At 36.9% G+C, this 71,659-nt stretch overlaps 7 protein-coding genes across 8 annotated transcripts in view; 4 read left to right on the plus strand and 3 right to left on the minus strand.

Annotated features, from left to right (window-relative positions):
• LOC104898689 (transcription factor PCF1) overlaps nucleotides 1-796 on the plus strand; it is a 1,152-nt gene extending 356 nt beyond the window's left edge. The window contains exon 1 of the mRNA XM_010685792.4: nucleotides 1-796. This exon is cut by the window's left edge and continues 356 nt beyond it. Within this exon, the coding sequence (XP_010684094.1) occupies nucleotides 32-619 (588 nt within the window). The 5' untranslated portion in view covers nucleotides 1-31 and the 3' untranslated portion in view covers nucleotides 620-796.
• A 15,255-nt stretch (nucleotides 797-16,051) lies between these two features.
• LOC104898690 (RNA polymerase sigma factor sigF, chloroplastic) lies at nucleotides 16,052-21,952 on the plus strand. Its single transcript, XM_010685793.4, has 9 exons — nucleotides 16,052-16,343; nucleotides 18,146-18,294; nucleotides 18,493-18,620; nucleotides 18,739-18,912; nucleotides 19,176-19,428; nucleotides 19,522-19,752; nucleotides 19,999-20,139; nucleotides 20,372-20,572; nucleotides 21,440-21,952. Exons 1-9 carry the CDS (start codon nucleotides 16,250-16,252, stop codon nucleotides 21,731-21,733), a joined length of 1,665 nt encoding a protein of 554 aa, XP_010684095.2. The 5' UTR covers nucleotides 16,052-16,249; the 3' UTR covers nucleotides 21,734-21,952.
• A 257-nt stretch (nucleotides 21,953-22,209) lies between these two features.
• On the minus strand, nucleotides 22,210-24,760 carry LOC104898691 (pentatricopeptide repeat-containing protein At2g32630). The gene has a single exon (XM_010685794.4). It carries the CDS (start codon nucleotides 24,446-24,448, stop codon nucleotides 22,619-22,621), a length of 1,830 nt encoding a protein of 609 aa, XP_010684096.1. The 5' UTR covers nucleotides 24,449-24,760; the 3' UTR covers nucleotides 22,210-22,618.
• Nucleotides 24,761-29,836: 5,076 nt separating this feature from the next.
• On the plus strand, nucleotides 29,837-40,930 carry LOC104898692 (zinc finger protein GIS2). 2 transcript variants are annotated; one of them, XM_057396156.1, is made up of 4 exons: nucleotides 29,840-30,124; nucleotides 30,891-31,010; nucleotides 38,327-38,419; nucleotides 40,250-40,930. In XM_057396156.1, exons 2-4 carry the CDS (start codon nucleotides 30,919-30,921, stop codon nucleotides 40,803-40,805), a joined length of 741 nt encoding a protein of 246 aa, XP_057252139.1. In that variant the 5' UTR covers nucleotides 29,840-30,124; nucleotides 30,891-30,918; the 3' UTR covers nucleotides 40,806-40,930. The 2 variants fall into 2 exon arrangements, with proteins under 2 accessions (XP_048503772.1, XP_057252139.1); XM_048647815.1 differs by lacking the exon at nucleotides 38,327-38,419 and having other exon boundaries at nucleotides 29,837-30,124.
• Nucleotides 40,931-43,569: 2,639 nt separating this feature from the next.
• LOC104898693 (uncharacterized) lies at nucleotides 43,570-48,523 on the minus strand. Its single transcript, XM_010685797.4, has 4 exons — nucleotides 48,183-48,523; nucleotides 46,246-46,357; nucleotides 44,141-44,212; nucleotides 43,570-43,990 (listed from the first exon to the last, which is right to left on the minus strand). The coding sequence occupies exons 1-4, from the start codon at nucleotides 48,371-48,373 to the stop codon at nucleotides 43,907-43,909; spliced, it is 459 nt and encodes a 152-aa protein (XP_010684099.1). The 5' UTR covers nucleotides 48,374-48,523; the 3' UTR covers nucleotides 43,570-43,906.
• Nucleotides 48,524-56,571: 8,048 nt separating this feature from the next.
• On the plus strand, nucleotides 56,572-57,411 carry LOC104898694 (60S ribosomal protein L12-1). The gene has a single exon (XM_010685798.4). The coding sequence runs from the start codon at nucleotides 56,709-56,711 to the stop codon at nucleotides 57,207-57,209; it is 501 nt and encodes a 166-aa protein (XP_010684100.1). The 5' UTR covers nucleotides 56,572-56,708; the 3' UTR covers nucleotides 57,210-57,411.
• Nucleotides 57,412-67,134: 9,723 nt separating this feature from the next.
• On the minus strand, nucleotides 67,135-68,082 carry LOC104898750 (uncharacterized). Its single transcript, XM_010685852.2, has one exon. It carries the CDS (start codon nucleotides 68,080-68,082, stop codon nucleotides 67,135-67,137), a length of 948 nt encoding a protein of 315 aa, XP_010684154.1.
• Between the last annotated feature and the right edge of the window lie 3,577 nt (nucleotides 68,083-71,659).

Consider the following 71,659-nt stretch of genomic DNA (forward strand, 5'->3'; position numbering starts at 1 on the left):
CTCCCCTCTTTTTCTCTCTCCTCCCCACCAAATGGGTTCTGAATCAACCACAACAACCACCATCTTCCACAACAACAATCTCCCTTCTTCCGACCCCACTTTCTCTCTCCTCTCCACCACAACCGCCACTTCTTCCGCCGCAAAATCCACCAAACTTGCCGTTACTCGCCGCTCAAACGCTTCCAAAGACCGTCACACTAAGGTCAACGGCCGAGGGAGGCGCGTGCGTATGCCGGCACTTTGCGCAGCGCGCATCTTCCAGCTGACGCGCGAGTTAGGTCATCGTACAGACGGGCAGACTATTGAGTGGCTTCTTCGACACGCTGAACCATCTATTATTGCTGCTACTGGTACTGGTACTGTCCCTGCTGTTGCGGAATTCTCTTCTCCGGCGAAATCGTCTTCGATTCCGGCGAAAGCGTTGCCGTTATCGGTTGATTCTGGTTGTTATTTTCCGTCGCCGGCGGTTTTGGAGTTCGGGTATCGGCACATTCCGTCGTTTACTGCGTTGTTGCTGCAACCCGATGACGGACAACAACAACAATTGCAACAAGAAGATGAACAACAACAACAAGAAGCGGGTGTTTTGGGTTTTGCGAAAGAAGAGATTGAGAATTAAGGATAAAAGTGAATGTAATTTAAGTTGTGTGTTGCTAAGTTTGTAATTTTTTTAGGGTTAGGGTTAGGGTTTTAGAGAATGATGAAATTAGAGAATTGTTGTGAAGGGCTGAGGAATGAGCGGTGTTTGTTTCATCTCTGTGAAATTGAACTGTGAAGCCCTTTATTTTGTTCTTCATTTTCTTTCCGCGTTTTTAGGCGCTTCGGGATGGAAATATGCGGTTTGTTTATGTAAATTTTTGGGGAAAGTATAAAATCATCAAGCTTCTTTCGGTGAAATGGAAGTATAAAATTATTAAGGTTTTATTTGGTAAAACCGTCAAAGTATAAAATCATGAATCATGATGTGGGGTTGGGTTTTATTTTGGGGATGTTTGATAAGTTATCTATTTTTATGTGGTAGTAGTTATTTACTGGGACCCATTGTCAATTTCCTCCATCTTTTTAAATTGTTGTCCTCCTATCTCAAAGTATAGTTGCTGTTCTTTATTGACCGTCTTTAATACCTATTTTTGGCTTACAATATTTTTCATTGTGTATTAGTAAAAAAATATAAAAAATTGATATTATGAAGGTAAATATTAAGACGAATTTAATAAGATTTAACATGAGTATGTTTTTATGTACATATTAATGAGAATATTTGGTCAAATTTTTTAAAATTTGACTTCCAAAATATAAACATAAACTATATTATGGGAAAGAGAGAGTACCAATTTTTTGTTGACATTAATTGCTACATTTCTTTTTCTCTCTCCTATTATTGGATAATTTTACAATTATTATAGCTATTAGAACTTCTGTATTTTTAGACAATTTGTTTTTAATCTTAAAGCCAAATCATCCATTTTATTTTAAAATTGAAATAATTAAAATTTATACTCCTTCCGTCTTTTATTAGTTTACCCCTTTTGACTTTTGACACTATTCACATACATGACTTTGACTATCTTTTGTAATTTGTATTCAAGGAAAAATATAGTCATGTGAGATCTTGTTGGATTCGTCTCAATATGTATTATCCAAATATCAACTTTTTGTAATTTTTGCTTATCGAAAATTAGAGATATTAAGGTTCAAATTAGTATCTCGGCAAATGTGTCCCAAAGAAAGGGGTAAACTAATAAAAGACGGAGGGAGTACATTAAATTTTGTACTTCCTCCATTTTATTTTTTAATTAAACACACGGGATTGGCACTTGGATTTTTTTTTTGGGCAACCTTTCGAGAACTCGTGGTAAGATGAATTTCCTCTAGGCTGCCCTCGCACAAGGCCACTCACCCAGAGGCCCAACAAGCCCCAAACCCCCCCCCCCAACAGTATTGAAATTTGCTCCACCAAGATTCGAACCTTGGTCTCCAATGTGGGAGGTAGGAAGCCGTACCATTGGACCCAAGGGTCCTTGGTGATTGGCACTTGGATTTAGTAGAGGAGAGATATGGAGAGAAAGAAAAAGGGTGATCAAAGTGATGGAGAGAGAGATAGAGAGAAGTAAATACCAAATAAAGTAACGTTTTGTTTATTTGAAGATGGCTTAAAATGGTAAGTGTTTGATTTAATTTAGAATGGAGGAAGTATGTTAAATTTGTATACGTTAATTGACTTTATATTCCACATATTTTGTTAATGGTGATTAAATAGATCTAAAAATAAGGAACAATAATTCTAAAGGAAGAAGATGATTAAGTAATTGAAGTTTTTATTTTCATTTTTTTTATTGAAATTAAACTAGTCTTTTCTCCATTCTTCTATATTTTCAAGGTTCAATTAAATAAATAAACAAGATTAGTCTATAAACAGGGATATGTTATAGTGGCTGTAATTTTATTGTAGCTATTGAATAAATACATATCCCTTATTATATGGTCAACTTTTTTTATCTCTATTTCTCTCCTATTCACGTGGTTTTATTAACAATGTGACATATGCCAAGGGTGATGTTGTGATAATAACATAACAGAGGAAGTATAATCAACAAATATAATTAAGAATAGCATGAACGGATGTTCAATATACTAAGGTGAATTGTAGATCTCAAATAATGAATGTTGAAGAGGAGTTCTAAGAACTGTAGTGAATAAGTGCTTGAGAGTTTTTTTTTTCCCCCTATTTTCCTTTTTCCCCTTCTTTTTCTAATGCACACATTACATTTGTTTTTCATTCTTTTTTTGGGGTGACTATTCATTTTGTTTTAAATTGTAAACAACTCATGAATTAGTTTATGGTGTGTTTAAATACTTGAAATTCATTTGACATTATTGATTTAGGTAAATCAATTATTTGGATAAGAAGAAATTCAAGTTTGGAATTGGTCCGATTTCAAACACAATTCCCATAGATTTACATGTATGTACACGAAGCTATCATGTAAAGTTTGGACATGTGAATGGAATCACTTGTGAGCCTCCAACAAGTGTAATATGTGCAAAGGATAAGAGTTTTGAAAGTGTTGCATAATCTATTGGTACAACTAGAATAAACTTATGAGGTTGCATACTCATTCTGTTTGGAGCCTATTAACGGGAAAGTTCTATGAGAAAGTTAAAGGAGATTCAAATCTGCCAAGTGATCTTATTTGAGATATAGGAGGCCTTTAAACTAGAGAAAATGAGCACATAGTAACAGGAAATACGCTCTTATCGAGGCTCCGAAAGTGATATATAACTATGCTCGAATATTAAAGAACCTGACCATATGTAACAAGATATTTGGAGCAATTGATAATAACTTATGAGGCATGTAGGAAATTTCATTCATGTTATTTTATTTTTGTTGGTTTTTTGCTATGATTTGTCCTTTATCTTTGCTTTAAAAAAAGGATTCTTCTAATATTGTGATTAGCATATATGTATCGGTGCTTTACTTTATAAACTTTGAGTGTTCATTTTGATAAATTTTTATTGGGGAGTTGCTACTACTACTTGCAGAGGCGGATCTTCCTTTGGACGGGTAAGGCTTGCCCTCCTTAAAATTTTTGGCCCAGACAAAAAATATCAAGAAAAATAGTATTTATAGTATTTGGAGTGATTGTTGGTCCACACACCTCCCCCCCCCAAAAAAAAAAAATCTTGGTCCACACCACTAAAATATGGTTATTTGTTTGATGTACAAAACGTAAGAGAGATAAAGAATGAAAAGAACTAGGTCGTAGCTAGGAGTTAGGAACAGTGGAGAGAGTGGGGAAAAATAAAAGAAAAAGAGAAGAGAGAGAAAGAGTGAAAGGAACCGCTATTTTTTTAATCTTTTTTGAAGAGAGCCGACAATATGGACTCTGACAATGTTATTGAATTGATGGTTCCAACTTCCTTATTTTATTAGAGTACCATTAATATATAAATTTTACCAAACTTCTCATAAATCGATGGTACAGTTTTATAAAGGTGATGCCTAGTAAGTAGCAAATTAGAAGAATGTTTCGAAATCTTTTTTAAAAAAATAAAATTGTATGATTGTATATGTTTTTAGTTGTTTATTCCAATTTCAAGTTTTTCTTAATTAGTGTTAAAATTTGTCGCTTATACCGTTAGTAAGTGATCAACTCATATGAAAAATAGAGAAGTATAAGATAAAATAAGTTAAGCAAAATGAGGTAAAGAGAACAAATCTAAAATGGTCAAAATTTTATATAGTCAAATATTGCGAAAAATAAATGAAACAAACCATTAGGGTTACTAATAATAATTCTTTGTGCATCAATTTGAATTTTGCAAAATATTGTTTCACATTTTAATCGCCCCCCCCCCAAAGAAAAATGACCAAGATCTGCAACTGACTACTTGTATATGTTACTTGTCTTCCTTCAATATAATTCGGATCTACAATGACATAAGAATTATTCTAAAGGAAGAAGGCAAGCTTCAGAGCGTTCAGTTGCGAATTTTATGTGAGCATCAACTCGTCATGTATTCTAAAGCTTGAAAAGTGAAAACTTGCAAACATGTTATGATATTGCATGCAGTGAGTACACCTAACTTCACTAACATGTAAAGGCCCACATGCATAATTCTTCTCAGTTTCTTAGACTAATTAAAACCTATTTGTCATTAGATTCTAAAAAGAGAAAGATATGCTCTCCGGCATAGAGCAACAATGACCGTTGAAAATGAGGATAGGGTTAGTGCAAAGCCTAAAGGGAGGGAGAGTGAAGGAAAAAGCAATGATAAGCCGTTATAAGAGAAGTAAATCATGAGGAACACTCAACACACACTATATTAAGGGCACTTTTTTATTAGGCAAAAATCTAAGTTAGTCCATCGGAAAGGCCATCCTAATTCATCCTTGTCGATGATATAAGAAAAGAAATCATAACAAGCATCAAAAGAATATAACACTACGGGGGCTGTTTATAACCTACATTAGACCTGAAATTTGCTGCCTGCTTCACTTCTCTAAAGCAAACAAAAATGTGTAATGATCAAACTATATAAATTTCCGCTCTATGTCTATAATGATGTCATATATAACTCATATGACCTTCCCTCATCATTATATGGAGTTAATGGTGCATAAATTGTCACCTTCAAGATATCAAAAAAGACACATGATACTCGTAAGCTAACAACATATTTAATGTTACGTAGTGCTTGACTAGTGAATACACTGCTATTCCTCAACATGTTCTTCAATGGAGACTTGTGCAACGATATCCTAGTCAAATAATCTCGAACCTGAGCTTCGTTTCCGAACCTGCAAAAATTTGGGTGGTGGCTCCCCCCCCCCCCTAAGCTTAAGTCAGATGTCAGGAGTAAAAAGGGAAAGTTTAGAGAGAGAAAGTAGAGAGAGTTTTCACAGAGTAATAGTACACACTGCTCTGAAAAAGGTACCTTTCTCCTGATTTCAAGGACTATTTATAGTGTTTGGAGTGATTGTTGTACCTTGAGGTCACCCTAATTTAAGTGCACCTGATTGGCTAAGCAATGGGAGTGTGACACGTGGCAGGCAATGATTGGCAGGTATACATCATCCAATCATATGCAGTTGTTTTTTGGGGCTTTGGGCCTAAGTGTATGCCAGGCTACAGAGATGGGCTGATACTTTTCCTGAATAGAGATTTGTACTTCAGCTACCTCCTTTTTGCCTTGTACTCTTATCGCAGGTAAGAGACATGTGGACGCTCCATATGAATCCACGTGTCCCTTGGAGAGCAGTTGATTTCCAGGCTACAACATTTACCCCTAAAAAGGGTTTTTACTGTTTGGCGCCAAGACAGTTAAAAACCCTTTTACTTCAAGAAAACCACCTTGCTTTTTTAAAAAAATGGCAAAGTCCGCCATTTTGCCGATTTAACCGGTCACTTGCTAATGATCTTTTTATTCCAATGGTTATTTTTACCGGAGCAACAGGTTTTACACCCCTCTATAAATATGGACTTTTTTCCTTTCTTAAACTATTTCACACCTTGAGAGAATTCTTTTAGAGAGAGAGAATTCTTGGTTTACTTGGTTGAATGTCCACTATTGCCCTGATTGACAGACGGGTTCTATCCATGCTTTAATCTTTTAAGTGCCAAAGTCGCTCGTCCTCAAAATATGGAATGGCTACCATTAATGCAATATTCTAATAAGCGGTCGACCAATTTTCAATGGACGAGTCCTCTTGCCATAATTTTAACAACTGTCACTAGTGGAAAAAGGCCTATCTGATGCGGTCAAAATCGGGCTTACTGATTCGATTTTGCTCCTCATCGGATAGGCTCGCAGCAGATCCAATATATATACTGATGCGGTTCTAAGGTAAAATCGGATCAGTTAATCACATTAACTTATCCGGTTTTATCCTCAAAACCGCACCATATTATCAAATTTAATATAAAACATTTAACATCTCCCCTCTCACTGTATTTGGAATACTCAAAGTCTAAAAATATACCAAACATATATATACGACAATACTACATTATACATAATCAAAAATTATACAAAATACATATAAATAAGAATTTATATATATAAACTAAATTAAACATAAATACAAAGAAACAACATTTTAATATAAATAAAGAAAATTACACAAATACACAAAAATAAGAATTTAACATATATACATAAAATAAAAATTGCCTAGTCTTGTGAACCGGATCAGATTAAAAAAACCTCGTCAGTTTCTAAAATCTGATGCGGTCCACAAATGACCGCATCAGATTGTCTTCCTAGTTGTCTTTCCCATTTTTTATGTTGATTTTCAAATGCGTGTTGTGCATGTACATGTTATGTTTTATGCACATGTTATGTTTTGATGATGAAAATTAATATAATATGTTATTGCATGAAAGTATGTAATAGTTGCAACAGATGCATGAAGAAAGAAATTGATAAACGAAGACTTTGAAGAAAAGAAGAATCAAGAATGAAGTTCGAGTTTATAATTTCTTAGAATAGTAACTTTAGATTAAAATGTAATATGCTTAGTAATATGCAATGTGCTAAATATAGAAATATAAAGTTAATATAATTATTATCTTCTTTGAGTGAAGAAAGTAAATAATTGTATTAAAATTATATTTCTATATAAAGAGGAAATAAGTTTTCAAAATCAGAAATCAAAAGGAATTAGGAAAACGAGTTTTTAAGAAAAAGATTTTTCTGAAAATTGCGTTTATAAAAGATTTTAATAAAGACAAGTTTTATAAAGATTTTGATAAAAACGTGTTTTGAAAAGATTTTGATAAAAACAAGTTTTGAAAAAGATTTTACAAAAACCGTGTTTTTATATAAAACGAGTTTTTGAAAAAGATTTTTGATAAAAATCGTTTTGGATAAAAACCGTGTTTTTAATAAAAGATTTTTATAAAACAGAGTTTTATTAAAACATGTTTTCTGATTTTCTAAAAAGGATTTGGAAAAATAATTTTTAGATATAAACAGACTTTGAGTTGAAAAGAAAATCTATATGGAAAACTTATCTTTGTTTTGTTTAAAAGATAAAGATAGAAAAAGATAAAGTTTTATCCCTTAAATCAAGGATTAAAAGTAAAGATATTTTTAAGTGATTTTCGTCCTAACAAGTCTTATAAAAGGGAATCAGAATTCACTTTTAAATCTCACGTTTTCAGAGAGAAAAATCGAGTCTAATTAAAAGCTGAAAACTATTTCCTTGGCACTGAGCATAGCACTGAGCTAGTTAGGTTTAAGTTACTATTTCATAATTGTAATTGTCCTCTATTTGCTTGACTAAGAAGCACATCATTGAGGATCGTTCTTTCTTGTAACTTTTACATTATAAAGAGTGTCAACACTTAGAGTTAAGTGTTGGGAGTCATTACTAGGGTTAGTAGTGAGGGGAATCGTATTGTATCAAGAGTTTGATATTTTAGGATTCAAAGAAATAAAAGAGTTTTTGTTTCTTGTGGACGTAGATCTCAGAGGTGAGATTGAACCACGTTATATCTTGTGTCAAATCTAATATCTTTTAAGTTTATTATTCGCAAAAAGAAATTAGCGATTTTCGAGTGTTCGCTCAGAGCCTGGCACTGAGCTAAAAGGATTTTTGCAAAAAACGATTAGATTTCACCACTCAATTCAACCCCCCCTTCTTGAGTGTTCCCTTGGGTTCCAACAAGTGGTATCAGAGCAGGCTATTCTCGTAAGACTCACATCTAGAGAATAGAAACCATGAACACACAAGACGACTTTCGTGACAAGTATTCCAAGTGTCCAATTTTCAACGGGAAAGATTATGGATGGTGGAAGACTAGGATGAGGATCTACATTCAAGGTTCTGACTTTCAATGCTGGAGAATCATAAAGACTGGACCTCTTCCTATTCAAAACAAAGATGATGAAGGAAACCTGATCGACAAGGAGGAAGATGAGTACAATTCTGTTGACTATGGAAAGGCCAAAAGAATTTCAAAGCTATGAGTATTCTCCAATCTGGAATTGGACCTGATGAATATTCAAGAATCTCGCGTGCACCACTGCTAAGGAAATTTGGGACACATTGGAATTGGCCCATGAAGGTACAAACGAGGTAAAACAGTCTAGGATAGATTTACTAGTCCAACAATATGAATTGTTCACAATGAATAAGGACGAATCTATTAAAGATATGTTTACCAGATTCACACTAATAACTAATGAACTAAGATCCTTAGGAAAAATCTATTCTTCTGAAGATTTAGTTAGAAAAGTGTTAAGAAGTTTGACTAATAAATGGCTTCCCAAAATCACTGCTATTCAAGAGGCTAAAGATCTAACAAAACTCTCACTAGAACAACTAATTGGTTCTTTAATGACCCATGAACTTGTTTTAGATCCTAAATCAAATGAACCAAAGAATAAAGGGTTGGCCTTAAAAACTGAAGTAGAAACGGATGATAGTGAAAGTGATGAAGAAGTAGCGTCTCTAACTAGAAAGTTTCAAAATTTCTTAAAAGAGAACAGGAGCAACAACTTCAGGAGAAGTGGAAACTTCAAAGGTAAAGGCACTACTTCTAACCCTAAGAAAAGTGCTACTAACTCTGGTTGTTTCAAGTGTGGTGAGTTCGATCACAGGATTAAAGAATGTCCTTTGTGGATTGAAGAAAAGCCTAAGGAAAAACGAGAGCAGTCGAAGAAAGAGTACAAGAAAGCTATGATCGCAGCAGTCTGGGGAGACTCGGATTCTGACGAGGATCAGTGCCAGGCTCAGAGCCACGAAGCAAAATTATGTCTGAATGCTGTACAGACAACTCTGAAGACGGCACTGAGCCATGACGACTCGCATCTATGCTTGATGGCTAAAAGTTCGAACCCTCTTGAAGAGGAAGAAGACAGTGAGGTAAGTCTAACTTCTTTAAAACCTTCAATTCATCTTCTTTCCAAAAGTAAGCTTGTCATATTGCTTGAAAACGTAATTGATGATTGTCAAACAAATGAATGATAATTTTGATAACATGAAAAAGGAAATAAAAATTTGACTAGGCTAAAAATTGGATTAGAAACAGAATATAAGGAATTACTTAAGAGAAAAAAAAAACTCTGATGAAAAGGATTGACGAGAAAGACTTAGAGATAAACACACTAAAACAAGAAAAGACTCTAGTTGATAATCTCGTAAATAACTCAGTGCCAGTCACTGAGTTCGAAGCTGAAAAATCCAGTCTTGAGGAACAAATTAAAAATTTAAATCACGAGTTGAATGAACTTAAGAACTCAAGACAACAATCTAGAATTGTTCCACTCATGTTGCCTAGTGATGCAAAGATAAGAGAAGAGTTGGATAAAGTTAAAAGAGACTTAGAGACTTCCCGAAAAAGAAGTAGTGATTTAAATACCTCAGTTGAATTTTTGGAATCACAACTTTCTATTGCTCGAAAGATGCACGAAAAATGGACTAATGGGATGAATGCTCTAAATTACTTAACTTGCACCACAAACAACATGAACAAAAAGGATTAGGATATACTGACCAGCAACCCAGTGCCAGGCTCAGTGCCAGAACCTTCGAAAGAGACTTTCGAAAGAGAAAATACGTGGGCCTTCCTGAATATCTAATTTGCAATTTTTGTGGAATAATGGTCATCTAATTGACGACTGCAACAAAAAGAAAAATCGAATTGCAAAGAATGTCAAACATGTTACTCAAATCTGGGTTAGGAAAGACATACTAGATGCTCAACGTAAGAAAAAGGGACCCAAGCAAATATGGGTTCCTAAAACAAACAAGTAATCATGTAGAAAAAGGTAGCCCTTGAATTTATTTGTACTGAAGACCAAATAGCTGATATTTTCACTAAACCACTTGCTCGTGAAAGATTTGAAAAACTTAGATTAGCTTTGGGATTGATTTCTGGTACTTAGTTGATTTATGTTTATTTGACCCCTTTACATGCTTAAGATTCGAAAGATTATATCTACACTAAGTCAGATTTTTGATTTAATCCAAGACTCCTGAAAAGGCTATTGATGCTGTCCTGATAACTGACACCTAAGTTGCTTTAGAAAAATTCCATGACAAATCTCCAAAAGTATCGTGTTTTTAAAAATCTCCATTTGATGTTGCTTTAATAAAACTTCAATAATTTTCGAAAAATTGTTTTTGAAATTTTTTAAAACAAAAATATGCAAGGAATTAAAGGTGCATAGTGGACTCTAACCTAAACACAACTAAACACACCTCCTTTTCTCTCCAAAACAACCGGTCCCCTAAACCATCTCAAACCCTAAAACTACTTCACCTTCTCTCTTCCTCCATAACCAAAAACCTTCACCATGGGCAGAAAAATGGTTGCAAGGTGGCGATTTTCAAAGAAATCTTCAAATACTCCGGTAACTCCATCTCCTTCCCCAACTCTCTCTCCTCCTCACCCGCCTCCACAGCCTTCGCCACCTCCTTCCCCTCAAAATTAGCCACCCGCGACACAGCCACGTCATAAAACCACTAAACCACCGCAAAACAAACCCAATGTTCGTCGCCCTACCACCCGACAACGACCGGAAAAAACCTCCATCCCCCTCGACCCGCAAACGCAAAACTTCCACTGCCACCGACCCTCTGTCATTCGACCCGTCTTCATCAAAGCGTCGTCGAACTGCTTCCTCCGCCGGCATAAAAATTCTTTCTGGGCGCGTTTTCGCAGCCAAGTGGATTTCGAAACCTGTGTTCAAGTTTTTGCTTAAAGCCATTCAAACTCAAGAAGTTAAAGAATTTTATCAAACCCTAGAACTTTCAGATGTGTTGGAATTAAAGGCAAATGTTAATGGGGTTTCGATCAGGTTGGGTTCCAACAATGCGGTTTTACAAAAACTGAATCTGTTACTAAGTGACAGATAAGGTTTTTTCCACTAGTGTGTTGGCGATGCTAGTCTGACTTTAAAGACACTTTTTGTCTCCGGATAATTTGGACAGAAAATACCCTTCGTCTAGATGATTGGACGACCACTATTTGCCGGATAGGTTTAGCATGAGTTTTCTAAGGGCCAGAGACGCTCGTCCACAACTATAGACTAGCTTTAGCTTATGTGCTTCTTAAGCCAAATATCAAACCATCCAAGATCATGGACTGGCCATTGCCTAGTCGTGACTAAAGTCAAATAACAATTCGTCCTAGTTGTCTGGACGATCATTGACCCTAGTGATTCTTGAACGGCTTAAGCCTTGCCCAATCTCCTGATGGCGGTCCATATCCTTGTAAATGGCCAATTGTTGATGAATTGTTGTATCTTGGATGGATTTAACTTTACTCAAACCATAATTTACTCTACATCCCAGCTCTCCCCCCTTCTTGGACGAAGTGGATCCTTTCTATGAGGCCACTTGGTCCCAATAAGGAGAACGACTAAGAAACATTAATTAGCGAAGAATTTATAAGGATAAGAGTGGTTGAGTAACTGATGGACCCCGTCAGCTCTCCTTATATAGTCGCATTTTATTCGTAACAACTTGTTCCTTTACTAAGGTAGTTGTTACCTGGATGTTCTTAAGATTGTAAATAAGATTCCTTTACTAAGTATTCTTATTTATGGCCGCTTTGTTTTAGGATATCTGATGTTTCTCTTTCTAGAGATTATCAAGAGGATGCGTCAAACAAGTAATTAATTTTATAGATTTGCAACATGTTGGCAGATCTCCTTATGGAAGCAATGTGCATCAAGGAAATTAATATATAGTCGCATTTTTTAGGATTGTTTTTCTTTGGCCGAGTTGTTTCTGCAACCTTCTTGGGCTCCAAGTACTTTGCCTCCGCACAAATTTCAGTAGCATGGATGAATGCTTCATCCTCTCTAAGAGCCTCAGCTAAAGTAATGATCTTCTTCTTCGCAAAATTAAATTTAAAGCTTCCCGACCTCAAACCTTTGATGAAGGCGCCAAAAACCACCTCAGTGAGGTCTTGAATCTGTAAAGCCTCCAAATCGAATCTCTTGACAAAACTTCTCAAAGCTTCTTTTGGTCCTTGGATAATCTTCCCCAAGTGCATGTTAGTCTTTTGCTCTTGCCGATTTGCCACAAAATGACTGGTGAAGAGGTAGCTGAGTCATGTGAAGTTGTTAACTAAGTTAGGGGGAAGATTGTTAAACCATTTCACACCAAGTGGCATCATCCACCACCTGGACATACATTTGGTGCTTATATGTAGATAAGTGATTATCTGGATCAGTGGTTCCGTTAAAAGGTTCTATTGTAGGGATCTTAACCTTTGGGAAGGGGGGGCGCCTCCATGATTCTGGCCGAAAACGGGGTCAGCCAATTAATTCGGAGAACTCCCGACTGTCCCTGAGTGGGTATGTGCTACCTATGGTATTCCTTTAGTACCAGATTGGAGGAGGTGTTTGCGTGCCCTGGTCGCCTGCACACCATAGGTTGTAACACTGTGTTTTCCTGCCTTGGACGAACAGTGGAAGGAGCGAAACTTCTCCCGGCCTCTATTTTGGATGGCAACCTCAACGGAGGATCCCTCAGATATGGGGGTGGATCTTGTGGCTGAACGTTGATACAACCGTCTTTGCCTCTAGATACTTTCGAGCATCCGTTTCCATCTGATGCCCATTTGGATGAGCGTTATCTTAAGTTTTGACTACCAGCTTCTAGTTCATCTTCCTTCGCTGCTCGATAACCTCTAGCTGCCACTAGTAGAATAAATGCTATTTGCTGCGGTCAAAAAGTGGCATATTGCTGCGGTTTTGGTCGCGCAGCAATTAAGAGGGCAGCAATAGGTAATAATAATATTGCTGCGATTTTAAACCGCAGCAATATCGACAAATATTGCTGCAGTTTCTAGGCCAAACCGCAGCAATATAAGTATTTTACATTAGAAAAGTACAACGTATTGCTCAAATCTAATATAAAAATAACTAAATGATTAATTACAAAAAAAATATAATTACAGATTTAACAAAAAAAAATAAAAAACAACTGTTATACAAATCTAAAAAAAGAATCCTAAAAATAAAAAATTGAAAATAAAAAAAAATCTAAAACATAAAATTTACATATCTAAAAAAAAAACCCTAAAAATAACAAACTGAAAATAAAAAAAATTTATAAAACATAAAATTTACAGATCTAAAAAAACGATTCCTAAAAATAAAAAACTGAAAATTAAAAAAAAAAATCCTAAAACATAAAATTTACAGATCTAAAAAAACGAAAAAAAAGGAAAAAAATGAAAAGAACGAAAAAAAGGAAAAATAAAAAAAAGAAATGTGGCCGGAAATTTGTGGACGACTGGATCTGGCCGAAATAACAAACTGCCCGACGAAGGAACGACAACGAACGACCGATGAAAGTTGATGAAGAACGAACCAACGAACGGTCGACCAACAACCGAACCAACGACAACCAACAAACGGCCGACCAACAACCGAACCAACGACAACCAACGAACAGCCGATGGAAGTTGAGGAACGAACGGCCGATGAAGAACGAATCAATGAACGGACGACCAACAACCGAACCAACAAACGGCGGAACAAAGTTGAGGAACGAACGACCAATGAAGAACGAACGGCCGATGAAGAAAGAAGAAGGACGAACGAACGGCCGATGAAGAAAGAAGAGGAGAGGGTAGCCCGGAAATTTACACGAGAGAGAGAGGAAGATTTTCAGGAGAGAGAGGGAGGAATAAGATAGAGGGAAGACAGAGAAGGAGATTTTCAGGAGAGAGATGGAGAAATAAGAGAGAGAGAGGAGTGAAATCTGAGAGGGAGGAATAGGAGTGAGGAGGCGCCCATTTAGGTCGTATTTAGGGTTTCAATTTTTTTTGGTAAGATATATTGCTGCGGTTTCTGACAAGAACCGCAGCAATATATTAAAATATTATTTTTTTAATATATTGCTGCGGTTTTTGTCAGAAACCGCAGCAATATATCTGGTCAAATGTCAACTTTTTTTAAAAACTTTTTTCCGTTGAAACAATATTGCTGCGGTTTCTGTCGAGAACCGCAGCAATATGGTTATTTTATTTTTTATCTTTTATTTTAACGTGATATATTGTTGCGTATGGGTAAAACCGCAGGTTCACCACCGCAGCAAATAACATTTATTCTACTAGTGTGCCTTTCTTTGGCTGGCCTCTTAGAGAGTTCCTAACGAGCATGCCGACTTGGACCTGAACGGTCCTCCTGAGAATGTCCCCTAAGAGGGTTGACATCACCTGGATTTGGGTTTACTTGAAAAAACAACATATTGGTCTTGATTTGTTCTTGAACAACTGCAGTCATCTTATTCTGAAAATCATTCAGGAAGTTTTCTAGATGACCACCAGTTACTAGACGCTCAAGGTTTTCCTAAATGACAGGCTCTCGACTTTATTCAGAAACATTGACAATAGTCGGAGGCCTATCCCTTCCTCGAGGTGGCCTTTCATCATCCACCGTGTCATCTATTCGAACCTCAAAACTTTGGTTTCTTGCTATATTGGATGAGTGACAGTCAGTCATTGTTGCGTCTCCCCACAGAAGGCGCCAAATGTTACATAGTGCTTGACTAGTAAATACAAATAGGTTCTTCGATGGAGACTTGTGCAACGATATCCTGATCAAATAATCCCGAACCTGCAAAGTGGGATCCACCTTGGAGGTTTGGGTGGTGGCTCCCCCTCCGAAGCTTAAGTCAGATATCAGGAGTTAAAAAGGAAAGTTTACAGAGAGAAAGTAAAGAGAGTTTTCACAGAGTAATAGTACACAGTGCTCTGAAAAATGTATCTTTCTCTTGATTTCAATGACTATCTATAGTGTTTGGAGTGATTAATGTAGCTTGAGGTCACCCTAATTTAAGGGCACCTGATTGGGCTAAGCAATGGGAGCATGACACGTGGCAGGCAATGATTGGGAGGCACACATCATTCAATCATATGCAGTTGTTTTTTTGGGGCTCTAGGCCTGAGTGTATGCCAGGCTAAAGAGATGGACTGATACTTTCCTTGAATAGGGAATTGTACTTCAGCTACCCCTTTTTGCCTTTTACTCTTATTTGTAGGTAGAAGACACGTGGACGCTCCATATGAATCCACTTGTCACTTAAAGAGCCGTTGATTTCCAGGCTACAACAAATAGTGGATGACATTTAGGTCTTGTTTGGTTGTATATAGGAAGTCATACTTCCTAGGAAGTTATTTTTTCCATGTATTTGAAATTCCTAGGAAGTGTAAAATTGTGTTTGGTTGATAATGAGAAGTAGAACTTCCTATGGGAAGCTCTACTTACCTAGGGGGACCTAGGTAAGTAACTTCCTCCATTTTGGAGGAAGTATAACTTCCTAGGAAGTGCAACTTCCCATGATTTTGCCAACCAAACAACTTCATACACTTTTACTTCCTAGGAATTTGCACTTTCCATGATTTGTTTTGTCAACCAAACAAGACCTTAGCTTTGTAAAGTTCTATAAAGATGATACTCAAAATTTGAGATCAGATCTTATCTACGTCATTACTCCAACTTAAAAAGATTTTTAAGTAAGAGTTAAACTGAAACATTGGCAAAGTTTTCTCCAAGGAAATAAAGTAAAAGAAACAAAATATCTAACCTCATCCATTTCCACAAATGGGATTTGGAGGCTGAGGCTGAAAGTAGTGACTGTGAGGGAGTAATGAACAAACAGACGAAGGTGAAGGCGAGCCAAGGCCTCCTCTTCTCTTCTCATCATCTTCTCTTAGCTCTCTATCTTTAACAACACTTTACTTCCTTTTCTCTCTCTGCTTAAATATTCATATTAATGGAAGCTGCCATTAATTTGCTCTCTTCATCTTCTTCATTTCCTCCTAAGACACACTTCAGAAACAATGCCTCTTCTTCTCCCTCTCCTTCAGGTACTATTTTCATATTATCTCACCATTTTTATTTCCTTGTTAACTTGCTTTTTTTTTTTTTTTTGCTTCTGCATTTTATATAGAGTGGCACAAATAATGGTACAAATAAATGGGATAGAAGTTTTTTTGCTGCTGTGAAATTTAGGTGATTATTGGAGATTGTTGTTTGATACTTCTATTTTATCATTATTATGATAATTAATTTGCAGTTCTTTGTTTTTGATAAGAATTGTTAAATTTCTGGGCCCTACACAGTACATATGCTCTCCGAGTAAAAGTTTTAGATGATTTTGTTTTGATGAAGGATGTTGAATTCTCATTGTTACAGAATTTTTTATTTATCTAAATAAGAAGATATTCAAATGTCATACCAAGGCCTTGCTTGGTGGAGCTTTTTTGGAGTTTGGAATCAGATTAAGTAATTCGAATCCGTTACTCCTTGTTTGGTTTGGGTGGTGGGTTAACCATTTTCCTTACTTAAGGGTAACCCAAACCCCCAAAATGTTACCCTCCAAATTAGAGGAATAACAAAATCCTTTCCATTCCTTACAAGTGATTCCTTTCCATTGTTGAACCAAACACCCTGTACAAGTAATAATTGTTGTTACCATTCCTCCCCTCTACTTGATTCCATTCCCTTTCCATTCCTCTATTTGAACCAAATGCCTCCTAAGATTCATGCTTTTTCTTTGAATTCTAATAAGAAGAGTTCGAACATGTTACCCCTTCTTAGGACCATCAAATTGTTTTGTTCGCCGTCTTCCCTGATGACATTTCATATCTGCGCCCTATACATGGGCGTTTTTTGATGGAGAGTTTGACCATATACAAGTGCAGTGAGGTTCTATGCTTAAACCAATTTTAAACGATAATACATGGGATGACCCTGTAGCTTATTCGATATTGTTCGTCTTCTTCCAAGTGGGCAACATATGTGGTTTTGCCTTACATTTAGGAATATGGTACTACATTACTAGTCCACTACTATAAGTGATTACTACTAGAGTATGTAGCTTTTTTTTGCATATAAAATTAAAGAATTGTGGATCATTTTACTAAACTGGAGGGTGTAGGAGTGAAGGATTTTCTTGGCACTTTATAGGATTCTTTAGAGTAAGATAGTTCTCTTTGTGGAATGATGGGTATATGATTTCTACGTGATAAAGGAAGTTCGGGTTTAGTGCTTGTTGGTTCAAGCCATATAATGAAAAAGGAATGAGATAGAAAAGAGAAGGGGAATAGTAACAATAATCGGTATCTTTCTTGGGTGTTTGATTCAAGTCATAGAATGGCGAGGAAATGGTAACCACTACCACCAATAAATGGATTTTCTTATTTGAGGGGAAGAGAAGGTAACAAACTAAGGGAGTACATTAGTATCAAGTAAATGGTAACGGATTGAGGAGGGGTAAAGCTAAACAAGAAGAAAATGAATATGTAATTGATATGTTTCTTGGATCCCAAAAATGTTGAACCAAACATGCTCTTATAATGCTGCAATCTCTCACTTTCTAGTACATTGATGGATCCTCATGTTATATCAATTTTATGGCTGGGTATCATCATATTGTATGATATTTAACGATCAGCAGCAACCCATAAGAAGCAGGATTCCTTTTTTATTAGTTAACATTGTAAATTGATGTAGAACTAGCTTTAATTTCAAAGGGAGTTTCTAGGTTCGCTAGTTTACATTACTGCCAAGCTCGAACTGTTGGAGTTGGAGGCTATATGATCTCTTTTCCATGTCCCGATATATTTTTATATTTTCGTATCAATTTATGTGCTGACATAATTTGCAGTATCCATGTTAAATGAACAAGCATCTTTCTTCCCTCCCATGCCCACGACTTCCTTGTTGAGACAGTTTCCTGCCTCTGTTCTTTCACATGAGCAACGTGAGGAGTGCAAGCCATCCACGTCGGCCTTTAGAGAAGATAAAACATGTCAGGTTAGTCTATGCTTATGTGGTGATTGGTGCATCTATTGCTCAAGCTTGTTATTGCATATCTGTTGCTCCAGGAATCCTGCTTAAACTACAATCAATCAATTTATTTTCTGAGAATTTAGCAAATTGGTTTTGCTATCTTATATGACTTAGCTGATAGCTCTGAGGTTTAATGAAATATGTGTTTTCATTCTTCCCCAGTTACTGTCCACCTTGGAGAGAAAGAAGATTGAGCATGATGCATCATTCGAACAGCACACAGGAATTGCTCTTCAAAACGAGAGGGATCTTGAACATCAGCTTTCCCATTGGTCTGGTGTATCACTCTTGTAAGGTCCTACTTGTTAGTTATTTGGTATTGCAAAAATGAACTTCACGTGTTATTATCTTCTTGTTTCCTTCTTTCACTTATATATTCCCTAGCTTACATCCTTTGTTAAAATGCAGGTTGCCGTGCCTTGGACTTGAGGAACCAACCTCAGTTGCTGTGGCCAAGCCTATTATGGATTCGAAATCATGTGACGTGATTTCCCTTGCTGAGGAAGCTCTTTCAGCCTCAAAAGTAGCACTGTCATTGTCTGATGCAGTTGATGCTGATATAGATGAACCCCTTTCCTCTAGGTGAAGTTTCCCACCCTCTTTCATTGGAAATTATAGAATTAAGGCGCAGCAGAAGAAAGAGAGGTAGAGGGCAGAGGAAATTCACTAGCTTTAAAAATATTAGACAATGATTGTGTTCAAAAGCAAGCATCATATGAGGGATATGAGTGCCTTCAACTCCCTGTGTTGTTTTCGCTGCACAGAGAACAAGAATTAGCTTTTACCCTTTCCGTGAGAGTCACTATATATTTTGTCTAGGTGTGGCACTAATGTGTATATTTCAGGTTGAGCGATGCTCCAAGAGTGACGCCAAAAACTGTGAGGTCTTCTCGGCTTTTAGAAAGGAGAAATAAGACACGAAGGTCACCGAAGCCTAGAGTAAATCACGAGCTGGGTAGCTCTGGAAAAAAAGCTGAATCAAGAAGGTTAAGTGAAGGATACGATTTAAATGATCCTCTTCGACTATTTTTATGGGGTCCAGAGACGAAGCAATTGCTAACCATACAAGAAGAAAAAGAATTAATTAAAGAGATACAGGTACTGCATACAGATGGTGCTGTCAAGTGTAAACAGAGTTACTTGTGCATTATACAACTTTAATGACAATACTTTTGTTTGATTCTTTATCAGGACTTGAATAAACTAGTTGCTGTAAAGACAAAGCTAGAGTCTCAATTTGATCGTGAACCAACATTTGTTGAGTGGGCTGATGCTGTTGGGCTGAGTTCCGGGGCATTGCAATCAGAAGTACTATCTGGGAAGAGAAGCCGGGAAAAATTGATCTATGCTAACTTACGTATGGTTGTATATATAGCCAAACAGTACCAGAACCGTGGCCTCAGTCTTAAGGACTTATTACAGGTAAACTGTTATTTTCCCTTGTGGCTTCCTATTATGTGTTGTTTGTAATGGTCATATGCCCCATCCTGCATTGATGTTCTGTTGCCTTCTTTCTCTCTCTCCCCCCCCCCCCTCTTAGGAAATTTAAACAATTTTTGTTTCAATGTATTGATTTCTTAGTCGTGCAATATTGTTAGGAAGCCATGTCTGCATAAGATTTTCCACTAGCCAAAGACTGAGCAAGTTTTCTGTTGTTTTTTGTTAAAGGAAGGAAGTGTGGGGCTAATGAAGAGTGTGGAGAAGTTCAAACCCCAAGCTGGTTGTCGGTTCCCTAGTTATGCATATTGGTGGATAAGGCAAGCAATTAGGAAGGCCATCTTTCAACATTCAAAGACCATACGTGTGCCGGTATGAACTCTGAGTTGCCTTATTTGGGAGCTTTTGATCTCTGCTCACTGTCAATAAATTTTATGATCTTTCTGAACTTTTAATCAATGTCTTTTACATTCCAAACTCGTATATTCTTTATGGTTTTGATCATATTTGTCATTTAACATGAGAACATTTCATTGACTAGACATAGTATGTTGCAAGTTGGTCTTCCTTATTTAATAATATAACAGTGGCAAATCATCTGCAGGAGAATATGTATAGCCTCCATGCCAAGGTCTTGGAAGCTAGAAGATTATTTATCCAAGAAGGGCATCATCAGCCCACTACAGAAGAACTGGCGCTCCGTGTGGGAATTACAGTTGAGAAACTGCGAAACTTGCTAGTTATGATGAGACATCCTCTTTCGATGCAACAACCAGTGTGGGCAGATCAAGATACCACTTTTCAGGTGATGGAATCTTGTCCTTTTTAATCATCAATAATCAATTTAATCAGTAAAAATCAATGACTGCATGAGAATAAGCACTAAAGACTTGGAAAAAGGCACTATTACTCTGTTTTAAACCAGAAAAATCAGTTTATATCAGCATAAAATCAATATCAATTAATAATGTAATATGAAAAGTAATTTCAGTTTAGTAAAATTAGTAATCATCCAGTCAAATGTCAGAAGTAGTTGGCCCACCTTAGTACCATGTCTTGAAATTCTCAGTCACTATGGTTTGAAATAACAAGAGCATTTACGTCGTTTTGATATATAAAAGAAAATGAAATTCTAATACTCAGTCCTGAATATTGGTGACATTACCCCAAACTCTCGTACCTGAAGATATTAAAAGTTTTTGCTTCAAAACCACTGATGATAGTTCGACTGTTACCAGTTTCCCACACCCTCTTCATTACTAACCTTAGTAAATGGAAAACTCAATCTGAAACCTTCAGTATCTGAGGAAATGTGACAACTATTTCCAAAATAATACACTCGACCATTATTTCTGATGAGGGAGTATATGTATGAAAAGCTCTATTCTTTATATGTCTAAACTTTAGATAACTAAACAAGAGATATGAGGGTTGTGGAACTCACTAAGAGTAAAGTTTCGGAAATGCCCATAATAGACTCATGAGACACAAATATAGCTACGAAAATTCAGCCAGATAGCCATACTCTGATTACTCTCTCGATATTGTCTCTCATTTGCTGAGGATTTCCTAGCTTTTACATCTTTCATGTGCTCGTGTTTCAGTGGATTTTCTTTTGCCTTGCTATTTTTTCTGTTTTCCACTCATCTGTTGGACAAATTTTCTTTTGCAGGAGGTCACTGCAGACACTAAAATTGAAAAGCCTGATGTTTTTGCAGAAAAGGAAATGATGAGGAAACATATACGTAGCCTTCTCTGTACTCTCGCTCCGAGAGAGGAACAAATTATCAAGCTGAGGTTTGGCATTGGATCAGGTTCTGGAAAAGGGTGTTCATTATCTGAGATCGGAGTTATGTTCGGTTTATCCAAGGAAAGGGTCCGACAATTAGAAAGTCGAGCACTGGACAAGCTTAAGGAATCACTCAATAGCCATGGCTTAAAAGCCTATACAGATCTACTTTTGTAAAGCGATTGGGCCTTTCGTCACCATGTCGATCCTTTTGCTTCTTAGTCTTCATGTAAATCATGGTTAAAATTTTACTGATTATTTTGCTACCATTGTTGGTAAATGGGTTTTCATGTAAATTAGACGTAATCTTTGTATCTAATTTTTGCTTACAGAGTGTACATAAAGTAATCAACTACCTATGTTTACCAAACTATCTATACCATATTATATTTCATTTGTTGTGCTTATAGAAACTTACCAATTGCGCGGATTGTTTTTACAAGAATAGGTTGGATTTAACCAACTGTGGCCTTTTTTTTTTCTTTTATAAGATATTTGCCTATGAATCTTCAAGAATTTTGTTGATACGTACATTTGATGCGAACTTTGAATTTTGTCCTTTTTTTATTGTTTTTTGTATCTTTGTGCATGAATCAATGGAACTCACAAAATCAATAATCTCTCCAAACAGAATTTGATAATGAGTCAGCCTCGTGTTGTTCAAAACAATCTGTTCCATTTTGTCAAATGACGGTTGCAATAATATTTGTTGTTACAAAAAGAATTTACTTTCCACCCACGAACTATTTTATTTCTAATGGTCAAGGAAGAAAATTAATGCGCCATCCCTACGAACATTTATCTTGTTCATGATTATGGATGCACTCAAGCCCACTTCCCCTCTAACTTTTCCAAACTAATATTTTTCCCTTTTTGCATTTTTTAACAAGTTATGCAAATTACTTTTACATATTTAAAGTTCGCTTCTTATATATGGAATTACAATTATGGTACATAAAAGTCTTCAAATCACCACAAAAGTTACCCTATATCCACCAAAATGTAAGGTTCAACCGTTCAAGTTTTTGTTTGTAGATGGTTCCAAAATCTTTTGACCTAGGCTTAAGCTGAATGAAGGCTACCCACAAGTGAAGAATAAACTGTATTGTCCGGAGTAAGGCCTGCCTCTATCATTTGATCATACAATTTAAAAGCTTCATCTGATCTCCCCACCTTTGCCAAGCCTGAAATTATTGCTGTGTAAGTAACTACATTTGGTGTTAACCCTCTAATTGACATCTCATTGAACCATTCCAGTGCACAATCCATCTTCCCATTAATACATTCACCATGTAATATCGACGTGTACGTATATACATCCGGCGTTAATCCTCTATCCTCCATCTCATTCTTAAGCTCACGAGCCTCCTTCATCCTACCTTCCTTACAGTATCCATCAATCAAAGAATTGTATGTCACAACATTAGGACCTTCCCCCTTCTTCTCCATTTCCTTCAAAAGCCTCTTTGCTTCAGCAAATTTACCTTCTTTACAATGTATATCAATCAAAGTAGTATAATTGACAGTATTTAGTGACAATCCTTTCTCTAACATTGAGTACATGAATGTCTTTGCTTCCTCATTTTGATCCAACTTGTGCAACCCACTTGCAATAATGTTATACATATATGCATCAGGCACAAATCCTTTCTTCTCCATGGTATCCTTCAGCAGTAGTGCTTCATCAATTCTTCCTTTTCTGCAATAACCATGCAGCAGAGTATTAAAAATCACATGGTTCAACTCAAGCCCTCTCCTTTGCATTTCATCCACAAGAATCTCTGCTGCATCCAACTGACCCGCCTTGCATAACCCGTGTATCATAGCTCCGTATGTGTGAGTATTCGGAGAAAGGCCTTTCTCAGTCATTTCATCAAAAAGATGGCACGCCGCCTTCATGTCTTGTTTCCTGCAAGAAAAATTGATCATCACGGTATACAAGTGCGGATCTGCCACCACACCTATCGCACACATATCCTGGTACGCCTTTTCTGCTTCTTTAATCATACCATTACTTGCATACCCGTCAATTACAAGTGTGTATGTGGCTGCATTAGGCTCCACATTTGCCTTCTCCATAAGCCTTAAAACTTCTTCAACTTGCTTAAAGTCCTTTTTCTTAATGTAAAAATCTATCATGGAGTTGTACGGATATGAATTCTGTTTGATCTTTCTCCTACTCATTTCACCTATCAATTCCTTAGCCTTCTCAATCTCCCCTCTCTTACACAGACAATCAACCACAAGCGACATCGAATACACAGTAATTTCGACACCCGAACTAACCATCTTAGTAAAAAATTGAATCAAATACTCAAATCTGCCAGAACTCTTCAGAGAAACCAAGCAAACCATACAACTCCTCTCCTCAACCTGAAACCCTCTCTTAGTCATATAATCAAACACTTTGAAGGCATCATCAAACTTCTTATTATCTGCATTAATTCTCATCAAAAGATCATAAAATTTTGGCACAATCCCAGGCTTACTACCAAATTGTTCTACAATAGACTCAAAATCTGCAACTGGGCATTGTAGATTTTGATCAATAGACAAGGAAATCAATAAATTTTTAGCAATTGCAAACTTTTTGGCTTCTAACAATCTAAAAATGAGGGTAATATGGGCCCGAAGATCGGGTTTTGGAAATGATTCGGATGGATTTTTCCGCAAGAAATCAAAAAATTGCAAGCAAGAATTAACGGGGACAAGTGGGTCTGAAAGAACAATATGTGTAACTGCAGAATTTGCGTCGCGAAAAATAGGTGATTTCTGAATGCCTTTGAAGTTTGAGGAAATTAGAAATTTAGAAATGTTTTTTGCAATCTCTTGATTAGTTTTTAGATGAGGGACATGATTTCCGAAGATATTGGATAATTTTTTGGTCGACATTTATTTTACTGTGATATGTTTTGATGGAGTGCTGACACAATTTTTGATAGTTGAGAATCAACCTGATTGAGCTCAGCCAAACTAAGGAAGATTCTACTCAAAATTTCCAGGACAATCTAATGAATTATGAGAAGATTATCAAAGAAATGTGACTAATGTGAGAAACGGTACTTCCAGTTCTTGTGTGATTGTAGCGATGTGCGTTCCGAGTGTTTTGTTGTCAGTTTTGAGGTGGTTTACGAATGTCACCTATTCGAGTCTGGTTGCCAACTCGTGAACTTAGGCGATACAAAGTTGCATGATACTATGATAGGTTGATAGCACCCAATTTTATCTAAAAAAAAACCTTGTTATAATTATTGTGTATTGTTGCTTTGCTTGAAGTTGTTAAAATGAAACAAGGGCATTTAGGCAGAATTGATATCTTTCGCAAAACGATAAGTTTTCAGTCTCATGGTTCAAGCTCCAGAAGGCGTGAAACCGTTTAGATACAAATGAGTGTCAATAACTTAATATAGAAAATAGGAAAAATTGACATTGGGGGGGGGGGCAGTTATGGGCCATTGTCTTTTATAAGTCTCATCGATATATTATTCGGTTTTTTCACCAAATACCCGAGTTTTCATAAAATCAGCAAGGCATCCCTCAACTTTTCAAAATTCACGAGGTACCCCTAAGTTTCATAATAATACACCCAAATACCCTTAATGACTAACGGTGTTATCCGCCATTAGTCGTTAACCTTAATTTTTTTTAATGTTAATTAACCACTAACCCTAACCCTTAGTCCTAACCCTAACCCTTAGTCCTAACCCTAACCCACCTTCCCACCTTCCCATTTCCCACCACCCCATCAGCCCCCTCCCCCACCCCCCGTAGCTCGCAACCCCCTTCCCCCCCCCTCTCCACCCTGTCGAATTCCCCCCTCTCTTAACCCCCGTCGAATTCTCCCCCTAACCCCCCCCCCCGGTTGTGTGAAGTTATTTTTAGTTCATATATGATTTCTATTAAGTTGGATTTGCATGTTTTATATCGTTGTGTGAAACATGTTGGTTAAGATATTGATATTATGTTTATATGGAAGATTGATGCAAGCATATGAGATTTGAGAACTTTATCTTATTAACTCACATGAGAGATTAATATTTATGTTGGTTTGGATCATGATTGGATCATGTTATTCCCTTTGGATTATATAATTACTTTATAAGGACCGAGGGCCTTATTTGATAAGTTGATTATTATACCTATGAAAGGTTGGTTGACTGTTGACTTGGTTCAACAAATAAAGGAAGGTTGTGGATTAAAAGTTGGAACTAATATTGGGTTGTTAAGTTGATGATCACCTTATCTAATCCTAAGATAATAATGGAAGTTTATGGTTGTTGATGATTATAGTATTTGTCCTACTTGTGAGTCATAGCAAGTAAATAAATTATTAATTATGTAAAGTGAAACGTGAATAGCAATATCTTTAGACTTGTGCACGTTTGAAGTGTTGGACAAGCATGAGTTGGAGTACATGGTGGTAGCCCATGGGTTTTCTTGGGACCGAATTGATAACCGTGTCTTATTTTTATTTTAAAGGTTCCTCGATATTGTAGGTCAGGGGGAATACGGAGTCGCGCCAGTATTTCGTCTTCTAGATTGAAGACTGGTTTTGGTTTATACAACTCATTTCATTGACTATTCTATCTAAATTAATTAATTTGTTAGTTGTGGAGTTTAGTTCGGTAAAAGTAGTCTGCTATATTATTGTATTATTATTCTTTCTTGCTTGTTATTTATTAGTATCATGCTAGGTTTATTTATTTATTTATGATGTAGTACTCCGAGTTCATGATTACGTGCTTTACGTGTGTATGTTGATCATGGCTATGCCTTATTGATCTTGTGATGACCCATTTGGTGAGCAAGCTGTAGGGATCAATAGTGCATTATTTATCATAGGTTTGAATATGATGTATCATGGGTTCGGGATTAGAGAGCTTGTGTTGACTATATATGTTATTTGACTTTATACTTTTATTCTTTGACTTTGACTATTGTTGTTGACTTGAGCTTTTGTTGGTTTGACTTTAGAGTTTGACTAAGTTTTATTTCTAAAGTTTTTATTATGTTTTCTGCTGTGAAATTCTGAATAAGCCGATATGTTATCACACGAGCGATACTACTTTGATAATTCTCTAAGTTTTATATTGAAAAGGTAGTTTGGAAAATAGAGAATTGTCGGGGTGTTAGAGCGGGTAACTCGTGAATTTATGAAAATTCGGGGATACTTGGTGAAAAAATCCTATATAATTTAATATAGGACCTAAGTATGTAAGCACTGACGAATCCATGATTTTCAAATCGAGAGTACTGTGTGACTAAATAAATAAGACCGGGTGTAATTTGTTGTTTAAGTATGATTAGCAGTTATTTTTTGTTTTGTTAGTTAACTATTAGAGTATTCTAAATAGTTTAGGATGTCTTTTACTTACATTTTGTAACACGCATTAGAATATAAATCTTATCATCAATAAACTCCTCTCTCTCTCTCTCTCTCTTTCTCTCTCTTTCTCTCTCTCTTCATACTGCCTTCTTCGCGAAACTTCATTAATGGAGTTGAACCACATATTTTAACATTGTCTATATCCACTACACAAATTAACTAATTACAATCTACTAAATACTACATATAAGATCAAATCAGTAACCAACAATCAATTCATCATACAAATTAGCCAATTCAAACAAATTCATTTTTTCATTCATAATTGTTATTAATTTATTATGTGTGTATATTATAAATTTGAAACTAAACATTAAATAAAGCCATAATTAGTAATAATTTGTTATTAGGTTGATAACTAATTACAGTACAATCTACATCACGTAAATTTGCCATTTTGACCTCTTGGGAGTTGTGACTCCAAACTAATGTTTGACGATTAAGAGCATGTACAGTGGGGTTGGTCTTACTTGATCTTGAAAAAGTAAGACTTATTTTTACATGGTTTTATCAATGGGGCAACTAGCTCTTGCAATGGGGTGGTCTTGTCTGTCAGACCAACTGGGTCTTGGATGGCGTGCATAGCAGTGAATGGCGTGATACCATGTGTCCAAGATTGTTTTATTGTGGCTCTTTTTTTTTGTACAAGATTGCTTTTTGTTTTGAAGTAAATAAAAGAAATTAGCTTATATTTTAAAAAAAAAATTACAGTAACAACTATGATTATTTTATTTATAAATTGAGCCTAAATTTGATATATTTTACCATAATATTTCCCAACTTACGTTTCTTTCTAATCATTTCTCCAACCTAAAATTATTAAAATGTATATATAATAATTAATCATCACTAAATAAAATCTGAATGCAAATTATCTACTCTATATAAGAATAGAATATTTTGGATAGGAAAAAGAGTATATAATGGGGTATAGCAAAAATAAGAGAGAGATATAGAAAAGCCAAGTAAGACTAGCCTACCCATTGTAAGGAAAAAAGATAAGTTAGTAGGGAGTTAGTGTGATGTAAGGTGTAAGATGAGGAAAAGGAGAGAGAATGAAAAAAATGCGATGATCAACAAAAACTCACCCACCCATCGTACATATTTTAATGTCTTTTACTTACTCTTAGTGGCTTATTTAAAAAAAATGAGAGAGGAAAGTTGGGAAACGAGGAAAATAAGAAAAAGTTGAAAAGGTAAAAAGTTTGACAATGTCAATTCATTAGTACTTTTCCTTCTTTTCCTTTGCAACTAACCACTTTCACTGTGGATACTGCTCCAGTGTTGTCCTTTTCAAAACGGTAAAATTTGATTATTTTGTTTAATATTTTCACAATTTTTTTATATTCGGGGTATTACAGTACCCCCAACGGTCCATCTGGATCCGCCACTGATTAGCAGCCTTAGAGTAGTGTATCAAACTACAAGACAAGATCGATCCATAGCTCAAATATTGATTCTACAGCCGCAATAAAACAACTTTTCAAATTTAAGGTTAAGCTCCTCCGCCCTTTTGGTCAGCTCTCCCGTGGCACAAAAGTGGAACGAGCGGGTGAAATTAGGTGAGAGAAAGTACATAACTAGGTTCCATCATGGCATGGTCAACCAAGAATTCCACGATGAGCCTTTTCCTTCTTCAGTGGCCAAGTTGAAGCGTTCTAACGATTCTTCGACCTACCATCACAGGGTTTAGAAACCCCGGGCTTTGCTTTCTAAGACCGATGTAAGAAACGATTGGATTGATCTCTCTTCCTTGAGGTGGATCCCCAGGGGATGCCCCCTTCGGCTTGAATAATCCACCGACGACAGATGTTGCTACTTCCGAGGATACGCCTTTCAACTTGAGTAATCCACTTACACAGGATGTTGTTGCTTTTGGGGAAAGAAATCCTCCCATGGAGGACCTGGTGTGCCAGGCTAGTATCAAGTTCGAATGGGCGAAGGAATTAACCGCATTGAGGATGAGTCCAGCGGTCAACAAAGGGCTTCTATCTACAGGTGCTTTCATTATGGATCGGTCGACTTGTCACGATCGATTGCTCACAAAGAATTAGGCTTGGGGAGGTGATATAAATCGCTATCGATACAATACGTGGCGTGGGTGAGGGTAGAGGAGTAGGATAGAGAGTGAGTATAGGATAGAACCTCCGGATTCTAGGGAGATTTTTTAAAGAAAGGTGCTAGTGCCGTTACTGGCTACCGATTTAGAAGGAATGTTGGGCAAAAGGTTGATGGATAAGCTATTGATATGATGATGCCGAATATACTCATCTTTTCATTTCATCTCAATACACTTAAGTACACTTGAATTAAATTCACTTTAGTACACTTGAATTAAATTCAATAAACTTAAATTAAATTTAATTAAGTTTAATCCAATTTAATTCACTAAAATCAAATTCAGTTCAATACTCTTAAACTAAATTCCAATTCACTTCCATCCAAAAAAAATAACACAGAAATTATTAGAATAGGCGGTCTAGTTTTAACATAAAATTAGACAAACCGAATACTGAATTTTCTAACAAGTCCATTTCATTTTACACTAACCCAACACTATCATATTCATCCCTTCTCTTCTCCTTCTGTGTTTTCTTGATTCTCGAATTACAACTAAAAATTTCAAAAAATAACTCGGTAATCTTATCGAACGGATTAAACTAGTTATTAAATGGATTAAACTAGTCATTGAATGAGTTATAGAGAATGTCATTACTGAATAAATTAAACAGATCACGAAATAGATTAATCTAGTCTGTAATTAGATTAAACTACTCACTGTATTTTTAAAAAAAATTAACATATTCCCTTTTTAATATTGAATTTAAACCAAACCTAATTTTAAACTAGAAATAGGCCATCTCATACAATATCGAGTGAAAAGAATACAGGCCTCGGGCCCTCGGCCTAACTTGTTTGTTTTTCCACAAAACAAACTCATTTCTCCCAAAACTTCCAAAAAGAAACGAGGGAATGGGAAGCTGAATTGTTCCTCTTCCTGATTCCTCCCACTTCCGGATGTGCTCGCTCACTACTCTCCCAAACTCCTCGCATCTTTTTGGTCAAATTGCTCAACGCTTAAAACCTCCCTTCTCATTTCTTCATTTCCTTTTCTCTCTCTGCGATTTCTCATTCAAATCACCAATTATTCTTCCTCTGTTCTCTCTCCTTAATTTATCAAGGTAATCTTCTTTTTTCTCCCTATTTTCCTTTTCATTTCTATTATATTTTAGGAACTTAAACAACAAATCATCCAATCTAGATCGAATCAATTTTCCTATAAACGCCTTTCCTGCATTTTGTTTTTCAGAGTTTGCCTAATTTTGTTACTGATTATTCAATTAGGAAGAATTAACGTAGTTAAAACTCATGGGGTTAATTATAATCCTATGTTAGTGTTCTGATGTGTGAATTATTAGTGATGAATTGCGTTAAAACCTCGTAAGATAGTCATTTATTTGTTTGATTCCTATGTTCGAATTTGAAATATTGTTTAATTACAATCTATCATAAGGAAAACAGAACTAAGATATCCAGGAAATAATGGATTAGTGATTTAGTGGACAGTGGTACCTATGTACTTGCTGATTTGCTCTATAATAATTGCACTTAGAATGCTATTTGATGGTGCTTAATTACTTGACAAATTCCTTTTTTCATTGAATTGTTACCATGACTTTTTTGAATTTTACCTTTCAATTGCTTAAATAGCTTACAAAGTGGCATTGAGAACATAAACAAGTACTAGCAAGGAGGTTGGCTACCTTGTATTTTCTTCGGAATATTAAGTCGTGTCGTAGATAACTAATTAGAGTAGTTATGATTTATGAATGTATGATTTTGACGCTTATCGAACTAGAAGGGACAGTGTACTTAAGCATCATATTTGTTCTTTATCTTTATTTGTTATATTGACTAATGTAGAGGAGGTTATGATTCTTTTCACAGTTTGGCTAGATTGTAGTCGTGGCACATTATGGATGGAAGCAGAGATTCAGGAGGTAGAGTTTTCCGGAACAGGGAGCGGCCATCATATGCACCATACCAAAAGGACCACAAGAGTTTTAGGTAATTTATTAGATGTATTTCTGTTGAGTGGGGTGGGGTGGGTTGTTAGCTTGCTCTACCAGCACCTATTATGTCATGAATTCATTGGTTCTAGGCTTCTAGCTGATTTCGTTGGTAGTGTAATGGATGTTCGCCCCTTCTATAAGAAAGGGTAATACATATATCTTCCAAACAAATGATAGTGTCCTTTTTGACTTCTAACAAATATTAAGGTTATGCAAGTAATAAATTGAAAACAACTAACAATGATGGGTTTGCTGTGGACGTATTCAAAGGTTTGTAAGTAATAGATCTAGATCAAAACTAACCAAGAAGTATGATAGTCTGTTAGGAACGCAGAAGGCTGATATGGTAATTATGCCGTTATCAACCAAATAAGGTTACAACATGGGACAAATGTGGACAAAGTTTTTGGAATGAAGGGATAGTTGCAAGCTGCTTATATTATGAGATTTATGTTAAACTGCATGATGAGTTTCAAAGTAACATGTACTTCTTTTATCAAGGTAGAAGTTCCTCATTATTTGGATTTTGGAGTGGGTATCTAATATCTATGATTAAAGTCATGTACATGTTACTCAATGCTAAGGCCCAGCCCAAACCTCCCATTTACTATACGTACAGCAGGAGAAGGAAGAAGGTTGGAAATGATAAGTAGCTGCTCTTATCTGAGATGAGTCATTAAGGGGGGATGTATTAGAATACTGGAGAAAAGAATCTGTTAGGCAATTATGCCACCTGTACTTGGCAGGCCACTAAGGCCCACTCATCAGTAAATATCTTGTAATAAATAGCCTGTAGTAGAGAGGGAGGAGGTATCCAGAAATTGAGTGTGGTTGTTCTAGTGGGAGAGTACCTCACCTCTCGAATGTGAGGGAGTTGTAATTGTGGTTTACCTTGAGCTTCAATACAACTTCTATCTGTGTGCCTATATTGTTGTTATTTTTCTGCTTGTTTGAGTAGAGAATTTGTGAGACCTTAGCAGTTTGTATCAGAGCAAGTTGCGATTTAGCTCTGGGAAGATGGTCGGAAATACTAGCAACACCCAGCGCATTGACCAACTGGAACAAGGGCTGCAGGAGTTACGGGCCCTGATTCCTGGGGAGGTGGAAACTGCTATCGGAAGAGCCTTGGTGGACCTCCAACAAACAATCGCTGCTCAGGTGGCCGGAAGTTTGGACAAGGCAGTGGAGCGAGTGGGAGCAGAATTTGCTCAGTTGACGGAGCGTTTGGAGGGAAGAATCGCCCGAGCTCAAGCTGACCAGGAGCAACTCATCGGAGACCACCGAAGGCGGCACGATCAGTTACAGGAGGAGGTACGACGCGCTTCAACCAAAGAGACGGGGCCGGAAAATTCTCGTGTGGGGGGTGAAAGGACCGACGAAGGAGGTGGGGATCGTCCTGACAGGAATTTCAGGGAGGAGAGAGAAAACCGGGAGTTCGAGCTGGGGGCCCCGCTTGAGGAGGAATTGGGTGGAAGATTTGGAGGAGGGTTTGGTGGTGGATACCGAGGAGGCGGAGGATGGCGGACGAAGAAGTTAGATCTACCCACTTTCAGTGGAGCCAATCCCGACGGCTGGATCATTAGGGCGGAGAGATTCTTTCAGTTCTATCGGCTGACGGTGGAGGAAAAAGTGGAAGCGGCGGTGGTTTCGTTTGAGGGAGACGCGCTAATCTGGTATCAATGGGAGCAGCGCCGGCGACCGATCCGTCGGTGGGAGGACATGAAAGTGATGATACTGAAAGAATTCCGACCAACCGCCACTGGGTCGTTGCACGGCCAGTGGTTAGATCTCCGGCAGACAGGAAGCGTGGAGGATTACAGGCGACGATTCATCGAACTCATTGCACCGTTGGAGGGGGTGTCAGATGAGTTAGCCTTAGGTAAATTTATCAGTGGCCTAAAAGAAGAGGTCAAGAATGAATTATGGGTCACTGGGCCCAGGACGTTGGAAGTGGCCATGGACCAGGCCATGAGGATTGAAATCAAACAAAAGCATATGGGCCGAAACACCAACCTCACATATTCCTCATTTGGATCTGCCCGGAGTTACCAACCCAGCAACCCTTCAAAATACTCTAGCCCAACCCAATCCGCTTATTCAACCTATTCCACAGCCTCCAATACCTCCTCCAATACCTTGACCAGCCCAAACAAAACACAATCCACCATCACCAGAGCATTACCCATAGCCAAGCCCATTGGAGAACTCAGGAGGTTAAGTGAGAAGGAACTCCAATATAAGAGGGAGAAGGGCCTTTGCTTTAAGTGTGATGAAAAATGGCACGTGGGCCATAGGTGTAAACAGAGAGAGCTTAGCGTGTTGCTCACATGCGATGAAGGAGCAGAGGAGGAGGAAGGTGAGTATGCATATGAGGCCATGGAAGAACCCCCACCGCTAAGTTTTAGCGTTGCCCCAGATAATTTTAACCCCACCCATCTTCAACAACCCAACCCTGAAATCTCCTTGAACTCGGTAATGGGCCTGACCAGCCCGAAAACTTTGAAGCTTGAAGGCAGTGTCAAGGGGGAACGAGTGGTGGTGATGGTTGATCCCGGAGCGACACACAATTTCATCTCCCTAGAAACTATTCAGAGGCTTAAACTTCCAATTAGCCCAACAAAGTCCTTTGGCGTGTCATTGGGAACAGGAGCAGCAGTACAAGGGGAAGGGAAGTGCAAAGGCGTGGAGGTGATATTGCAAGGGGTCCGGGTGGTGGAAGATTTCTTACCTCTACCATTGGGAAATTCCGATCTGATATTAGGGATCTAGTGGTTGGAGAAATTGGGAACTATGACCACAAATTGGAAGACACAAACTATTGTCTTCAAGCAAGGGGGAGAGACCGTAACACTGAAGGGAAATCCCGCATTGAGCCGAGCTTGTATATCCCTAAAGGCTATGATACGCACCATTAAGAAGGCTAAGGGAGGCATTTTGGTGGAATTGAATCAGCTGGAGCATGAAGCTGAAGGGGAAGAGGGACAAGGGGATCACGCAACCTGCCCAGCTGAGTTGGCAGCAGTGTTGGCTACTCATGAGCAGGTATTTCACATGCCTTCGGGCCTCCCTCCTAATCGTAATCATGAGCATTCAATTACACTTAAACATGGAACTGACCCCATTAGTGTAAGACCATACAAGTATCCTCAAGTGCAGAAAGATGAAATAGAAAAATTAATTAAAGACATGTTGTTGGCTGGCATAATACAAGCATCTCACAGTGCATATTCTAGTCCGGTATTGCTAGTTAAGAAGAAGGACGGGTCATGGCGGTTTTGTGTGGATTACCGGGCACTAAATAAGGTGACGGTTCCGGATAAATTTCCTATTCCGGTTATTGACGAGTTATTAGATGAGTTGCATGGGGCCATAATTTTTTCTAAGTTAGACCTCAAGTCGGGGTACCATCAGATACGAATGAAACCGGATGACATTCCAAAAACGGCCTTTCGGACACATGAGGGGCACCATGAATTTTTGGTGATGCCTTTTGGGCTCACCAATGCCCCGGCTACGTTCCAAGGGCTCATGAATGAAGTTTTTAGACCGTTTTTGAGGCGCTTTGTGTTGGTTTTCTTTGACGACATATTGGTTTATAGCACTACTATGCAGCAACATGTGGGGCATATGAATGAGGTGATGGGGCTGCTAGCTGCCCATCAATTATATGCCAACAAAAAGAAGTGTGAATTTGGGAAATCGGAGGTGGCTTATTTGGGACATGTTATTTCGGCCAAAGGAGTGGCGATGGATACTTCCAAGGTGCAATCAATGCTCGACTGGCCGATACCCACCACATTGAGGGAGTTGAGGGGCTTCCTTGGACTGACGGGGTATTATCGAAAATTTATAAGGGGGTATGCGAGCATTGCACAGGCCTTGACACAGCAGCTCAAGAAGGAGTGTTTTGGGTGGACGCAGGAGGCTATGACAGCATTTGAAGCACTGAAACAGACGCTTACTACAGCACCTACCTTGGCTATGCCTAATTTCCAACTTCCATTCACTATTGAGGCAGATGCAAGTGGGTATGGTTTAGGGGCTGTTCTTCTACAAGCAGGCCATCCGATTGCATATTTCAGCAAGACATTGGGGCCACGAGCCCAGAGCAAGTCCATTTATGAGAAGGAGCTTATGGCGGTGGTGTTGGCAGTCCAAAAATGGAGGCATTACTTACTAGGGAGGCATTTTACTATCCATTCTGATCAGCAAAGTCTGAAGTATTTGTTGGAGCAAAGAGAGATTGGGCCGCAATATCAAAAGTGGGTGGGAAAATTATTAGGCTATGACTTTGACATCAAGTATAAGCCCGGGCCGAGCAATAAGGTAGCAGATGCCTTATCCAGGGGTTTTCCACCCTCCTTGGAAGTCACTGCGCTGTTGACTACCCATATGGAGCAGTGGGCTGACTTGTTTGCCCAAGTGCAGCAAGACCCGTGGCTCAAACAACTTACTACAGCTGTACAGCAAGGTTCTAACACCCTTCCTGGGTTATCTTTGGAGCATGGAATATTGAAGTATAAAGGGCGGACGTTGCTACCCAAGAGTTGTGCCCTCATTCCCACACTTCTGCAGGAATATCACGGGTCACCAGTAGGGGGTCATTCTGGAGGTTACAAAACCTATCAAAGGTTAGCAGCCGATTGGTTTTGGCAAGGTATGAAGAAGCAAGTGCAGCAATGGGTCCAGGCGTGTACCATCTGCCAGCAGCAAAAACAAAGCACTCTTAGCCCAGCAGGACTACTTCAACCCCTGCCTATTCCATTGCAAATTTGGGAAGATGTGTCAATGGACTTCGTGGAAGGATTGCCTAAATCCTTGGGTATGGATTCTATTCTTGTGGTTGTGGATAGGCTGTCCAAATACAGCCACTTTGTGGGCCTCAAACACCCATTTACGGCTCAAACAGTGGCTAAGTTGTTTGTCAAGGAGGTTGTGAGGCTACATGGGTTCCCCTCTACCATAGTCTCGGATAGGGACAAGGTGTTTATGAGCATTTTCTGGCGTGAATTATTCAGGTTGCAAGGGACACAATTGAATCGAAGCACGGCCTATCACCCTCAAACCGATGGCCAAACCGAGGTAGTCAATAAGTGTCTGGAAACTTACTTGAGGTGTTTTGTGCAAGGCAAGCCTCACTCTTGGGCTGGGTGGTTACCGTGGGCGGAGTAGTGGTACAATACGTTTCATTCATCCACCCACTGTACCCCATTTGAAGCGGTTTATGGCAGGAAAGCACCCATGTTACTGAAGTTTGAAAAGGGTAGCACCGCTGTGGCTACACTGGAAGAGCAATTGTTGGCTAGGGATTCTGTACTGGACGAGTTAAAATTTCAGTTATTACAGGCTCAAAACTCCATGAAGCTTCAGGAGGATAAAAAGAGGAGAGAAGTGTCATTGGTACCTGGGGATTTGGTTTACCTTCGCTTACAGCCCTACAGACAACAATCCTTGGCTAAAAGGCTCAATGAGAAACTGGCCCCCAGATTTTATGGGCCCTACAAGGTGTTAAGCAAGGTTGGCCAGGTGGCTTACCAATTGGAGCTCCCTTCACATGCCAAAATCCATCCGGTTTTCCATGTTTCGCAACTCAAATTGGCGGTTGGCGCCCAACCTGTCTCTTCTCACATTACCACCCAACTCACCGCTGATATGGTGCTGGAGGCAGAACCGCAGGAGGTACTTGGAGTTCAATTTGCTGACCATGACCCCCTTCAGGTCACTCAAGTATTGGTGCACTGGAAGGATCTGCCAGCTTGTGATGCCACGTGGGAGGATGCTCAAGCCTTACAATTGCGTTTTCCTGATTTCCACCTTGAGGACAAGGTGGCAGTTTGGGTGGGGGGTATTGCTAAGGCCCAGCCCAAACCTCCCATTTACTATACGTACAGCAGGAGAAGGAAGAAGGTTGGAAATGATAAGTAGCTGCTCTTATCTGAGATGAGTCATTAAGGGGGATGTATTAGAATACTGGAAAAATAATCTGTTAGCAGTTATGCCACCTGTACTTGGCAGGCCACTAAGGCCCACTCATCAGTAAATATCTTGTAATAAATAGCCTGGAGTAGAGAGGGAGGAGGTATCCAGAAATTGAGTGTGGTTGTTCTAGTGGGAGAGTACCTCACCTCTCGAATGTGAGGGAGTTGTAATTGTGGTTTACCTTGAGCTTCAATACAACTTCTATCTGTGTGCCTATATTGTTGTTATTTTTCTGCTTGTTTGAGTAGAGAATTTGTGAGACCTTAGCACTCAACTAACAAAAAAGATAATGCGCATGTTATTCTTGATAATGTGAGGTGGATAGAAATAAAAGAGGGAAAAGAAAGCGTCATTTGATCATACTATCTTTTCAATGTTTGGTCCCATAGTTTTGGAACCATTCCTCTGTGGTCTGTCACGAAATTGAAAGAGAGTATTTAGGAAGCTGTGATTATAGGAAGCATTGAATTATAGTAACTTGTTTTAAAGAACCTTAAAATTTTGGAATTGATGGAGTTATGTGGCATAACATGATTACTCTTTGATTTGACCTATTTTCATTCTCTTGAAAGGTTCTATATTCTTCTCAAGAGCTACTCAAGCTTTCTCACAATGATAAATGTGACACGCTGACAGCTGTATGCAGTTAATACTTAATAAGCCCTTCTAGTTGGTACTTGTAGGAGTCTTCTGCAAATTGATTTATGATGAGGTCTTTAAATCTCCTGAAGATACTGGTGGTAGCATTGAGCATAAATGTAGGTGGTTTTGATACCAAATGATTTAGTAACAGATGGTCAGTTAAATCGATATTAATTTCAATGCTTGCATGATGATTGATAAAAATTCAATTGTAGTATTATAATTTCTATAATTTGCTGTTCCTCGGAACTTTTGATCAAATGGCTTTTCATATTAATTTAAACATATAGGAGTAAGTTTTTCTGAACATTCCATTTAATCCTAATTTTTATTCCACTTATATTGAGTATTCTAAATCGTGCAAATCTCAATTGTAGAGTTTATTATAGGATACAGGGAGTATATGGCTATATGCATAATCTCTTTATCTCTAACAAACACAAAAATACTTGCAGTTTAACTAATTTGTTTTTCTTTTTTTACCGCCAAACCTGTTAGTATGTCATAGGTAAAAATATCACACAATTTGTAGACATAAAGTGATCTAGCTCTACTTGGGCCAGTTTTCTGATTTCTGGATTATTTTATAGTGCATGGTCTCCTGTAAGATGAACTGTGTGCTTCTGTGTGATTCATTGAGATCCTTTACCAATTACTTACTATTACTCTAAATGTAAAATCTTCTTCCAGGCAAAACTATTTATGTAAGAACTGCAAGCGGCCTGGGCATTTTGCTAGAGAATGTCCAAACGATTCAGTGTGCAACAACTGTGGGCAGCCTGGGTATGTATATAAAACTTTGATGCATAAAGTCGGGTTTAGTAAGGGTACCAGTCTATTCTTCCCTTCTGCTTGAATGGTGTGTGAAATTCTTTCAGAAGTCAGTGTCATATATTTGCTAATGGTAACCTGAAATCCTTCCATGTTTTTTTTGATTGGGGGGTGGTTGGGGGTGGCTGTTTTGATGTTTATTCGAGGATGATCTGTATTGACTCAGGTTATAGATTGTGGCACATAGCTCCTTCCTCACTCTACTGAATTTTAAATTGAGGCTATGCTGTAAAGAGACACGGTCAGTTACAAGAATTTGGAGGCTGATTTGTCTAGATTCACCAAATGCCTAATGTCATATGTTTACCCTATAGCTAAAGCAATCAGGCTGTTAGTGGTATGATTCCTGACACTGCTGCTAAAGTTTTTCGAGGTTCTGTTTTGGGAGGAAACTGATTAAGAATATTAATTATTGCATCTTATAAGTGATCAACTAGAACAGTGATAGAAAGGTCTAGTGAACTTCCTTTTCATTTCTTTCAAGCTGAACAAATTCTAGTTCAATTTCATTGTGAGGAATATGAGAGATTGGAGTATATAGAGAGGTGCACCCTTCACTCTTAGGAATTGGTGGCATTTTGTAGAGAGTAACTAGTACTTCCCCCTTCTGAAAATAAAGCCAAGTTGTCACCTCCCAACATCATGAAGATTGAGTGTATAGATTGCACTTTGTGCATTCCACATCACTTGCTCATATAGTCATATGGCAACTGTATTGTTATTATGCTTATCCTACCTGCAGTACTCTGAGGTTTAGCGACAAGTTCTTTGAGAAGATAGCTTGTGGTTCTAGATTGCTTAGCCGAGTTACAAACTCTGATATCTAGGCGTTTTCAAACTCCACTTGTGATTAATTTCTGCAATGGGGGAATAATGGGGGAATAATGATGTACTGTGAACTTGCTATTACTGAAAACCTAAAGAAAGGAGTAAAGTTGTTGTACTTCATTGTTCCTTTAAGTATCAACAGAATTCTATTAATTTCAATGTTATGCAAGCTCTTCAATGGAGGAGCTAATGGTTCATGTTCAACTCTTCTTGACAACTGAACACCTTGTGCTCAGGCAATGGTCGATGGTCCAACCTCTGAAGTATGAACTATTTTCTAATAGTTATTGGCATTAAAAACTTTCAAAACTTGGGCATGCTTGTATTCCATTCCATGACAGTTGATAATCTGAACGTTGTTTTTGGGGGTCTATGCTTGTTGGTAATGTTGGCAAGGTGTAGCCCTGCATGCCTCATAACTAGTTTGTGGAGCACTTTAAAACTCTGTTGTGCTTCTGATAAAGGCAATTAATGATGCTATCTGTGAATACAGATTCTGATTTATAAATAATGCTTCTGTTAAGAAGCTCTGCCTTGTCTCATCTTGCATCATGGATAGTAGGACTACTTCAGCAAAATCGTTGGAAACTAGGACAATTCTCACATTTTAGAAGTCAGTTACCAGGTGATACGCCAACTTGAGGAACCAAAGTCACTGTTTTATCCGAAAGCAACTTTGTAGGAATTGTACTGAGTATGTATCATCTGTAAACTTGTAGAGTTGGAAACTTTGGTTGGACCTTTTTTCTTGAGTATACAATGGGAAACTATTGAAATCACCTCAAAAAGGGTTGTGGAATGGGTTTTCTTGCTGTTTTGAGAGCCTGTAGTATGCTAAATGTACAAGAGAAAATATGTATAATGTATGTTGGTGCTGACCTGCGGAAAGTTTTATAATTCTGGTTTTTCTTTATAGAGCTTCACTTGGTTAATAGTCTATTTCGTGACTTTTAGGCACATGGCTGCGGACTGTAACTCAAAAACAATGTGTTGGAATTGTAAAGAACCAGGGCATCTGTCTACCGAATGCAAGAATCAACCAATCTGCCACTCCTGTGGGAAGATGGGTCATCTGGCTCGTGAATGTCCAAAATCAAGCGATCCTAGAGTTTGCAGCAACTGTTTCCAGCCAGACCATTTGGCAGTAGACTGTATCAATGAAAAGGCATGCAACAAGTGCCGAAAACCTGGTCACCTTGCTCGTGACTGTCTCAATGAGCCCATTTGCAACATCTGCAATTTAATTGGACATGTGGCCCGACAGTGTCGCAGTCCAGCACTTCCTCCTCCATATCCACCGCCACCCATGCTTGGTGGCCCACCACCTATTCCTCCGCCAATTGTAGGGGGCCCATTGTATGACATTTACTGTCGAAATTGCAGACGTCCTGGCCATATGAGTCATCAATGCATGTACATGATCATGTGTGGTACCTGTGGCAGCCGTGGTCATCGGGGATTTGAGTGTCCTTCAGGTCCAATGCTTGATATGGTCTATCGTCGATTTTGACAATCTCCTGAAATATGAATAGTGGAGTTATAGTTTTTTCTTTCATCTTTGCTTTGTTAGTATACAAGTACAGAGTTGTGAACTTTTTCTTTTATCAAAGAGGTTATGGTCTATCACCTCCCCCAGATCGGGCTTCTTCGTGGCGTACTTATAACATTTAGTTTGCGATTAGTCTTTGTTGCATATGCTCCTTGTTGTTTATATCTCCCCCTAGGGGTGTAAATGAGACGAAACAACTCGCGAGCTATTCAAGATATACTCGGTCAAAGCTCGATTCGAGTGAGCTCGAATCGAACTCGAGCTTGACTCGAGATGTTGACGAGTCGAGTTGAGCAACTCGATACTCGATCCGAAAATTCGTGAGATTCTCAAATACCCAATTATCAATAGCAATATACTAAAATTTAACATTTTTCTACCTTAAAGGTTACTTTTAACATGAGACACTTGTAAGCTGCTCAAAATTTACTCTGTGAAAATTTGATTCGGTCAAAACTCGACTCGAGTCAAGCTCAACTCGAAATGCTAACGAATGGAGTCGAGCTAGATCAAACTCGAACCCGAACTCGACTCGCATCGTTGACACCTCTATCCCTTTATTTTAAAGGGGCGACTGTTAGAAACAACGACTAGGTGCCTCCTACGTCCTAATGCATTAGTATAGATGAGGCCGTTGAGGCAAATTTTTCGATGTATCAACTATTCTCATATTCTTTTACATCAAGTTTCAAGTCGCTAATTCAAATTCTCTAGTGATGCAAGTATGCGACATAATCAACTTTATACAAGAGGAACTTTTAAAGTTAGTGTCACACTCACAGGAGCATGTTGCATTATAAACATTTATGATAGTTGGACTATTCCAGTTTCCCGCACCCTCACTTAACCTTAGTAAGTCAAAACAATAAAATAAAATGTTAAATTACTTATAAAATCAGAAAATTATGTGAAATAAAAATAATAATAAATTACATTATTTCAATTAAAATATTTATTTTGAGTATGTCAATGATATCCATGTTAATTTTGAGTCGTGATCATTTTAGTTGGGGTTAGTTTCCGGTCAAGCCAATTCCTTCTTTGGTTTGTTCCGGGTTGGATTAATTTGAGGTTAAGTCTTTGAAATCTAGCTATTTGCTTATTCCGGGTTCGGTTCAGGTTATATCAGGTTTATGATGAACTTTGCATGAATCATTTTCAGGTTCAAATCGAATCTTGAAACGGAACAACCTTATAAAGTCTTTAACTAATTTGAGACGAGACCATATATCTAAACCATATTATCACCATTGATTTCAAAACAAAAAACCATATTATCACCCTGTTTCTTCTTCTTCTCTTTATAATTAAAAGCTAATTATGTTCAGATGGAAAAAGATAGAGCTCATTACACTTGTAAATTTGAAACCCATCAATACATTCAAATGAAAATCTACCAACATATATAGCCACGTCTCAAACCACGCATCTTCGAAGAGTCAAAAAAATATATACAAAACCAGAACTATACCATCTTGCATTGTGTTTGATTTTAACCCTTCATAAATATAGAAAGACGAAGAAGACTTTAGAGTGAAACTCAACGCTTGATGCAACAGAAAAACTTTGGTTGACAGCTGCTTGAAGTATGTTAAACTTTAGTCAATTAAACTTTCCCGAACTATTCATCCATAAGTAGCAATGACATTCCCATTCTAGTAACCTGAGAACACACCGTTAATAGAATCACAAGGTAAAATTAAATTTCAAAGCTACCTATAAACAGTGGCGGAGCCAGGATTTCAAAATCGCGGGGTCACAAAAAAAAACTTAACAACAAACTGAGATAATCGAAGATCGGGTTGTTTTTTCATTGCCTTTGATTTTTTTTTATCTAGGTGTATCACTCATCATTTTCTATATTCATTATTTAATACAAATTAAAACATATGAACTAAATATTAAACCATATGAAAATCATTCAATAAATTACCATCATGAAGAAACTAAATCATCATAGAAAATTATAAATCAATTGACACTATCTAATTTATTTATACAAATTCACATTTCACAAAATTCACACATTCAAAAAAAAACATAACAACAAACTTCATAAATTCGAAAATTCACACATGTATGTAGATATTATTATAATTAATATCAACCAAATAAGATTTTAAATATGCAATTTAGGAATTAGAAAATAATAATGTAAAAGAATTAAAATTTAAACTCTTTCAAATTTCAATACTTGATGGCTCATGGCTGCCGCGGAGCCGCGGAGGTCGGAGGAGCGGTGCTGGCGTGCAGCACGGTGGTCCGTGGTCGGCGTGCGTCCCGATGGTCGAGTCCGACGGACTCCAACGTCTGAACGTGATTACGTGAAGTTGTGAAGGATACTGGGCAATTAAAAAAAATTTGTAGCATGATACTGATGTGTATTGGGAAAGGAATGAGGGAGAAAGTGATAAGTTTTTTAAAAAAATTAATGGGAATGGGGACCCACTGTCATTAATAAGATTAAATTGAGTCTGCAATTGGGCCAAGATAAAGGGGAATTAGCGCTGAACTCTCCTCTTTTCTAGGCTCTAGCACTGATTTAATTTTTTTTTTTTCGAAAAAACTTAAATTTTTTTTTTTAATTCGCGGGGTCACGTGACCCCACGTGACCTATACTAGCTCCGCCAGTGCCTATAAAGGAATTTGGAGTTTGGACTAACAGCAAATCTTCCGCGAGATGCTCACACTAAGTAAGAGATGTCAACCAGAATATCAAGCAAGCTAATCTGAAATCTACACTGCTTCACATATATTTGCTCTGAGTATTAATTTTTTGTTACTTTACAAGAAAGGACTTTTAAAAAGCTGGCAAACTTTCTCCAGAGGGCAAGAGAGCTTACAAAATAACATCCAATGCCCACGTCCACAAAACACAATCTGTAGTTCGCTCTCTGCCATACAGCAATTACGTTATTTTGCTCAAAAAAGCCACCCTTGGTGTCTGGTGAAGTCACTAGTAGCCTAGTAGGCATCAAGTCAGCTGAAGGAACTCCTCCGACTGGAAGAATTCTGAGGCCAAGTATGTCCATATTCAATTGCGAAATGTGGTGCTGTATAATCTACTGAATTTTGTTGCACTTCAACTTCTCAGTTTCAAGGACCTGCTTCAATGATTCTAACCTCTCAAGCAAGTCTATGTTCTCCTGGTCACAGAATGGAGAATCACAAAGATCATTAAAATTCCTTCTTGACAAGGTTTGATGGAATGAAATCAAGTGATCTAAATGGGAAGCAAAGAGAAAGCAAATATAACACTCCATACCATTCAGGACAGCAAGCTTAAAATAGATTACCTTTTGCAGCCTTTCAATTCTTTCATCAACACTAGCTGTGTCCTTTGCTATATTACCACGGGACTCCTTTACCTGAAATAGAGATGCATCCTTGATAATTGACTATAGCTCATGTTGAACTTTACAGAAAAGGAAAGTCAATAGCCACTGGAATAGTGTTGAAAAGATCCCACAAATTTCAGTAAAACCACTAGCATGGTTATGTGGCAGTCACAATACTTACTCGTGTATGGATGTTGCGTTTTACGGAGTTACTTAAATGCATTAAGGCACAAAGAATAAAAATTGTACGTGCAACAGCCTGAGTGCACCCCTCCCCACATGAAGTCGCCAAGACCGGCTAGAGACTAGAGGGTAGAGAGGCAGGATGTTTTGTTGCATCTGCAAAAGTAGATGATGCATTTTTTCCAAGATTGCTAATGGCCCCAAACCAATTTTGCTTGTCCACCTAACATCAAGGCACCCGTTTTATTTCCGCTCAATTATATAGTGAATTGATGTTTTCACTGTAAGGGGCCATTTGGCTGGAGGGTTTCAGGAAAAGGAAAGGGAATTGTTCCTCTTGGTTCCCTTTGATTGTGTTTGGTTCAACATACATTTTTTGTTCCCTTTCCCCACTTCTCCTTAATGGAGAACCCAAACTCCTCTAATATGATTCCCTAAAGAACCCCCCCCCCCCCCGGATTTGAGATCCCCCATCTTCAGTTTCAACTCTTACCCCTCAAACTGCCAAAGTGACCATTGTTCAATTGGCCATCACCACTTACCCGTCCCACCGGTCACCACCATTTGCAACCATCATGAACCACTAAACCCCACTGCCACCATTAATCCTGCCACCATCACCATTACAACCGTTGGCATCCCCTAGAGAGGATACATCCCATCACCACCATTAGTCAAAATTGCCACAGACATCAACCATCGCTGTCGTCCCATCACCACCAACCAACACTCATCGGACCATAAAATCTAAAACTTTCACAATTTTGATGACCTCCGTGAACTTCAAGTGTTAGGTGGTCACATTTGACCCCCAAGACTCTAAAACTAGAGTCTTTGAGATGCTATCAAAGACCAATTAACTGTAGAATTAACGGACCAAGACGGAGATGCTAGCTGTAGAATTGACGGTGAAGACTAAAGAGAGGTGTTATTGAAGCTTGACATTGAAGATGATAAATGTGGAGCTTGTGGAGGTCGACAATAATGGTGCAGAGTTTCATCTTTTTCTTTTTCGGTGAAGTTGAAGATGGAGATTTATGGATGATGGTGAAAATGGTTATAATGGAGGGTGGCGGGCAGAAAGGGGCACTTCATGGTCTGGAAAGACAGTGTTTGTTGAATCCTGGGTGAAAAAATAGTCAAATCTTGGGCTAAAAAAAAGTAGTGAACCAAACACATGTTTTAAGTTCCCTTTCTTGATTTTCATCCCATTTCCCTTTCTTAATCACTTTCCCTTTCCTGTTGAACCAAGTCTTATATGGAATTCGCGTATTCTAGGGTTCTAGAGAGGTTTAGAGGAAAGCTTTAGAGTGAGATCTCTTGAGAGCTTGCACTCATCTTTCATCTTCTCCATTAAATCATAGTGCATAGTTGGTGAATCTTCTCTCTGGATTCTTAATACACTTTTTACCTATAATAATCTAAATACTGCCATCTTAAGTGTTCATCATGCTATCAAGTAATGTTACACCTCTAGTCTTCTGCTATTTTCATGCATCACAGAGTGAAGTATACGATCATAATTTGATTTGGTATCATTGTCATCCTACATTCCTAACATGAAAATTAGTTAAAACTTAAAAAACATTCTTTATTTCTTTATGATAGACAGACAGAGTTCTTATTTCTGTACCTACCAACATGCCCTATTAAAAATCAAAAGCTACCATTACAAAATGCAAGAGCACAGGGTCAATATGCTACTAGCTCTTAGTAAGCACAGATTTCACACCACGCCCAAAATTGTGTATAGCTATACATAAAGTGTAACAACTAAGCAAAAGCATAAGGTAAAAAGAAAGTAGAGAAAAGGTACATTTACATAAGGTCCAGCTCTGTAGCCAGAAAATTGATAGCAAAGTTCAAAGAACACAGCATACCTCAGTGAGCTCCTTCATACATTTAGTGGCTCTCTCCCTTTCTTCATCAAACCTTGACCTCCACTCTGCTGACTCATCCATAGCTTCTCTATGGGCAAGATCAAACTGTCTCCTGCACATTAAGACTTACTATTAAAACCAAGATCTTCAGTGCAAAATTTCAATAAATCGACAGCATGAAGTATTACCAAAGCACTTGACTAAATCTGATTCATGAATCACATTCTCATTGTTCAGTCAAAAGCTAATTAATATCATAGCTAATATTGAAAGCAACCAATTTCAGAGCTTCATTGAGAAAAACTGCAGGTGTGAGGTGAGAAAGCCTTTCATGGTTCTTAAAACTCATGTAAATTTCAAATTCAGAATACCAAATGAAACATTTAAGCATCACGTTTAGCTCCAAAAATTAAGAAACCTATTTATCCAAACAAAAAAAATAAATAAAGGAAACACTAAATGACCGTTTGGCAGGCACTAAATGACAGCAGTGTTGGTCATAAAATCATGAAGTATTATTCAAAAGGAAAATCCCTATTCCCTACTTCAAACCATGGCAATAAAATCTCAACCCCAAACATGTGAATTTCTTCACAGTTCTCCATTCCCACTCAACAGCACATCTAAAGTGGTAAAGGATGGTATGCAAATTTATGAAGAAAAACATATGATGGGAGATGAATTCTCGATACCATGAAACTGATACGAGTTTTTCCTTAAAAAACTACATTAAAAAAGCACTACCACTACTATTACCGCCTACCAAACTGGCCATAGGAACTTTAAAAGAAAGATGGTTTAGGAAGACCATTTTACACTCTACTACTTCCACCTTATCCATGATCAACAGTGGTGGAGCTAGCTAGGGGCATGGTGTGCACGTGCACGTGCACCCCCAAATTATTAAAAAAAATAATTAAAGACAAAACAGAATTCTGCACTCCACGCATCTACTTGGGCTTCAACAGAACCGTGCACCGTGCACAAGCTAAACGCATCCACTACGCACTTGCCATCACGTTAAAGCACATGCTCTCATGAAGAAAAACTATTCTGCAACAAATTTTTGTTCAATCCTTGATCCGATTCTCATTAGCACTTTGCATCGAAATAATTAAGGAAAAAAAAAGAACTTGCAAATTGTCGGACACATTGTTATTGGAGCTCTTAGTCATATTCCGTCAATATTTTGCTACTCTATTGAACGGATATTCAACTTCATCCTAAAAAATTTAGAAATTGAACGAATCAAATGGTTTCACTTCTCTCACATAAATTACTCACATTTGCACTAATTCCATGGACATGTACCTTTACCAAACCCTAGTTTGAAAGAAAATCCATGCATCCAGTACGAGCTCGGCGCATGGTCATGCGCCACACACAGTACCTCCACGTCCCACGCAAGAATGTGGTGTCACGCGCATGCTTGATTTTCAACCGGAATTCGATTTTATGTGTCTACAGTGGTACACCCCCGAATTTGAAATCCTGGCTCCGCCACTGATGATCAAATCAACTTATATGGTAGAAACTAAACAAGCTCAACGCGCTCTTAAGGTTTGAAGAATTTAGTTGAAAAGGAGTGGCATAAGGAGTAAGTTTGCAGTGATCATCCTATAAGCAAGCAAATTGCTTCCTATCACTTGCTATGATTACCATCTTCATTATGTCGTTGATTAAATACATGTGACAAAAAGCTACTCTATTGCCTCAATTTATAAATCTCCCAATTTACATGCTATCTTTTCACATCAATAATAATAGTATAAATCTCCCACTTCACATGCAATTCTTTTTTCACATCAGAAATTTGTAACACAATAGACAAAGGGTTTAACTTAACAAATGGGCATTCCGAAAAAAATCTCAAGTAGCTGCATATATGAATCCAGAAAAAATAAATAAAATAAAGAAAAGGGTTTGAAGTTAATTACCTTATTAATTCGGTATCATCAGCAGAAATCCGATAATCAATGATCCATAACCTGAAGTAAACAACAATACCCAACATCATAACAATGGCTAAACCAAGGAAAAGGGGTCGATTTGGGAGACCCATTTTCTCTCTCCTCCTCCTACTACTACTACTACGCGGCTGTACTAGTGTTCCTCCCGAAAGATTCATGACTGTTTTGTTTTCTGGTTAAACATGTCGTACTCGGAGTTTTCAAAGATGCAAGTTGCTGATATTATAACATATGATGGTCCTTACCAAAAAAATAAAAATAACATATGAATATGATGGGCTAAATTGTAGTTCATCAGGATAAGTATTGTAGGTGATTATTATTGGATTAAGGACTGCCCATATAGATGGGCTGTGCTAATGAAGTTGATGTGGAAGCCTGAAATAGTAAAATGAACTAGAAAGGGTAAAGCCGAGATCTGATGTTGCTATAGGTGCTCATTCGGATTTCGGACCCATAGATTGATTTTGGGTTGATCTAATGTTGGTCGGCACTAATCCGATCAGGTTGAAACGGGTCAATTTGGTATGTTGGGTAGGGTCGAGAAACTATCGAGCCTAATCAAATAAGTTATTTACTTGCTCAGGTTCAGTACGGGTACGTGCAAGATATTTATCAAGGTGGAATTATTTTTGGATTGAGCCAATCCGGTCCAAATCCGAGACGGGTTAAAAAGGGTTAGTTTAGGTTTATGTATATTTCGAGTCGGATCACCTTATAACCGATAATCTTGGTTTCGGCTAGCTTTGAGTCGGGCTTTATTGGTTCACTTTTTTCATGCGATTCCTATAGTCATGTTATGTTTTGATCGTGACGTTTTGCTATATTCATCTTTGTCGTTCTCATATTACCTCGAGGTTCATTGTTATACCCGTTCATTCTTCATACCCGGTCATTATATGTTCCTTATTTGTCATTTTTGAAACTATATTTATATTGGTTTGCTAAAATTAATTGCTATTTGCAAGATGATTCAATAAGAAGATAAGGTCGGTAACTAAGATCACATAACTCAAGTTGGATAGATAATGGAGAGTATGGTTGTAGAACTGCTAATCAATCAAGTCGATTGCAAGCAGAGCTCTACTCGACTAGACTCCAATTAACTCTACTTGACTCAAAATCGTTAAAGCTCGTTAGGCTCTTGCTCAACTCATGCTCGTTAAGGTTTTGAGTCGAATTCGAGTTGTTCGTGAGCTGCTCAATTTGATTAGCACCTATATAAGATTATATGTCTACCATTTATATGATTATAAGTCTTTAACCCCACTTTCTACGAGTTTATAATTTATGGGACATTAAAATTCATCACTATCAATTATGTAACTGATAATTATATTGATAAAAGTCTATAATAATTAATGAGAAGTTTCGTTACAACTGAAGTCTAAAACTAACAAGGCATTTTTAATAAAATGATTCGACCTCTATCTTTATGTACTTGTTCTATTTTGATTTTGACACTTACCGATGCACAACTTTAGACAAAATATCGTTGATTACCAATTAGTTAAAATTATAAAAAAAATTGATATTATGAATAAATACATTCAGACACATCCAACATCTTAGATCATACTATTTCTTTCTATATGTTAATAAAAGAAATAAGGTTAAAATGGGTTACATGCACAGTTAAAAGTCAAAGTGAAACAACTAAAGAAAAAGAAATGGAGTAAACATTATAAGTCAAAACATATAATATTTGTTCTGGGATGTGGTCTAAATATTGATTAATAAGAAAATGTTTAAGTTGTATATTTGAATATTTTATGAGTTCAGTATACCAAAAGATATTTTTTTGAAATAAATATAAAAAAAATTGACTTATTATAAACAAGTTGCGTAAATTCGGATTATGGGTAGTAACGTGGTGGGTCAATTATCATTTATTAGTCGAGCTATATCATTTATATATGAAGTCAAATCGAACTTTGGGTTGTTATAAGTTGGGTCAATTATCTGTTAGGTTGTCTGGAGTCAAAGTTGTTACAAGATTGATATAATTTATCTCTCTGTAATAGATCAGATGATGAGGGTAGGTTCTTGTGCGATAAACTACTAACGTTATCCACCACATGCATAGTGGAAGAATCCTAATGCTTTTGAAGTCGTGTTCAATTAGGAGAATTATATCTGTTACGCCCATATATGAGCAGTATAAGCTCTATTACTCTTTTAATACTTTATTTTATTGCTTGTACTCTTAAAATACTGGATTGTGAACTTATTTGTTGTGGATATCATGGTTATGAGTAGAAGAGTTTCAGATGTAGGGACAATAGTTCCTCACTGTCATTAACGGAGCAAGCATTAAGATGCTTAAGCCATGTGGGAAATATCTAAGTACAAGTGAGTGTTGACCTACCTTCGGGAAACAAGAAGCATAAGAATTTTAGATTATTGATCAAAGGACTCTTAGCGTGGTGTGGAACCTTTGATGATTTTAAGCATATGCCATATGGTGAGATAACCATCACATGTGGTGATTTTGACATGTTGATCGATTTGCCTTTAATAGGCATGTCTCTCCTCATTGACGTGAGTCATGAGTACTAGATGCTTAATATTGTTAAGACCTATCGTGTAGAAGCTATCTTATAGCACCATGGTCGCTTTGTACTAGGGTCTTTATCTCCAAGAACTATGTCCGAGTAAGAAGTTTGGATTTATTAGTGTTGATCATTTATTTTTTTTTTGGTGAAAAAAGTAAGCCACAAATTATATAGTCATATTAGAACGAGTTTTAAAATCCGCAATATAAGCCGTATTACAATAACTAGGGGGAGTTGGGAACATCCTAGTTACATTGCAACTACCATCCTTAATTCTACTTTCCTTGGCAAGCAAATCCGCAACTTGATTGTCCTTCCGGCTGCAATGCTCAATTGTCACTTGGGGGAGATCCCTCCATAACTTTCTGCATTCAAAAATAGCACTCATATATTTGTCAGCACAACTCTCATGATTATACAACAATCCTACTACATTCATGCAATTAGTAAATATAATGGCCTCAAGTAACCTAAACTGCCTAGCAATAAACAAACCCTGTTGAATGGCCATGATTTCAGCCATGACCACATCTATCGCAAAACTCCTAGTCCCGAATCCTATGATCCAAAACCCCCTCTCGTCTCTAGCCACACCCCCGGTACACATGGGGTCCGCTAGGTGTGTGAAGGATGCATCTACATGGATGGTCGGACGAGTGGTCTGCGAAGGAGGAGGCCCCGTGCTTCGAGGGGCAAGAGAGGGTAGGACAATGGACTTTTTGGATTGAATAAGAAGAAGAGACAGCGATATGGCTTTGGGGATGATAACGTCAGCTGAAGAAGGGGAAGCCCCATTAATGCTGCAGTCATTCCTATTCTTCCATATTTCATGACATAAATATGGAAAGATGGCCGCCCACTCAATCCCTTTAAACCTAAAATCAACCTCCAAATTGTTTCGGAGCCAATCATTGAAGGATAAAAGGGGGAGGGGATCAAAACCACATGCTTTCCAGATCTCCATAGAGAACACACAATCACGGATCACATGGGCTGAATTTTCACTAGGAAGGTGACAGCAAGGACAACAGGAGTTAGGGACAATATTTCGAAGGGCAAGAAGCATTTTATGTGGGATTCGGTCTCTCCACATGAGCCAAAAGAAAAACTTTAGCTTTGGCTCCATCTTTGACTTCCGAATCCAAGACAGGTTGACATGGGGGGAGTTAATTTGGCTATCATAAGCCTGAGCAAGAGAAAAACCCTTCAAGGATACGAAATGAGGGATGAGCAAATCTCCTCTAGTCTCCTCTTGGGGGGGTGGAAGACTAGTAATGCGGTCCTGGATTATTTGGGGGAGCTCAAATGAAATCCTAGTAAAGTCCCATTGACCATGGGAGGATAGGTCACACACCCGTAAGGAACTCTCCGACTCCAGCAAGGGTCCATGGATCAGGCTACGAAGACACCCTATAGCAAGCCAATTGTCCTCCCATAGATTAATTGATTGTCCATTTCCTACACTCCACGAGCTATTGGATTGGAGAAGATCCCACCCTTTTCCTATGTTTTTCCACATAATGGAGCCATTTTTGAAAGGAGTAGCATGGTTATGGTGGATGTATTTAGATTTGATGCAGTCTTGGGCAAAGATGGGGGCCCTGAGAGATCTTCCAACCCAGTTTCATCATATATATGCAACATTGGTCAATTTTTGGTCCCTTATCCCCAAGCCACCCCTGTTCTTAGGTCTAAAAGTCACCTCCTTCCCCACAAGGTGAAGTTTTTTATGATTTGTGGAATCCCCCCATAAAAAGTTGTTGCATATAATGTCTAGGTCTTTAAGAGAGGCAGCAGGAAGAAAAGCAGCTTGCATATAGTAGGCCGGGATTGTGGAGAGCATAGAGTTTACCAAACAAAGTCTCCCTGCCTTTGATAGGAACTTAGTTTTCCATAATGCAAGCTTTGCACGAACCTTATCCACCACAAATTGAACTTGGGCACGTGTAGGTCTTTTATGGGAGATGGGTAGGCCTAGATATGTCCCTAAATTGTCATTTTCTTTAACCTTGATTGTCTCTTGGAATAATGCTTTAAGGTCCGAAGGGGTATTGGGTGAGAAAATGAGTTTACTCTTCAGTTCGTTAACTTATGGCCCTGACGGAAGACAGAAAGTTTCAAGAGTATCACGGACAGAAAAGGCTGCTGTTTCATCAACTCGACCAAACAACAAAAGGTCATCAGCAAAGAGGAGGTGAGATATAGGGACTTTCCTTCTCCCAACCCCAAAAGGTGTCCACTCAGAATTCTCACAAGCTAGATGGATTCCCTTAGAAAGAGATTCCAGGCAGATGTTAAACAGGTAGGGTGACATGGGATCCCCTTGGCGCAGACCCCTAGAATGGTTAAAGGGTTCAGATTTTCTACCATTGATCAGGACGGATGAGGATGCTTGAGAAACACAGTTCATGTTAAGATTGATCGAATCTAAGTCCAGGTTACAGCCTTGGAGGCACGACCTAATTAACAAAGCCCCACTCTACTCTATCATAGGCCTTTTCAAGGTCAATTTTCAGAGCAAACCAGCCCCACTTACCCTTTTTCTTATTCATGGAGTGGAGGACCTCCGAAGCCACCACAAGGTTAATATCCGCCCCCTCCCCTTAATAAAGCTGTTCTGATTAGGTGAGATCCAAGAGGGGATGAGGGGCTTAAGTCTGTTGACTAAAATTTTCGTCACAAGTTTGTAGATAGAATTGCACAGGCTAATCGGTCGAAATTGTTTGATTGTCTCAGGAGAGTGTTGTTTTGGAATGAGACAGATAAGCGCCTCGCACAGAGATTCCGGAATCTTGCCCCTCAAAAACCAAGTTTGGATGGTTTTGCAAGTGTCAGGGCCAATAATATCCCACGATTTTTGAAAGAAAACAGGATGAAAGCCATCCGGGCCAGGCGCTTTGAGGGGTTTCATGTTAAATAGGGCACTTCGGATTTCCTCAAAAGAAGGAGGGGAAGCAATGCTGGCTACAGGGAGGTCACCCAAGTACGGGGTCGACAGTCTTGGATTGGTCACATGAGCTTATCCAAGTCCTAGATCAAGAAGTGTTGATCATTACTATAGCTAAAACTAGCAGGAAATGCAAAGGTCTCGTTTGATGGAAGAGCTTTTCTCATTGTCGAGTGACCTGAAAGTAAAAAAGGGTTAAGTATATGTTTTTCCTTCTTATCCTTTCTTTTTGAATTCTTGAAATTCAAATTGAATTCACTTATAACATGTTGAGATACTTTAAAATTCATCATTATCGATTATTTAACTGATAATTTTATTGATGAAATCTATCAATAATGATAAATTTCGTTATAGCTAATAAATCAAAAATTAAAGAGGCATTTTAATAAAATAATCCTAGCTACCTCTATTTTTATTTACTTGCTCCATTTTGAGTTCACACTTAGTGATGCACAACTTTAGACAAAATATCGTTAATTACCAAATAGTTTAAAGTATAAAAAGTTGATATTATGAAAAAATACATTAAGACATATCCAACATCTTAGATCACACTATTTCTTTCTATAAATTAGTATAAAAAAAAGGTTGAAATGCGATAAATGCACGGTTAAACATCAAAGTGAAACAACTAGATGAAAAAGATAGGGAGTAAACATTTTAAGTCAATAAACAAATAATATTTGTTCTTAGATGTGGTTAAAACATTGATTAATTAGAAAATGTTTAAGTTGTATATTTAAATATATAATAATAGTTCAGTATAACTAAAGATATATTTTGAAATAAACATAAAAAGTTTTGGTTAATTATAAATGAGTTGCGTAAATTCGAATCATGGTAGTAACATATCAGTTAAATTTGAGTGACAAGTCGTAATTAGTCGAGTTATATTAGTCGTTTCTCAAGTTAAATCAAATTTTAGGTTGTTATGAGTTGGTTCAATTAAATGTCAGATTGTCTCGAGTCAGAGTTGTTACAAGATTGATATGATTTATTTATCTGCAATAGAGATGATGAGGATGGGTTTCTTGTGCGACAAACTCTAGCGTTATCCACCACATGAATAATTGGAAGGCTCCTAATGATTCTGAAGTTTTGTTCTATTAGGAGAAGTATATCTCTTATCGCCCATCTATGGGAATTGTAAGTTCTATTACTCTCTTAATACTTTTTTATATTGCTTGTTCTCTAAAAATACTGGATTGTGAACTTATTTGTTGTGGATATCATGACTATTAATTAGAGTAGTTTTAGATTTTGGGACACTAGTTCCTCACTAACATTAAAAGGAGCAAGAATTAAGAAGCTTAAGCCTTGTGGTCGTGGGAAAGATCTAAGTACAAGTATAGGTCAATGTAGACCCGCCTCGGAGCATATGAATTCTATACTCTTCATCAAAGACTCTAGTGTGGCATGGCGTGGAAGTCAACGAATGTATGAGATTACTATCACCTTTGACGATTTGATCATAGGATGAGATTACCATCACCTCTGGTGATTTTGACATGCTAATCGAATTGTCTTTCATAGGTATGTCCCTCCTCATTAACGTGAGTCAAGAGTATTAAATGCTTAATATTGTTCAGACCTAGTATGAAAACTATCATACAACACTATGGTTGCTAAGTTAAGTCTCTTATAGTAGGGTCTTTATCTCTAAGAATTATGATCGAGTAAGAAGTTTGTATCTTCTTGGTACTGATCAATACTAGCTAAGGCTAACTGGAAATGCAAAGGTCTTGTTCAGTTCAAGAGCTTTTCTCATTGTTAAGACAATCCGTAAGTAAAAGAAGGGTCAAGTATACCTTTTTTTTCCTTCTAATCATTTTCTTCTTGAACTCTCTTATGACACGATAAGATAATTTAAACTAATGTAGAACATATAATGATCTACTCCCTCCGGTCTTTATTAGTTTATCTGTTTTGACTTTTGACATTATTCACATATATGACTTTGACTATCTCTTGTAAGTTGTATTTAAGGAAAAATATAGTCATGTGAGATCTTGTTGGATTCATCTCAATGTATATTATCCAAATATCAACTTTTTGTAATTTTTGCTTATCGAAAATTAGAGATTTAAGGTTCACATTAGGTGTCTCGGTAAGTGTGCCTCAAAAAAGGGGTAAACTAATAAAGTCTAAAGAGAGTATATCACTACATGTATAGGCTGGGTTGTAACTTATTTAAAATAGTACTTCCTCCGTTTCCTAAAGATCTTCCTTATTACTATTCCTACAGATATCAAGTAGGATCAATTTGTGTGGGGTATCGGGTGGGTAAAGTAGGAGAGAGAAAAGGGTTAAGATAAATAAACAAATAAAAAGGGGATAAAGTAGGAGAGAGAAAGGGAGTAAAATTGAATTAATAATGTAATGATGGATCATATGATAGGGACATGAGAGGGTAAAAAGGACAAAAAAAATCCAAATAAGGAATAAAGTAAAAGAGAGATGATTTTTTAAAAACGCACTTAAACAAAGAACGGAAATATCTGTAGGAAACGGAGGGAGTAGTATGATTCTAATATAACCTTTAACTTTGCAAACCTTCTAAAACAACTTAAAGTGAAAACTCTCACCAAACACGCCCTTCACCAATATAACCACTTGATCACAATTCACAACCCGAATTCCATCCAACATCCCAAACCATCCCCATCCCCATCCCCATCCCCATCCCCATCCCCATCCCCAAACACTACTTAGTTACTTACATTCCAAAATCAACCCAAAATAACTTTAGTAAAAAGATCCTCAATCAATCCTCATTTCCAGCCCAATCCCCCCATAAGAAAAACACACAAACACAAATAGGTGACAATAATAGGCCCAAAACAAAACATAACAACAAATTCACATTCATCAAAACCCTAACCCTATAAACTCTTCCCCAAAAAAAAAACCCTAATCATTTCCTTCCCCTCCATCGCCGCGCACATACAAACCACACTCACATACTCCCTTACTTTCTCTCTCCTCAAAATGCCGCCAAAGATCGACCCATCTCAAATCGTCGACGTCTTCGTCCGAGTCACCGGCGGTGAAGTCGGTGCCGCGAGTTCACTCGCCCCAAAAATCGGTCCACTCGGTCTCTCTCCTAAGAAAATCGGAGAAGACATCGCCAAAGAAACCGCCAAAGATTGGAAGGGTCTCCGAGTTACCGTTAAACTTACCGTTCAAAATCGTCAAGCTAAAGTTACCGTTGTACCTTCTGCTGCTGCTCTCGTAATCAAAGCTTTGAAAGAACCTGAACGTGATCGTAAGAAGGTTAAGAATATCAAACATACTGGTAATATTTCTCTTGATGATGTTATTGAAATTGCGCGTGTTATGAAGCCTAGATCTATGGCGAAAGAATTGAAAGGTACTGTTAAAGAGATTTTGGGGACTTGTGTTTCTGTTGGTTGTACTGTTGATGGTAGTGATCCTAAAGATTTACAGCAGGAGGTTGAAGATGGTGAGGTTGAGATTCCTGAGAATTAATTTTGTTTTGGGTTTTGGAAAATCCCTAAATTTATTGTTAAATTAGGGTTTTTGATGGATGAATTTTGCAGTGTCAGGAGGAGAAAATATGAGTTATATTTCGATCTTTTGATTATGTTTCTTCTTCATTCCCTTTTTTATATTGCAAATGTTATCGTGGATAATGTTGGCGATTATTTATACAAGTTTTTAGTTGAGATGAGTTTAGCAATTTTGCAAATGGTGGATTGCATTTTCTTTATGCAGTATTTTATCATTTTGGTTGCTTAATTGGAATATCATCTTAGTTTATTTACCAAATTTCATTAACTATTAAATTTAGATGAATGTCCTTGTTAAATTTAATTCTCGATATTAAAGTCTTAAGATGTGAATTCTTTATGTGGGTTGATGTTGATTCGAATCAATTGTTGAAGCTCTACATTGGAGTATTGATGATGAATGCTTTAATCAAATTATGGTGGATGTTTTGGGGGTAGGGAATATTGTGCAAATTCCTGGAAGGAATTCGAAATGGGGAATAAAGAACGTTGATATTGATTAATGAAATAATGTTGCTTAAAAGTTACAATTTTTGTATTTTGGAAATGAAATGTAGTATAGAAAGTGAGTGAATTTGGGATTGATATGAATTTTTTGATACCGGGGAAGAATTAGGCAAAGCTTTCAACTTTCAAATGCTTAGCAATGAATAATTTTTGTATATAGAAAGAGAAAATCTTTTATCCACCACTAGTAATGGTGAATTTATCCTACTCAACTCCAACTTATGTCACAGCAGTTTTTTAATATTTTGTCACATCGGCTTTCCATTACTTTGATTCATTCTATACTTTACAGACTACATTTTAAATTGATTTTACAAAAAAAACAAAAAAATAAAAAAACAAATTGTGAACTTTTAAATAGCTAGAAATTTAACTCCTAACATGTCATAGTTTTGGATGGAGTTTTTGATTATCAAATTCAATATTATTGCATAATGTTTGCCCAAAAATATCAAATTCTTTGCTCAAGATTCCTCTTAAGACTACTAATATTCATACCCTAACAAACTCAATTTAAATGAAATGAAGTACATGCACAAATGTAAGGTCATACTCTTCGTAGCTCATGTGTGCATGGAGTTGCATGAGCTATTGATCTCGTCCTATCGGAGATCTATTGTGAATTTGTGATCTTGTCCACGAGAGAGAGAGAGCTTGTGTATCTTTTCAATTTTCATTCATCAAGACGTTTACTTGTTTGGATAAGGTTCTGGGAAAAGGAAATGGAGGAGAGACGAATTCATATTCTCTTCATCTTTAATATCATTCTCCTTTATTTTTCATGTCCCTCCTTTCCCTCTTATATTGTTATTTGAATAAAGTGTACGTCTAAATAAAGTACTTCCTCCGTTTTCTTTTAGATGTTACACTTTTTAAATCACGGAATCCTAGGTAATTTTTGGAGAGGAGAGAGATAGAGAGAATGAAAAACAAAAGGGTCCCATGTGAACGTGTGATAGGAGAGAGATAGAGAGAAGTTATTACCCAAAATAAAAGTGTAACATCTAATTTAAAACTTCTCAAAATAGAAAGTGTAACATATAAAAAAACGGAGGAAGTACAAGTTCATAAGACTTGCATAGCATGCTTTAGCGATCTTGAAGCTATTTCTCATGGAGTATATATTAGGATCAGGGATGGCAAAAGTTGAATCAATCTGGTAACTCGATCTAAATTTAACTCTAAGTTTTCGGATTTGGGTTGAGATTTCCGACAAGAAATAAAAAGTGGGTCAACCAACCCAATCTGAAACATTAGTGGGTTGACCTTTTGAAACCGAAAATAACCAAAACAACCTGATTTATAATTTGAGTTAAGTTTCGGATTGGGTCAACTTGTATTAACTCGATTATAACTTATGGCATCTATTTCCTAATTATAAACTTGTACAGGGCCAATACTATATCTTAATTTTAAACCGTGGCTAATTTTATGACTTTGAAGTCTGAATCTTTGTATTAATTGACATTCGAAGTTAGAATTTACAATGCTTTAATTTTATAATGTATAATTATTGCAACTATAAAATATACTTCATAATTGAGGTAATATTGAGTTTAGGAATGACAACGGGTCGGACTTGGACCGGATTATGCATAATCCGACTCCGACCCTACAGAAAGCCGGATTTTAAATTTGAGTCCGACTCCGACATCCGACCCGACTTAAAATCTGAACATTCGACTCCGAGATCCGACCCGACTTAAAATCCGAACATCCGACTCCGAACCTGATCCGACTTATTTTTCTTCTATTTTTTTTATAATAGAATAGTCTTCTATAATACAATAATTTAATAATTGCAATTTATTCTAATCATCATATGAAAATCTTATATAGTACAAATAATCTAATTATTACTATTATTTTTAACAATCATTTTTTCTATGGGAAAATCCTATATAATACAATTGGCTGAAAGTCGAAGTCAGATTATACATAAATAATACATTACATAAATAAGAAAAAAGGATTGATTGACTCGAAGTCGGAGTCGGAGTCGGAGTCGGAGTCGGATGTCGGATTATTTTATGAGATCCGACTCCGACCCTCCTCCAACTCGGAGTCAGATTTTTTAAACGGAGTCGGAGTCGAATTACTTTTTTGTCGGAGTCAACTCGGATTTTTTTCCTTCGGATCAGAGCGGACTAGGGTCGGATTCGGACTGGATTGCCATCCCTAATTGAGTTGTCGTGTTCTACTTTTCATGTGTCACGTGTTTGTTCTCATAGGGTCTTGGAGGAAAGGGAAAGTGAAGAGCTTTGCCTTTACAATTAGGCAACTGGGGAAACTTTCCATGGATATAAATACACTTTGCAACTAGCCAAGATCTCTTGTAAATTTATAGAGAGCCTCCACGTTCTATAAGTATGAGACAAATATTTCCTTATATATCTAATATATCTTCTCGGGATAATATTAACCCTTTGTATAGTCTTCAATATAGGAGGGAAAGGAAGCGGAAGGGGAGAGGAGGGGAGTCCATTCCTGGTATGGGGAGTCTATTCCTGATATATTTGGGTGTACCATGCTCATATTACACCCAAGGGCAGTTTTGTAATAAATTCTTGAAATGAGTAAAATTTTACTCATTTTAATCACTTGTTTCTCTCCCTTCTTTACTCTTCTTCTTATATTATTTCTTCTACTTCCATTTTCTATTTCCTCCATTGTTTCTCTTACCTCTAATCACTCCTCCATTGATTCTAACCTCCGAATTATTTTCCCCTCAATCGTATCTGACCTCTAAAATATACATCCTTAATTGAAATCAATGAATATCAAAAATTAATATTTGAGCTTTGAATTTCATTAATGGCAGAATTAATTTTAGAATTGAAAATTCAAACTAGAGTGTCCAATATTCTTCAATGGTGGAATTAGTGATCGATAATGCAAAAGATGATTTGGTAACCATAGTTTAAGTTTCTCTTGCTTCCATTGTTTCTCTTACTCCAATTTTTTTCTCTCTTCCATTGTTTCTCACCTCCAATCGTGGTCAACTATATTGATGGACAATAAAATATGATTTGCGAAAGTTGGGCTTTATCAACGTCAAAAACAAAAATTGAAGATTCAAAGTTCAACAATAGTGGACTTAGTTTCACATTTGAAATCAATACGACAGTTGCAAAATGAGCAACTTGTGCTCATTTGAGAAAATCAGAGAAAAATGTTTGTTCATTTTGGGTAAAAGTGTTTCCTCAATTTTCTTGAATGAATAGAAATCTTTGGTCATTTGAGGAAGTCTGTTCATTTTGGCAAATGAGATAAGTGAATAGAAGTAAGTAGAATTTTTCTCATTTAGAATATATCACATGAGCAATGAGCAAAAAGTAATCTTGGTGTACCATGAGCAATGAAGTTGTATTGGATTCTTGGGTAAGTTCACACAATCCGTTTTAGAGGTCACGTGTTCAATACTTACATTTACATAATGCTAAAATTTTAAATTGAGGGGTTGACATGAATATGGAGTATTTGCATTGGAGATTTAGAGAAGAATGTCACGTGGCATATAGACTTTCGTAGGAACGTTTTTTCATATATTAGTGTAGATAGATTGCAAAAATTAAAAATAAGCTTGCTATGATAAGAGGTTTTAGATGTGTCGTTAAAGCACCAATGATCAATTTTCAAACTGTATTTATAACTTCAAACAAAAAATTATTGAGAAAGTAAAGGCAAGTTAAGTTTTGATCCACAAGGAAATTGTGATTAATTAAAGTCTAAACAAGCTGAAATTGCCTAATTGAAAGGTAGTTAGGGTTTTGAAATGGTTTACTAACAAACTACAAAATAAACTATGACTTAATGAAACAAGAAAATAAATGATGGGTATAAAATATCAATGAGAAAACACTAGGGTCAAGGCTACTAACATGAATCAAACAGAAAGAATGGTTATCAATGCAATTGCGGGTTCAAAAGCTATAATTATGCAAGGTTTAACTCTCCTATAAAATAATTAAGTTCTCTCTCGAATGAGCATAATATTAATCGTTTAATCACCCAATTAAATCCTATCTTGAGTGGTGTTTAGTTAATTAAATAGGAGATTAAATAAACACGAAAAATCACTAATAGCAGGATTCTCTTATTTTCTATCCAATATCTTGGCTTAGAAATTAAGTTGATTTATGGGGATAAGGTTTTGGTTCAACATTCGATTAAGAATGCTTGTAACCAATATAACAAAGTAAACATGTGATAAATATATATCTTAATGCCTCAAAATACTAAAATCAATGCATAATCTTCATCAAATCAGTACAATTACATTAACAACCAAAGAAAAACCCTAATTCATACTTCCACCTAGATACGAAAAAGAAAACTACTCACTAATCATGGGATTCATATAAGAATATGAAAATTATAACTATAGGGCTAAAAATGATTAATTAAATGTTAAGGGAAGAAAAAGTAATAATTGTGGAACTATAAAGTATAAATCTATCTATGAATAAAGAAAGAACATTAAGAAGAAGAATGAAAACTGAAAGTTGCAATCTTGAATTAATCAAAATATCTTAAAAATGGAGAACTTAATAACCTTTAATCTCAAAATCTCAAGAACTAAAATAAGGCAATGTATTTTTCTCTCTAGCATAAATCCTAATAAACATTCTAAGTGTAATGACAAAACATAATCTGAAATATATCTAACTAGAGTTTTAGTTGACATGAGGCATCATAAAATAATTATGAAATATGATAGGTGCAGGTGCACCTATTCTTCAATCTTTCCGTCATTTGGCTTCCGCAAAGCGGTGCGGGAGCACCTCAGAATATGGTGCGGGCGTGCCATAGCAACAGTGGCGGAGCTTATATGGGGCACAAGGGGTCACATGACCCCTTGAATTAATTTATTTTTTTTAAACTAATTTTCGTAAAAAAAAAAACCAAAAATTCAGCGCCAGGCGCAAGCAAGCAACGTTAACCGCTAGAAAAGAGGAAACTTTGGTTCCTGTACTCCTGTACTCTTGTCTGCCACTTGCAGGCTTAGTTTTAACTTTATTAATGAGAGTGGGTCCCAACTCCAAATTCCTATCAGATTTTCAATTAAATCAGCCTAAAAAATTAAAAATAATCTTGGGTATACCATGAGCAATGAAGTTGTACAGGATTCTTGGGTAAGTTCACACAATCGGTTTTAGAGGTCACGTGTTCAATACTTACATTTACATAATGCTAAAATTTTAAATTGAGGGGGTTGACATGAATATGGAATATTTGCATTAGAGATTTAGAGAAGAATGTCACGTGGCAGCACATAGACTTTCGTAGGAACTTTTTTCATATATTAGTGTAGATAGATTGCAAAAATTAAAAATAAGGAAAATTGCTATGATAAGAGGTTTTAGGTGTGTCGTTAAAGCATCAATGATCAATTTTCAAACTGTATTTATAACTTCAAACAAAAAATTATTGAGAAAGTAAAGGCAAGTTAAGGTTTGATCCACAAGGAAATTGGAATTAATTAAAGTCTAAACAAGCTGAAATTGCCTAATTGAAAGGTAGTTAGGGTTTTGAAATGGTTTACTAACAAACTACAAAATAAACTAAGACTTAATTAAACAAGAAAATAAATGGTGGGTATAAAATATCAATGAGAAAACACTAGGGTTAAGGCTACTAACATGAATCAAACGAAAAGAATGGTTATCAATGCAATTGCGGGTTCAAAAGCTACAATTATGCAAGGTTTAACTCTCCTCTAAAATAATTAAGTCCTCTCTCGAATGAGCATAAGATTAATAGCTTAATCACCCAACTAAATCCTATCTCGAATGGTGTTTAGTTAATTAAATAGGAGATTAAATAAGCACGGAAAATCACTAATAGCAGGATCCCCTTATTTTCTATCCAATATCTTGGTTTAGAAATTAAGTTGATTCATGGGGATAAGGTTTTGGTTCAACATTCGATTAAGAATGTTTGTAACCAAAATATCAAAGTAAACATGTGTAAATATATATATCTTAATGCCTCAAAAAACCAAATTAATGCATAATCTTCATTAAATCAGTACAAGTACATTAACAACCAAAGAAAAACCTTAATTCATACTTTCACCTAAATGCGAAAAATAAAACTACTCACTAATCATGGGATTCATAAGAATAATATGAAATTTATGACTATAGGGCTAAACATGATTAATGAAATGTTAAGGGAAGAAAAAGTAATATTTGTGAAACTATAAAGTATAAATCTATTTACGAATAAAGAAAGAACATTAAGAAGAAGAATGAAAACTGAAAGTTGCAATCTTGCATTAATCAAAGTATCTTAAAAATGGAGAACTCAATAACCTTTAATCTCAAAATCTCAAGAACTAAAATAAGGCAATGTATTTTTCTCTCTAGCATAAATCCTAATAAACTCTCTAAGTGTAATAACAAAACATAATCCGAAATATATCTAACTAGAGTTTTAGCTGACATGAGGCCTCACAAAATAATTCTAAAACATGATAGGTGCATGTGCACCTAATGAATATGCAATCAATTCATTTCTCACCAAAGGCTCTCCTTTTAGGTTTCAGTAGCCTTACAATAGCCCTACAACCCCAAACCCGAAGGTAATTGAGATTAGGCCTCCTACCAAACCAAAGTTCATATGGGGTAACCTTGTTCCTTTTATTTGGAACCCTATTCAAAATATAGCAAGTCGTTAGCATGGCTTCACCCCAAAACCCGTTACTTAAAGAACCCGGGTTAGATAACATGGAATTGACCATTTCCTTTAAGGTCCTATTTTTCCGTACCGCAATCCCATTTTGTTGTGGTGAGTACGGAGCGGTAGTTTCATGAATGACTCCAATTGATGAAAAATAAGTTGGATCATAATATTCCCCACCCTTATCAGTCCGAAATCGCTTAAGCAATAAATTAGATTGTAATTCGACTTCGGTCTTATAAATCTTAAACTTATCAAGCGCCTCATCTTTAGAAAACAACAGGTACACATAACAAAATCGAGAAAAATCATCAATGAATGTTATTAAATACTTCTTATTTCCCAAAAATGGTGTGCTATGAAAATCGCACATATCACTATGCACCAATTCTAGCTTGTTTGATTGCCTTTGAACACTACGAAAAGGATTTCTTGTAATTTTGTTTAACATGCATGTTTTACACTTCTCTACATTCATGTCAACTTTAGGAATTAAACCTTCTTTAGACATATCATATAGTCTATGATAATTAACATGACATAAACGATTGTGCCATAGAGAAGAAACATCCACCATGTAAATAGAATTCACACTTTTATAATCAATTGAAAGTTTAAACATATTATTACAAAAGTATCCTTGTCCTACAAATACACCACCCTTACTTAAAATAAACTTATCGGCCTCAAACACCATTTTGAAGCCGTACTTGTTTAGTAAGCCTCCGAACATCAAGTTTTTCCTAACTACGGGTACATACACAACTTCTCTCAAAGTCAAAGTCTTCCCGGAAGTGAGGAGCCAACTCCACTTGGCCTACGCCTTTTGCCTTTACCATGGAGTCATTTCTTGTTATTTGAGTACAAACACTTAAGCAACTACAGGGGGGGGGGGTGAATTGTAGTTGGGGAGATTTTCTAACTTTTTGCCGAAATAAAAGAATGTTTATCTAAGAAAGAGATAAATGCATAAACTAGAAAGAAATAAGAAAACGTGAATTTTTACATGGCAAACTTCCTAGGGCCAATAGGAAGAAAAACCTTGACCACTAGGGATTTTGACTCAATTTTCTCTAATAAATTTAGGCCAAAGGACTCTCTTTTGTACAACCTAAACTCGGACCTACTCTGTTCCTCTAGAACCTGGTTCCCTATCAACTTGTTCCCCCTAAACAATTGACTTTCTCTCTTGACTTCACTCGAAGTCTTTTCTCTTTCTCTCTTTTCTCTCGAAACGATTACAGATTTTGATTCACTCAACTCAATCTCTAATACACTGAGTAATAATGAAAGAAGAGTAAAACCGAATATACTTTCACAAAAATATTACATTAAAAATTCTGAAGCATACATTCTAAGATCGTTACACAAAATTATTTGTAGAAGACAATCTTTCCCATGATCTTCTCCACGAACATAGTGGAGCTGATTTTCAGCCTTACTCCTTCCACGATCTAGCCGTTGCAATCCGTTGGAAGTTATGCGGTTGATTTCCACACCTTCCGCCATTATCACACGCGCATCCATTATCCCACGCCTCAGAAGTAGGTGGGTGGTTGTGGTTCCTAAAATCTAGGAACTACTTCACCTATCCTATTTAGGCGCTGTTAGTTGGTGCCTTTGAAGGCTACTTATCACGTATCATTTTGAAATAGCTGCGCACAAACTAACTTCAAAGAATATTAAGGAATCACATAATTTCACAATATATACGTCCATAATATAAACTGTTTATAACAAACACAAATAAGGTTTATAACATAATTTTTGATTAACCTCCTAATCAGTTCTCTATAAGTTATTAAACATAATATTTGTGATATCTAAGAGATAATAATACCTAAAAGAAACTAACAAATCTAGATTAGAAAATAAACAAAACAAAGACGACTAAATTTAATAACATAAAATTAAACTAATAACACACGAACAAAACGAAACTAATTTTACCAAAGTTAATTATTTGTCATTATCAAAATAGTGAAACAACATTTCCCATGTACAAGACCGTCCATCATCCAAAGCTTGATAAGTTTCGAAAAAGTGACGATCTTTACACACATGCCTTGATGCCCCAGAGTCCACCCACCAAGAATTAGGGATGGCAATGGGTCCTGGACTCGACCCAAACCAAACCCGCTAGGACCTGACCCATTTATAAGGTCTGGGTCCAGAAATTTTAGACCCAATGGGTCCGGGTCGGGTCTGGGTCCCGAAGAGCATGTGTCGGGTCTGGGTCCGGGTCCACATATGGTAGACCCGCCCCACGGACCCATTTACATATTAGATTTTTTTTTTTTTTTTTTACCTAAACTCTAAAATTTTATGAGTTGTGATTTTGTGAACTCATTAGTGTTGTAACTCCACAAAGACATGTAACTTTATAAGTTGTAACATTTTAATATTTATGAGTTAATTCTTAAAATTTTATTTAGAGAATGTTTTAACCATGGATACAAGAACCTATATATATTAGGGCGAAATTTTTTAATTACATATATTAAAAAATGTGATGAAAACTTAAAACTAAGAAGGACCCATTTAGGACCCAATAAGGACCCATGGACCCGCTAGACCCAACAAATCTGGGTCTGGGTCTGAAAAATCTAGACCCAATGGATCTAGGGCGGATCTGGGTCTGGGTCCAGGTGGACCCGACCCAGACCCGACCCAGACCCGACCCATTGTCATCCCTACCAAGAATCATCATCCTGCACCACATTGATTTCAGAAATCATTGCAATAAAATTCCTTTCTTCATTTAAAGAAACATCATGTGCAAACGGACCTTGATGAGGATCAACCTTAAGATGATCCTTGTTCTTCTTAGGCAAAGAGGGACAATTCCTCTTCATGTGAGAACCACCACACCCCCCACAAGACATGGTCTTGCCTTTTTTCTTATCATTCTCGGGGTGATTTTTGTTGGACTTCCATGGGGGTTTCTTGGACTTTTTAGTCCAACTTGATTGTCCTTCTTCCATCATGTTGATAGAAGAAACGGGACCATTTTTAGGGTCCTTAGAGACATCTTGAGACCGGATGCCCTCCTCAATTCGGAGATGGGCACCCAAATCTACCAAGGACATAGTCTCCTTCTTATGTTTCAAAGAATTCCTAGTGTCCTTCCAAGATGGGGGTAATTTGTCAATGATGGATGCAACCGAGAATGATTCATCCATCACCATACCTTGTTGTCTAATTTGGTTCAACATATGTTGAACCTCATGAAATTGCTCCATGACGGAACGACCATCAATCATTTTGTAAGAATTAAAATTGCTAACTAAAAATTTCTTACTTGATGCGTCCTCCGCGACGTACTTTGCCTCAAGAGCGCCCCAAAGTTCTTTGGCGCTCTCCACGTATTGGTAAATATCGAACAAGGTGTCCGACATGGCGTTCAAGATATGGCCTCGGCAAATGTAATCATCATTTTCCCACTTTGTTCTTGCACGCGTTTCCTCCGGGGTTTCGGTTTTCCCCTCTTCCGGCAATGGTGGCATGGGGGTGCTAAGAACATACACCACATTCAATGTGGTCAATAGAAAATGTATCTTCTTTTGCCAACGACGATATCCAATCCCTTCAAACTTATCCAATTTCTGGAAATTTGTAGTTATTTCTTTCAAGGAAGCCATCACTCAAAGGTTTAAAATTCTTGTAGATTGTTATATGTCTAAGTAGTATGAGTATCTTGTGGGAAACCGGATGGTACTTCCAAGCACGTAATGATACACTTTCCTACAAGAATTTTACCGACCCACTATGATCAACAAGGTTCACGGTAAACTCCTGTGAGATACAAAGAAGATTCAATGAAGTTTGGTTGATGACAAACTACATTCACTACAATGTGTTTGAAGGATGTGTTTTACTTTGAACAAGGAGAGAAATCTAGAAATGAATCTCCTTAGGCAAGTTTGTGAATGAATCTAACCACTTTCAATATGTGACATCTTCATATATATACCTTAGAAGATTTACAGAAGAAAAGACTGAAAGCACGCAACCATTTAGACGAAAAGACAAGCACCAATTCGCAAAACGAATCAGTTCGTCAAACAAACGGACGAACCGGAGCTAGCGCTCTTCTTTGGAGCTGGCGCTCCTCAGTGGAGCGGGCGCTCCAAGGAGGAGCGAGCACTCCTCAGCCTGCGGGTTGGAGTTTGCTCGCAATTCCAAATCCCTGCCGGATTTGTGCGGACGCTCTACTTGGAGTGAGCGCTCTACAACGCCTTTTCGTGATTTCCTTCTAACTAACTACGTTTCATTACGCCACAACATCGAAACGCAAACATCACATATTAACAACGAACACATTTAATTATAAATGTTCTAACAAACTTAAAGTGTATAACTTCTTACTATTAAAGATATAACTATATATGTTCTATATTATATTCGATAAAATTCAATGTTTTGTTTTTCAAACAACTCTCTTTCAATTGAATTTTATTTTGTTTATTTCCTTTTTTTGTCTTGATGATCAAACCCAATCAAATCTTACGTTATTCCTGCATCAAATGGATGTATCAGGATTCATGTATAGTCTAGTTCATTGAACATGTATGTCAAGGCAATTCAAACACGTGAAACGAAACACTCCCCCTCCCCCCCCCCCCCCGGGATTTTGGCAATCTAAACAACAGTGAAGATATGCTAAACATTTCCAATTTTGTTTCTGATTGCATTAATGTGCTAGCTACAGCTACACCTACACATAACCTCCTGCAGGAATAGGAGCTAACCCAACCATGCATACCGACCACAAATAATTCCAAACTTCGAACATGGTTAAAACAACAAAAAGAAGGAACCAAAAAGTTAGATATACTATTCATGTCCAATTTTAATTATATGATATCATGTATCATTACGTGGCATTATAGTAACCACAAAAGCAATGATGCATTCAAGAACTGTAATAATTGGAGTCTTAGAGTAATCATGATTGTGATTGATTAATGAAATCCTTAATTTAGCAAAAGTCTATTTTAAGAGTTTTATGTTGAATAAAAGTGAGTTTAGTAGTAATGGTGAGCCCACAAAAAACGTGGCTGATAATGAGTGGTTTGGTTAGGAAGAATCAAAAGTAGAAAGGTGGTCTAAGTTGGCTTTGGCCGGTGAGGTGATGCTGTGGTGCGTAGTGATTGGGGCGGTGCCTCACAAACCTCATGTGATTAGGACAGCCGCATTTTCTCTATTGACGTTTATCCAACCACAAAACCAAAACCAAAACCCTTAACCAAACCCTACATCAATCTCGAAAATTGCAGAGTGTCAATCAAACCAAAAAGTAGTCGCGAAAATTCCGATGCTAAAAAATAGTGTTCATGCTACTAAAACTAATGTTCGTGTAACTAAAAATAGTGTCCATGCAACTAACAAATAGTGTTCATGAAATATAAATTGTTTTATTCCTCTTTATCTGCTAGATGTTTGCAAATATCTAGCAAAAAGAGGTTTATCATTCCTCACATCAAGAATACAAAAACTATGCAAAATATATTATACCCTCTCCATTTTACCATGTGTAAAGAGAAGTATATATATAATTACATTTTAATGAAAATCTTTTTATGGTGAGAACCGTGAGAACAACTAAAATTAATGAAATTCAATAAATAACGATCTTTAGATTAAAATATCCTAGGGTTGATATTTATTCTCATATAACTAGCTATTATCACATAATTATGGTATTCTCACATGAGCCCAAATCTATATATTAAGATTATATATATATAGGTTTAAGTTCATATGAGAACCACCCTTATGGTGAGAACCTTGAGAATCACTCATTTTTCCTCATTTTACGAAGATTTTGATCATTTCATAATAATTTTACTCATTTTTTGTTTTACTTATATTATGGTTTTGCTCATTTTACATTTTGCTCATTTTACTTTTTTTTCTCATTGAATTTTTTTATGCTCATTTTACGTTTTTCTTCATTTACATTTTTGTTCATTTTACGTTTTTGATAACTTAATGTTTTCTACACATTTTATGTTTATGCTCGTTTGTTACATTTTTTTTTGCTCATTTTACGAAATTTTTGCTCATTTTAAGTGGTTCTCACCATATATATATATATATATATATATATATAATATATATATATATATATATATAAGGATTATTTTCCTTAATATTCCTGAACTTCATTGTGAAATATTTTAGATTTAGCGTTACTAAAAGGAGAAAAAGATCAATAGAAATTCAAATAGTCTTTGTAGTAGACCTGGGTGTACCATGCTCATGGTACACCCAAGGCTATTTTCAGCAAATGAGCAAAATGAGCAAATGAGTAAAATGAGCAAATGAGCAAATGAGCAAACATTTCTACTCATTTAAGAAAATGAGCACACTTTTACCCAAACGAGCAAACTTTGTCATTTGCTCATCATCTTCTTCCTCAATTTCAGATCTGGAAATTTCTTTTTTTTTTTCGCGAATTTTTCATCTCCATTGTTGTGTTTGGAAGGAAGGAGGAGAGAGAGAACTATTGAAACAACAACAACATAACAACAACAGATCAATTGAACAAATGAACAACAATGAACAAAACAACAAGAACAACACAAATGAACAATGAGAAATCGAACAAAGCGACGAATTTCAAGTCGTTTCTTTTTGTTTCGCGAATTTCAGATCTGTCGACTTTCAGATCGTGGAATTTCAGTCGCATCATCATCATCATCTCGCGAATTTCAGATCGTGGAAGATTTGATTTCTATGTTTCCGACGAGAAAAAAAAGAGAGAAAGAATTGAGAAAAATGAGCCCTGAAACAACGATGACGACAAAAATGATGAAGACTTGAACGGTCACCGCCGTCGTCGCACACCCCGTCAGAAATGAGCAGCGGCAGGCCCGACAGCATCGCCGGAAAAAATGGCAGTGAAAGCACAGGAGAGAGAGAGTACGCAGAATTACAAACGTGCCCCTGAAGTTGTAATTTATTACAAAAATACCTGGGTGTACCATGCTCATGGTAGTGTACCATGAGTGCTCTCGTGAGTTACTTGTCAATTTTTTTAAATAATTACTTTTCTACAAAAAAAATACTACGTTTTGTCTTCTAAAGCTATTGCAAAATCAAATATCATTATATTAGTAATTTTGTAAACGTTTTTCAATACATCACCGTGTTGCTAAAAGCTAACTTAAAATATTACTTTACCTATCGTCATTTATCATCTTTACTAAAATT

Source organism: Beta vulgaris, chromosome 7 (assembly GCF_026745355.1).
Source record: "Beta vulgaris subsp. vulgaris cultivar EL10 chromosome 7, EL10.2, whole genome shotgun sequence".
Lineage (NCBI taxonomy): Eukaryota > Viridiplantae > Streptophyta > Magnoliopsida > Caryophyllales > Amaranthaceae > Beta > Beta vulgaris.

Excerpts from the sequence above, each read along its gene's own strand:
- LOC104898693 (XM_010685797.4), bottom strand. The coding sequence starts at position 48,373 with ATGAATCTTTCGGGAGGAACACTAGTACAGCCGCGTAGTAGTAGTAGT. Across the intron at positions 46,358-48,182 it reads GATGATACCGAATTAATAAG|GAGACAGTTTGATCTTGCCC; the intron begins GTAATTAACTTC and ends CTTAATGTGCAG. Across the intron at positions 44,213-46,245 it reads GTATGAAGGAGCTCACTGAG|GTAAAGGAGTCCCGTGGTAA; the intron begins GTATGCTGTGTT and ends TCTCTATTTCAG.
- LOC104898750 (XM_010685852.2), bottom strand. The coding sequence starts at position 68,082 with ATGGCTTCCTTGAAAGAAATAACTACAAATTTCCAGAAATTGGATAAG.
- LOC104898691 (XM_010685794.4), bottom strand. The coding sequence starts at position 24,448 with ATGTCGACCAAAAAATTATCCAATATCTTCGGAAATCATGTCCCTCAT.
- LOC104898692 (XM_057396156.1), top strand. The coding sequence starts at position 30,919 with ATGGATGGAAGCAGAGATTCAGGAGGTAGAGTTTTCCGGAACAGGGAG. Across the intron at positions 31,011-38,326 it reads AAGGACCACAAGAGTTTTAG|GCAAAACTATTTATGTAAGA; the intron begins GTAATTTATTAG and ends ATCTTCTTCCAG. Across the intron at positions 38,420-40,249 it reads AACAACTGTGGGCAGCCTGG|GCACATGGCTGCGGACTGTA; the intron begins GTATGTATATAA and ends CGTGACTTTTAG.
- LOC104898694 (XM_010685798.4), top strand. The coding sequence starts at position 56,709 with ATGCCGCCAAAGATCGACCCATCTCAAATCGTCGACGTCTTCGTCCGA.
- LOC104898690 (XM_010685793.4), top strand. The coding sequence starts at position 16,250 with ATGGAAGCTGCCATTAATTTGCTCTCTTCATCTTCTTCATTTCCTCCT. Across the intron at positions 18,295-18,492 it reads GAGAAGATAAAACATGTCAG|TTACTGTCCACCTTGGAGAG; the intron begins GTTAGTCTATGC and ends ATTCTTCCCCAG. Across the intron at positions 20,573-21,439 it reads ATCAAGATACCACTTTTCAG|GAGGTCACTGCAGACACTAA; the intron begins GTGATGGAATCT and ends TTTCTTTTGCAG.